Source organism: Salvelinus sp. IW2-2015, linkage group LG30, assembly GCF_002910315.2.
Source record: "Salvelinus sp. IW2-2015 linkage group LG30, ASM291031v2, whole genome shotgun sequence".
In the NCBI taxonomy this organism is placed as follows: domain Eukaryota; kingdom Metazoa; phylum Chordata; class Actinopteri; order Salmoniformes; family Salmonidae; genus Salvelinus; species Salvelinus sp. IW2-2015.
In genome coordinates this window covers 24762236-24834324 of record NC_036869.1, presented here as the reverse complement: position 1 = coordinate 24834324, position 72089 = coordinate 24762236, and the positions used below count along the sequence as shown (strand labels likewise).

At 44.5% G+C, this 72089-nt stretch overlaps 2 protein-coding genes across 7 annotated transcripts; both read right to left on the bottom strand.

Moving 5' to 3' along the window:
* Positions 1-5838: 5838 nt before the first annotated feature.
* Positions 5839-9819, bottom strand: dpm3 (dolichyl-phosphate mannosyltransferase subunit 3, regulatory). The gene is made up of 2 exons (XM_023975504.1): positions 9733-9819; positions 5839-6884 (listed from the first exon to the last, which is right to left on the bottom strand). Exon 2 carries the CDS (start codon positions 6829-6831, stop codon positions 6553-6555), a length of 279 nt encoding a protein of 92 aa, XP_023831272.1. The 5' UTR covers positions 6832-6884; positions 9733-9819; the 3' UTR covers positions 5839-6552.
* A 15704-nt stretch (positions 9820-25523) lies between these two features.
* On the bottom strand, positions 25524-43641 carry LOC111955301 (tripartite motif-containing protein 46). 6 transcript variants are annotated; one of them, XM_070436086.1, is made up of 13 exons: positions 43477-43628; positions 43151-43235; positions 35949-36213; positions 35607-35760; positions 34188-34386; positions 33929-34075; positions 33444-33539; positions 32665-32918; positions 31565-31686; positions 30539-30877; positions 29215-29448; positions 27689-27752; positions 25524-27398 (listed from the first exon to the last, which is right to left on the bottom strand). In XM_070436086.1, exons 2-13 carry the CDS (start codon positions 43175-43177, stop codon positions 26933-26935), a joined length of 2367 nt encoding a protein of 788 aa, XP_070292187.1. In that variant the 5' UTR covers positions 43178-43235; positions 43477-43628; the 3' UTR covers positions 25524-26932. The 6 variants fall into 6 exon arrangements, with proteins under 6 accessions (XP_070292187.1, XP_070292189.1, XP_070292188.1 ...); XM_070436088.1 differs by lacking the exon at positions 43151-43235; XM_070436087.1 differs by lacking the exons at positions 43151-43235; positions 43477-43628 and adding an exon at positions 42074-42337.
* Between the last annotated feature and the right edge of the window lie 28448 nt (positions 43642-72089).

Here is a 72089-nt window from a genome sequence, read left to right as displayed (position 1 = left end):
TCCAGTTGGTGGTTGCAAACTGCCATATAAAGTCCAAAGAAGAAAAAGCCTGAAGGAGGAGAGATTACTAGAAACTAAATCGGTTAACCTTTTTATCTGTGGATTAATTGTCGGAGTAGAGGACCTTGTGCATTTCAGGTAAAATAACAACCCAATGTTTATATCCCACGACAAATTAGCTAGCAACAGCAAGCTAGCTAGCTAAATTGCCATAAATGTTGAATGCTTTTCGACCTGTCCCCAAATTAATAAAAACTCAGCAAAAAAAGAAACGTCCCATTTTCAGGACACAGTCTTTCAAAGATAATTCGTAAAAATCCAAATAACTTCACAGATCTTCATTGTAAAGGGTTGAAATACTGTTTCCCATGCTTGTTCAATGAACCATAAACAATTAATGAACATGCACCTGTGGAACGGTCGTTAAGACACTAACAGCTTACAGACGGTAGGCAAATAAGGTCACAGTTATGAAAACTTAGGACACTAAAGAGGCCTTTCTACCAACTCTGAAAAACACCAAAAGAAAGATGCCCAGGGTCCCTGCTCATCTGCGTGAACGTGCCTTAGGCATGCTGCAAGGAGGCATGAGGACTGCAGATGTGGCCAGGGCAATGCATTGCAATGTCCGTACTGTGAGACGTCTAAGACAGCGCAACAGGGAGACAGGACAGACAGCTGATCGTCCTCACAGTGGCAGACCACGTGCAACACCATCTGCACAGGACCGGAACATCCGAACATCACACTTGCAGGACAGGTACAGGATGGTAACAACTGCCCGAGTTACACCAGGAACGCACAATCCCTCCATCAGTGCTCAGACTGTACGCAATAGGCTGAGAGAGGCTGGACTGAGGGCTTGTAGGCCTGTTGTAAGGCAGGTCCTCACCAGACATCACCGGCAACAACATCACCTATGGGCACAAACTCACCGTCGCTGGACCAGACAGGACTGGCAAAAAGTGCTCTTCACTGACGAGTAGCTGTTTTGTCTCACCAGGGGTGATGGTCGGATTCACGTTTATCGTCGAAGGACTGAGCGTTACACCGAGGCCTGTACTCTGGAGCGTGATCGATTTGGAGGTGGAGGGTCCGTCATAGTCTGGGGCGGTGTGTCACAGCATCATCGGACTGAGCTTGTTGTCATTGCAGGCAATCTCAACGCTGTGCGTTACAGGGAAGACATCCTCCTCCCTCATGTGGTACCCTTCCTGCAGGCTCATCCTGACATGACCCTCCAGCATGACAATGCCACCAGCCATACTGCTCGTTCTGTGCGTGATTTCCTGCAAGTTAGGAATGTCAGTGTTCTGCCATGGCCAGCGAAGAGCCCGGATCTTAAGCCCATTGAGCACGTCTGGAGCTGTTGGATCGGAGGGTGAGGGCTAGGGCCATTCCCCCCAGAAATGTCCGGGAACTTGCAGGTGCCTTGGTGGAAGAGTGGGATAACATCTCACAGCAAGAACTGGCAAATCTGGTGCAGTCCATGAGGAGGAGATGCACTGCAGTACTTAATGCAGCTGGTGGCCACACCAGATACTGACTGTTACTTTTGATTTTGATCCCCCCCTTTGTTCAGGGACACATTAGTCCATTTCTGTTAGTCACATGTCTGTGGAACATGTTCAGTTTATGTCTCAGTTGTTGAATCTTATGTTCATATAAATATTTACACGTCAAGTTTGCTGAAAATAAACGCAGTTGACAGTGAGGACGTTTCTTTTTTTGCTGAGTTTAGTTGGTTCAGAGTTCGTTTTGATATTTCAACCTATGTGTCTGGTGTGTGTGGACAACATCAACATGTGCGCTAGCGGTCTGGACAGCATGTCAGCCTCATCAGTGGGCCGGCTGGTAGAGACTTTGCATTATTATGCGATCATTATTATGGATTTGGCTCTGCGTTTCAAGTTACAGTACTGTACTAAATCAAAAGCTTCCCTCTTGCGAATAGCCTTTTGCCCAACACACAGCAATAACACTAATGGTAATCCTCTCACGTGCATCGTAAGCAAAATGCAAGGAGACTTAACAAAGAGCTCTAGTAGTGGAAAGGTTATTTCTAACGGGAGAGCTTTGTGTATTACTGGCTCTAGGCTACATTAGATTGCAGATTTATCGCTAAACCATAAACATACTCAAACTGTGTTGAAGGCAATGTCATTTTTGAAGATTTGGTATTCAAGCCAAAATGGAAGTTAGTGCTTTAGTCTAGAGTTCTGTTGCCCTTTTTTGATTGTCTGATGCAAAACATTGACATCAACAAGGATCTTTTGATGTATTAGGCCAAGGTTTGTGTCAGCATACAAGCTAACAACCAAAGTTGGATCATCTTGGAGATAAAGACAAACAGATGAAAAAGAAAACAGATGAAGTCAAAGTTACGCATGCATGTGGTTATGAGTGGAAAGTGCAAATCTGCCAGACTAGAGGTCTGTTTTTCTGTGGTGTATCACAGGTTCCTTTTCATCATCGAGCCAGTCAGCGCTCAGTCAACAGCTTGCAACAGATCCATGGGGGGTGGCAAGGCAGAGCTTGATCCCGTGCCAAATCAGGCACATGGAACACGTTGGTTGAAAAACTGCCAGTTCGTTTGCATTCGTTCTGAAGTCATAAGAGGGCTTTAAACCCTTTAATGATGCCTTTGCTCAGATTGTGCTTTGTTTGTGCACAGCAGGGGTCACTGAAAATGAGCATAGGCAGCCATTTTAGGCTGACGAGAAAGAGACACTTGATGCCAAAAACATCCGATTAGTTCAGAGCTATATATTTTCGCCTATTTATTTCAAGTCAAATCTTATTTGTCACATGCGCTGAATACAACAGGTGTAGACCTTATTGAAATGCTTACTTACAAGCTCTTAACCAACAATGCAGCTTTAAGAAAAATACCTACAAAAATAAGAAATAAAGTAACAAATAATTAAAGAGCAGCAGTAAAATAACAATAGCGAGGCTATATACAGTGGGTACCGGTACAGAGTCAATGTGCGAGGACACTGGTTAGACAAGGTAATTGAGGTAATATATACATGTAGGTATTAAAGTGACTATGCATTAATAATAACAGAGAGTAGCAGCAGCGTAAAAGAGGGGGAGAGGGGAATGGCAATGCAAGTAGTCTGGGTAGCCATTTGATGAGATGTTCAGGAGTCTTATGGCTTGGCAGTAGAAGCTGTTTAGAAGCCTCTTGGAACTAGAGTTGGCGCTCCGGTACCGCTTGCTGTGAGGTAGCAGAGAGAACAGTCTATGACTAGGGTGACTGGAGTCTATGACAATCTTTTGGGCCTTCCTCTGACACTGCCTGGTATAGAGGTCCTGGATGGCAGGAAGCTTGGCCAAAGTGATGTACTAGGCCGTACGCATTACCCTCTGTAGTGCCTTGCGGTCGGAGGCCGAGCAGTTGCCATACCAGGCAGTGATGCAACCCGTCAGGATGCTCTCGATAGTGCAGCTGTAGAACCTTTTGAGGATCTGAGGACCCATGCCAAATCTTTTCAGTCTTCTAGGGGGGAATAGGTTTTATTGTGCCCTCTTCCCGACTGTCTTGGTGTGCTTGGACTATGTTAGTTTGTTGGTGATGTGGACGCAAAGGAACTTGAAGCTCTCAACCTGCTCCACTACAGCCCCGTCGATGAGAATGGGGGGCAGGCTCGGTCCTCCTTTTCCTGTATTCCACAATCATCTCATTTGTCTTGATCACGTTGGGGGAGAGGTTGTTGTCCTGGCACCACACAGCCAGGTCTCTGACCTTCTCCCTATAGGCGGTCTCGTCGTTGTCAGTGTTCAGGCCTATCACTGTTTCTTCATCGGCAAACTTAATGATGATGTCGGAGTTGTGCCTGGCCGTGCAGTCATGAGTGAACAGGGAGTACAGGAAGGGACTGAGCACGCACCCCTGAGGGGCCCCATGTTAAGGATCAGCGTGGCAGATGTGTTGTTACCTTCCCATACCACCTGGGGGCTGCCTGTCAGGAAGTCCAGGATCCAGTTGCAGAGGGAGGTGTTTAGTCCCAGGGTCCTCAGCTTAGTGATGAGCTTTGAGGGCACTATGGTGTTGAACGCTGAGTTGTAGTCAATGAATAATATTCTCACATAGGGGTTCCTTTTGTCCAGGTGGGAAAGGGCAGTGTTGAGTGCAATAGAGATTGCATCATCTGTGGATCTGTTGGGGCGGTATGCAAATTAGGTGGGTCTAGGGTTTCTGGGATAATGGTTTTGATGTGAGCACTTCATGGCTACAGACGTGAGTGCTACGGGTTGGTAGTCATTTAGGCAGGTTACCTTAGTGTTATTGGGCACAGGGACTATGGTGGTCTGCTTGAAACATGTTGCTATTACAGACTCGGAACAGGGAGAGGTTGAAAATGTCAGTGAAGACACTTGCCAGTTGGTCTGTGCATACTCGGAGTACACGTCTTGGTAATCCATTTAGCCTTGTGAATGTTGACCTGTTTAAAGGCCTTACATCGGCTGCGGAGAGCGTGATCACACAGTCATCCTGTACTGCTGATGCTCTCATGCATGTTTCAGTGTTATTTGCCGCGAAGCGAGCATAGAAGTAGTTTGGTCCGTCTGCTAGGCTTGTGTCACTGGGCAAAAGCAGTGCTTGACTTGGACTTAAAAAGGTTCCGGTACTCTTTTTGGGTGCTTGTACTGTTTATACACTACATGACCAAAAGTATGTGGACACCTGCTAATCAAACCTCACATTCCAAAATCATTGTCATTGATATGGAGTTTGTCCCCCCTTTGCTGCTTTAACAGCCTCCACTCTTCTGGGAAGGCTTTCCACTAGACGTTGGAACATTGCTGCGGGGGACTTGCTTCCATTCAGCCACAAGAGCATTAGTGAGGTTGTACACTGATGTTGGGCGATTAGGCCTGGCTCGCAGTCAGCATCCCAATTCATCACAAAGGTGTTCAATGGGGTTGAGGTCAGGGCATTGTGCAGGCCAGCCAAGTTCTTCCACACTGATCTCGACCAACCATTTCTGTATAGACCTCGCTTTGTGCATGGGGGCATTGTCATGCTGAAACAGGAAAGGGCCTTCCCCAAACTGTTGCCACAAAGTTGGAAGCACAGAATCGTATAGAATGTCATTGATGCTGTAGCGTTTAGATACACCTTCACTGGAACTAAGGGGCCTGGCCCAAACCATGAAAAACATCCCCAGACCATTATTCCTCCTCCACCAAACCTTACAGTTGGCACTACACATTGGGGCAGGTAACGTTCTACTGGCATCCGCCAAACCCAGATTCGTCCGTCGGACTGCCAGATGGTGAAGTGTGATTCATCACTCCTGAGAACGGATTTCCACTGCTCCAGAGTCCAATGGCGGCAAGCTTTACACCACTCCAGCCGACACTTGGCATTGTGCATGGTGATCTTAGGCTTGTCTGCGGCTGCTCCACCATTTCATGAAGCTCCTGACGAACAGTTCTTGTGCTGACCCTTGCCTCCAGAGGCAGTTGGAACTCGGTAGTGAATGTTGCACCCGAGGACAGGCAATTTTTACGTGCTACAAGCTTGTCATATACCTTTGGATATATAGTGTATTTAAGTGCAGGAGCTCCACAATACTTTGGAGCAAATATTTAGGTTCCGGTACTCAGCTCCGGCAAGGTCCTGCCCAAATCAAGCACTGTCTGAAACTGAGTCTAAAGGGAAACAACAGTATGTATTTTTATGTTGCCAAATATACAAATATTATATTCCATAGACCATTCCATAGAACAGTACAGAGCATTCATTCTGTGGTTGAAGTAAAGAAGCCCCAAAGCCAAGGCCATATGTTGAGAGATATACACACGCACACCACACACACACAGAGCTTTGGGAAAAATGTGTCAGTCTTTATTAAGTCACAACTGCCTCAGGACACAAGTCAGAAACATCTCAATGGAATGTGCACTTCTTGAACACAAAAACTAGCTGGCGCGATCAACAGCTGAATCTCCAGACACACTACTCAATTAGCTAGACAGTATACACGTGTTTGACAATCGTTGGGCGGAAACGAATCCTAGTCCCGTTCTGTATCAGCATGACCCTTGAGTTTTATTAGTAGGAATTTCACAATGAACTACATTTGGCCACAGAACAGTGATTTGACTGTGCTGCATGTGCTAAAGGGTCTTGTCTATTACCTTAACAGTGCACAAAGTGCCCTTTATAGGGTTGACGTAATAGTACAAGCACTAGTGATGTAACAGTACAAACATTTGATGTGTTGTTGTTCTCCGTTTCCCTTGATGTTATTGGTTGAAACTGGTTCTGATAGCAGTCGGTTTTGGATGATGGATGAGTCAGCCGAGTGACTAGGCATCTGTATAGAGTGAATCATGAATACAGAATAGGGACAACAGCATTCAATGGCGTATGTAACTAAGCAAGAACCGCTTTCACTAAGACTTTATCCACTATGGACTTTGTACGAAATAAAATAACATGGTCCATGATAAGAACTTTGAGTTGTATAGGAGTCCAAGTCTGTCATTGTGGTGTCTATCGCATAGTCTCTCAAGAGTCTCTATAGTTTGTACTTTTCACATCTTCAAGCCTTTTTTCCTCAGGTCCTCCTTGGCCTCCTTGATCTGATCCTGTAGTTCTTTGGATGCCTCCTCACAGTCGTTGAAGGTGGCCACCCTGTATCCCACAGTAGCCAGGGAGTAGCAGCCGAACACCACCAGCAGATACACAGGCATGGGCCAGGCCACCTCCTTGTAGGCCTCTGGGAGCCTCAAGTTCAGAAGGTCAAAAGTCACGAGAGCCCATGCTGCGCCTATTACCGAGACGCCAAACACCCACTCCAGGAGCTTGGTCATGGTGAGCAAGATGATGGGAAACTTCAGGGCCAGGAGACCAGATGTCAATAAGCCTGAGATAGGAAAAGAGTAACTTAGAGTTGAAAAGAAAACTCAGATCTTGAGCGTTTTACTAACTAATTTATTCAATGCAGTCCAGTGACTGCCCTTATCCTGATTTAATGGATATATCAGCAAGAAAAAAATACATGCATCTTAATCATATCAATCTCAAATTCTCCCTAGCATCTTTAGATATTTTCTACAGTCATGTTCAGCAGTGTTGCCAAAACACTGTTACAAAACAACTGTAGCCAAAATTATGTGTATGCTCTGGGCTAGGCTGAACAAGCATCTGAGCAAAGGCGGAGACAATGAATATGACAAGTCTCCTCTCTAGCCCAGTTAGCTACCATTACATTTTCCCATTAGACAGCTCTGCAAGCGTTATAATGTCAAAATATGTTTGTTCCTCACAGAATATGGAGTTTTGCTGAGCAACTATTGTTATTTATTGCCGTCCCGCTCGGTACGTACTTCCGAAAAAGTGTCTCGTCTATGTATTGTTTTTTTTTTTACCAATTGTAGGGTGTTCACCCATAAAATGATTAATTCATTCAAAGTTTATACAAATATGTCCATTCAATAGAGAATTGTGTCAGAAAAACAGTCCAAACCCCATGTCCTACTATATATGGTTCAAAAGTTAGATGATTTACTCTGAGAATTTAGCATATTTAGAATGTCATCATTGGCATGATCAAAAAGTGGTCACTACTCAGAACTCTGTGGCGCTGCTTCGCGGCACAACGTCACCAACTTCGAATGTCAACTGACACGCTAACTAGTGGCTGCAGGTTCGTGTGTGAAAATGGGGGTTTTCTAAATGAAATCTGCTGAATACAAAACAAAAATATATATTTATTTACAAAGCTAACTGACTTAATTTCAATATTTGCGAAGACAATCTGTTCCTGTTTTCAAGGCCACTCTAAAATGTGCAGTTTTGTCACAACACAATGCCACAGATGTCGCAAGTTGAGGGAACGTGTAATTGGCATGCTGACTGCAGGGATGTCCACCAGAGCTGTTTCCAGTGAATTGAATGTACCATAACCCGCCTTCAACGACGTTTTAGAAAATTTGGCAGCATGTCCATCCGGCCTCACAACCTGAGGTCACGTGTATGGCATCGTGTGGGTGAACGGTTTGTTGATGTCAACGTTGGCAACTCAAATCAAATTTGTCACATGCGCCGAATACAACTGGTGTAAACCGTACTGTGACATGCCAAGCCCTTTAACCAACAGATCAAGAAATAGAGTTAAGAAAATATTTACTAAATAAATTAAAGTAAAAAATAGTAACACCAAAAATTAACAATAATGAGGCTATATTCAGGGGGTACCGGTACCGAGTCAATATGCGGGGGTACAGGTTAGTCGAGGTAATTTGTAAAGTGACTATGCATAGATAATAAACAGCGAATGCAGCAGTGTAAAAACAAAGGCGGGGGGGGGGTTAATGTAAATAGTCCGGATGGCCATTTGATTAATTGTTCATCAGTCTTATGGCTTGGGGGTAGAAGCAGTTAAGGAGCCTTTTGGTCCTAGACTTGGCTCTCCGGTACCGCTTGCCGTGCAGTAGCAGAGAGAACAGTCTATGACCTGGATGTCAGTGATGTACTGAGTGCCCTATGGTGGCGGTGGGGTTATGGTATGGGCAGGCATAAATTACAGACAACAAACACAATGGCACTTTATCAATGGCAATTTGAATGCACCAAAATACCATGATGAGATCCTGAGGCCTATTGTGAGGCCCATTTTTAAAGGTATGTGACCAACAGATGCATAGCTCTATTGACTGATTTCCTCATGAACTGTAACTCAGTTAAAATCTACGGAATTGTTGCGTTTATATTTTCTTTGAGTATAGATTCATTCCAGAAAATACATTTTTATTTCAAACTGTTATTGAAGTACATACTGGGCGCGACGTCAGTAGATTCGGGCTCCTGAGTGGCGCAGTGGTCTAAGACACTGCATCCCAGTGCAGTACCTGGTTCCTGCGCACAATTGGCCCAGCGTCATCCGGGTTTGCCTGGGTTAGGCCGTCAATGGAAATAATAATTTGCTCTTAACTGACTTGCCTAGTTAAATACAGACAATAGTTGCTCAGGGAATCTCCATATTTGGTAATGAACGTATTTTGACATCATAAACTCAGTGGTTCGAGAACTGGATGCTGATTGGCTGAAAGCCAATGACAAAATATTTATTTGTACTGCTCTAATTACGTTGGTAACCAGTTTATAATAGCAATATTGTCAATATACCATAGCTATATGCAGGCAATCCGCGTTACGTCGGGCGTAAGAGAAGCCCTTAGCCGTGGTATATTGGGCATGTACCACACACCCTTGATCCTTATTGCTTAATTATAACGCTTGCAGAACTGTCCAGTCGGACAATGAATGGAGGAGACCCGTCATATTCATCGTCTCTTCTTCTGCCCTGATACTGGTTCTAGGCTAGGCTATTCGTTGCCAAGACTACAAATAAGGTAGCTAACAAGCTACCCTAACTCAACATGTCACAACTCTGTCGCAGTAGAAACTGGCGACATCACATAGCTACAGCTATATGAAAAGAGGAATAGCTTCAGTTAGTTGGCCTATATGACAACTATTTTGCGATATGTGAGTTTTTACAAGACTAGAGAGAACAGAGTATTTAGCTGGCTAGCTCTGTAGCTAACGTTAGCCAGTTTAGGTTCCAATGCTACACAAAACTAGCGACAAAAGGGCATCTATTCAACGTCGAATTTGCGGTACATGTAGTATTTGACCTAGCTAAATACATTTGAAAATTGACTTAAAAATACAAATATACATAGTTAAATATTAATACGTGTTCTTACCTTCTTCCTAAAGCCAACTCACTACTAGGCGCAGAGAAATGACGTCATAAGTAAATAGGGACTTATGGGATATGGAGTGTCAGAGAGATTGAAGGGACTACAAGCAGTGTCCAACAAGTGACACATTTCTTTAGAAATACTCAGACATGAAAAGCAAATCGTTTTTTTTTAATGGTCCTAGGATATGTAAAACATATTGGAAACAAATTACTCAAAGTACCTCTAATTGTTTCTTTAAGCAAACATATGTCCACTGCTCTAAATGTAGAAATTAATTTTCAAATATTGTCATTCACAACCTTGGTCTCATCCTATGTGATGGTAATGACATACCAAGTTAAAACGGGACCAACAAAGGTTACATGCGCTCAGTGGCACAGACGGCGTCATTAATTCAATGTCTCTTTATGTTTTTTATTTATTTTATTTATGTCACCTTTATTTAAACAGGTAGGCCTGTTGAGAACACGTTCTCATTTAAAACTGTGACCTGGCCAAGATAAAGCAAAGCAGTGCGACACAAACAACAACACAGTTACACATGGAATAAACAAACGTACAATAACACAATAGAAAAAATCTATATACAGTGTGTGCAAATGAGGTAAGATTAAGGAGGTAAGGCCGTAGTGGCGAAGTAATTACAATTTAGCAATCAAACACTGGAGTGATAGATGTGCAGAAGATGAATGTGCAAGTAGAGATACTGGGGTGCAAAGAAGCAAAAAAAAAAATAACAATATGGGGATGAGGTAGTTGGATGGGCTATTTACAGATGGGCTATGTACAGGTGCAATGATCTGTGAGCTGCTCTGACAGCTGATGTTTAAAGTTAGTGAGGGAGATATGAGTCTTCAGCTTCAGTGATTTTTGCAATTCGTTCCAGTCATTGGCAGTAGAGAACTGGAAGGAAAGGCGGCCAAAGGAGGAATAGGCTTTGGGGGTGAGCAGTGAAATATACCTGCTGGAGTGCGTGCTACGGGTGGGTGCTGCTATGGTGACCAGTGAGCTGAGATAAGGCGGTGCTTTACCTAGCAAAGACTTATAGATGACCTGGAGCCAGTGGGTTTGGCGACGGATATGTAGCGAGGACCAGACAATGAGAGCATACAGGTCGCAGTGGTCGGTAGTATATGGGGCTTTGGTGACAAAACGGATGGCACTGTGATAGACTGCATCCAATTTGTTGAGTAGAGTGTTGGAGGCTATTTTGTAAATGACATCGCTGAAGTCAAGGATCGGTAGGATGGTCAGTTTTAAAAGGGTATGTTTGGCAACATGAGTGAAGGATTTTATGTTGCGAAATAGGAAGCCAATTCTAGATTTAATTTTGGATTGGAGATGCTTAATAATGTGAGTCTGGAAGGAGAGTTTACAGTCTAACCAGACACCTAGGTATTTGTAATTGTCCACATATTCTAAGTCAGAACCATCCAGAGTAGTGATGATGGACGGGCAGGCAGGTGCGAGCAGCGATCGGTTGAAGAGCATGCGTTTAGTTTTACTTGCATTTAAAAGCAGTTGGAGGCCACGGAAGGAGAGTAGTATGGCATTGAAGCTCATCTGAAGGTAAGTTAACACAGTGTCCAAAGAAGGGCCAGAAGTATACAAAATGGTGTCGTCTGCGTAGAGGTGGATCAGAGAATCACCAGCAGCAAGAGCGACATCATTGATGTATGCAGAGAAAAGAGTCGGCTCGAGAATTGAACCCAGTAGCACCCCCATAAAGACTGCCAGAGGTCCGGACAACAGGCCCTCCGATTTGACACACTGAACTCTGTCTGAGAAGTAGTTGGTGAATCAGGCGAGGCAGTCATTTGAGAAGCCAAGGCTATTGAGTCTGCCGATAAGAATGTGGTGATTGACAGAGTCGAAAACCTTGGCCAGGTCGATGAATACGGCTGCACAGTATTGTCTTTTACCGATGGCGGTTATGATATCGTTTAGGACCTTGAGCGTGGCTGAGGTGCACCCATGACCAGCTCGGAAACCAGATTGCATAGCGGAGAAGGTACGGTGGAATGTGCCAAGGGTCACATCCGTTCATTCACGGCCCTCTTTAGTGTCTACTTAGGAGCCAGAGAGACATCAACATAATTCACTTAGGGAGGGCAAGGGAGACACCGAAGAGCCACTGAGACATAAACATCATTCACTGAGGAAAATGGAGAGTTCTTCTTGGGACGTTGGTGTTTGTGTGTGTCACTGTTAAATGTGTGAGTGACGGTGTGACGGCACATGTTGCTCTTTCTGTTTATACAGGGTTTACACATGCGTACGAGTGTAAGATACACACATTCTACTAACATACACAAAAATATAGTATATCTTTTAACACACACATACGCTACTCATATAGGCCTACCCTACACAAACATCTGGTGCGTATTTGACTGTGATTGTATGTTGAGTACTGAGCCTGAGTATATATAACTGCAATTGTCAAATCATATTTATTACATACAGTGAATGTGAGTATCCCTCTGCTAATACATTTGCAATAGTGTGTGCGTACATGTGCCTGCATCTACCTGCGTACATGTATCTGCCTTTGTGTACGAATGTGTGTTGTGTTTCTGTGATGTGTAGTGTAGTTGTCAATGCTACGCCAGTGTGCGTGTGTGAGTCTCAGTGGGAACGGCCATGCTGGCGTTTCTCAGTGTGTTTCTCTGCCAGCTCCTGTTCCTGTTCCTCAGGAAACCTGTGCTCCAGCAGAGAGGGCCTGGCAGACACAGCACAACAGCCTGTCTGGGGGAGGGAAGAGGCACAGGGAGAGGCAGTGGGGAGAGATGGGGAGTGAACTGGGAGGGAGAGAGGCAGTGGGGAGAGAGGTGAAAGAGAGAGAGATTGGGAGGGAGAGAGGGGGGGTGAAGTGGGAGAGAAAACAGGGGGATTGGGTCTGGGGTGAGGAGAGGAGAGGAGAGGAGAGGAGAGGAGAGGGAGGAGAGGAGAGGAGAGGAGAGAGGAGAGGAGAGGAGAGGAGAGGAGAGGAGAGAAGGAGAGGAGAGGAGAGGAGAGGAGAGGAGAGGGAGAGGAGAGGAGGTTGAGAAGGGATGCGGTTGAAAGGAAGGGAATTTGCAGGTGCAGGTTGAACAATTGATGACCTGAATGGTGCATTAAATCCAGATGCTCATCCAGACTTTTCTTCAATCCCCCAACACCTCCAACCACCTCCCACGTGCAAACAGAAATCCTGCTTCCAACAGTGTGAAGTTACAGCTTGGAGGGAATAGAAGGAACAGAGGAGAGAAAGAAAGATTGAGTTGAAAAAGAAGGTACTGTATCATTAAGTCAGGAAAGAGGAGAAGTGACTCATGACTCCAGAGAGAGAGATAAAGCTGAAACATTTGTTTTAGAGATTTATGTTGTATGTGTGTGTGGTTAGGTCAATATCAGTCGAGTGAGAGGTTCAGATAAGAGATTGTGGTCTAAAAGAACAAAGAACATATTGAACATTTTGTATTGATAAATATTGACGCACAGTATATAACTCAGAATATAATTCTGAGTAACACAAAGAGCAACAGGGAGAAGGGGAGAGAGAGACTCACTGAGCTGAGAGTGTATACAATATAGGAGAGAGTCAGCCAGGGTAACAATAGAGCTTGGCGAACTAACAGGAACCCTCTGTTTCCTGAGTCGGAGACCTAGTCCGTTGTGTGTTATGTAGCCATGAGATGGTTGTAATGAGTGTTTGTGTACCCAGGGTGACTAAGAGTGTGTCGGTGTGTGTGTGTGTGCATGTGCGTGCTTGTGTGTACGTGTGGATATTCTGCATATAATTAGTGTTCCTGCTAAGGGAAGAATATGCAACTGGGGTGTGAGGTGAGCGTGTGGCTATGTGTGTAGTCAGTCAGTGTGTCCTATGAAAACTATATGAGGATGGCACTGCACTTGTGTGCCCTCGCTGCCCTAAGTCAAAACACACCTGTTTCAGCTGCTGCTGTGACGGAAGAAAGGCCCAGAATTCGCCTCCCTGCCCGCCATCCTGTAGGCTGATGTGATGTACAGTTACCTGCTCTAGGTGTGTGTGTGTGTGTGTGTGCGTGCGTGCGTGCGTGTGTGTGTGTGCATGCATATCAATCATTATTGGGCTGATTGGACTGGACTGCTGGACTCTGTTGACCTGCCTGTCGATGGCTTTAGTCTGGACACTGGGGATATTGTGCTCTCCACAGAAATCTGACCCCTGGACCCTCAACCCCAGAGCCCCCTCAGGCACCTGCCAACCTCTGACCTGTGAACCTGGGGAGCGTTTGGAGAGGGTTAAGTGTTGACACTGTAACAGATAGGGCCAACAGTTCCAGACTTTAAAGAGACAGCTCAGACTGTTTTTTTTATTCTCACAGGTCAACTGTTTTAACTACCCCCTCCTCCCTGGGCTGTCTAAACCTTCTCTATACTTCTCTTCAGTCTTCTCTGTCTTTGCCTCCCTCACTGCCTGTCTCTCCCCTGATCCTTTCTCTCCTTTCTCCCACTCTGTCCATCTCTCGGGGTGCGTGTTCTGTGTGTCTCCCGGTGGCTATACACCATTAGGATTTTGAAGTGCACAGCTGCTGCTGACAGAGCGGTCCAGGAAACGTGTGGTTTACAAACCCCCTGTTGACACTCGGATTTGCCTCGACTTTCACTTTTCAGGGACCTGGAATTTTAACAGCTCTGGGGCTGTTGGTTGAGGTTCCAGTCAGTACAGTGTGTTTGACCATGGAGGGAAAGCCCTGCCGCATAGATCTGTGACAGGATGTAAAAGCTCAATCGAAATAACACTATATCATTACTCTTTCCAGATGCTATTCCAGAATAGCTGAAGTTGCACCAGCCTTAAAGTTACACCAGAGGGCCACAAAGGCTTTACGTTAATGTTTAGTTTGATAAATAGATTATAGAATGGGACCCAGTTTCACCACATGCACTTGAGGTTCACTAAGAGATTTCTTTCCAGATTGCAATTCAGTATGAAGAATAGTTAAAGATGGAGATCTTTGTACCATAGACCGGTTAGGGGTTTTGAAATGTGTTGGATTCCTCCTATACACTTGATTTAAGTCTTTGAGGTTTAAGTCAGTTTAAGTCAGCATTATTGTAAAATCAAAACCAAATCAAATTGTATTTGTCACATGCGCCGAATACCAAAGGTGTAGACTTTACTGTGAAATGCTTACGAGCCCTTTGACAACAATGCAAAGTTAAAAAGTAAGGAAAATGGCAAGTAGAAAAATAGTAACACAATAAATAAAAAATAAGGAGGCTATATACAAGGAGTATGCGCACCGAGTCAATGTGCATCTGTATCAGGTAGTTGAGGTAATACTGTATGTAGATGTACAGTAGGTAGGGGTAAAAAATGACTAGGCAATTAGGATAGATAATAAACAGAGAAGCAGCAGTGTATGTGAAAAGTGTGTGTGTGGCGTCAATATGCATGTTTGTGTGTTTTGTGAGCGTGAGTGTGTGTATGTTGCCGTGTAAGTATGTGTGAGTGTGTGGGTAGAGTCCAGTGAGTGTGCAGAGAGTGTAAGAGTCACTGCAAATAAGGGTCAATGTAAATAGTCTTGGTAGTGATTTGATTAACTGTTCAGCAGTCTTATGGCTTAGGGGTAAAAGATGTTCAGGTGGCTTTTGATCCCAGACTTGGTGCTTTGGTACTGTTTGCCATGTGGTAGCAGAGTGAACAGTCTACGGCTTTTGTGGCTGTGGTCTTTAACAATTTTCCAGGGCCTTCCTCTGACACCGCCTGGTATAGAGGTCCTGGATGGCAGGGAGCTCGGCCAAAATGATTGCCTGGGCCTCTGCTCCACCCTCTGTAGAGCCTTGCGATTGAAGGCGGTGCAGTTGCCATACCAATCGGTGATGCAGCCAGTCAATTTGCTCTCAATGGTGCAGCTGTAGAACTTTTTGAGGATCTGAGGTGCCGTGCCAAATCTTTTCAACCTCCTGAGGGTTAGGGTTAGGGTTTACAAAGAGGCACACCCCCCCTCCCCCCTTTGTTTTTGCATGGAGAAACCCTAGAGTTTATTGTCAATATCACATTTCAAAGTGAGTGGTGGAATAGCTTTAGCTATAGTTTACCCTAACTGGGTTAAGGATATACTGTAGCCGCAGCAGCAAACCAATGACTGAGCCTTTATGCTTGCCTGTTCACATTCACTCTGCCAGTTCATCTTCATTGTGTAACAATAAAAGCAGAGTTTGTCTGTATAGGGAAAACAGAAATATTGAAAGACAATCCAAATGGATGTGGCTTTTGGGAGTGTAAATGGTAATTGAATTAGCCATGCCCTCCCCCCCATGGCCGTAGTGCACCAGGATACACTATGTGGCCATATGGGCTGTGTCTAGTATTACTGTCACCCCTAATTTATTATAGTGAATGAAGATGACCCCACAATGGCTTCTCAAATCCTCTTACCAAACATTTAGTTGATTGACCCCACCCCCCACCCCCGCACTTCAATTCAGCTTATCAATTTGATGAAGGCAGCCAGACGGGAATATATTCCTGCTGCTGATGGATGAAAGAAACAGTATAAATGTTTTAACCAGAGGCCTATTTTTTTGTGTAAAATGGTTTTATAATTAGAGTTTAAAGTCCAGGATGAAAAAGTATAATTTGGGACAATGGGTAATGTGAATGTTACAGCATGCCAAAGGGGAAAAGGAAGATAAATAGAATAGTTTTATTATGTAACTTGTGGGAACATGTGCTGATTGGGTTGCAATTCATTCAAAGCATTTATGTTGCAATCAAACCAAAGTGGGACAGTCAGTGCCATGTAGGTGGGATGTTAGGCTACTATTTATACTGGTTCATAAAAGGCATTGTCTATATGTATCACTGAGAGCCTCCATTTCAGCAAAGCATGGTAATGATGACTTTAACTGTGCAGTATAGGACAGGTCATCAAATAACCTTGAAATATGGACCATGTATACAGACAGTAGCCTGGTCACAGATCTGTTTGTGCTCTTGTCTCTTGTCTATTCCATTGCTACTGACAGGGAGTTGACATGATAGCACAAACAGACTGGAACTCATGCTATATGGATATTATTTAGTACACTGGGCCTTACAAATTATATTGTCTTAGAGTGTGTACTAACACGGATCTTGTATACAGAAGATCATTACCAGCCTCAACAACCAGAATGTGCAGTGTGGGTCTTCAAGATGGTAGGCTACAGTACAGCTCTTCCAGATTTGATCTCACAGCCAGCCAGGCCTTCATCAGATAATGTGAAATGCCTTTTCCAGTTCCCCATCCACCTCCCCCCTCTCGTTACAGTACATGTTAAATAATGACCATGGAGATGAAGTATTGGTGGTAATTATTCTGAGGTATTTAAAAGAAGGCCCATGCTGGGCTTAATGCTCAATGGGAGGATAACGTGGTCCCCCTGCATGTGGTGTTGTGGCAGCATACCTCCAGCCAGTCTAAACACAATCTGTTACAGATTTAGACGAAATATAAAAAAGAGAGGTGCAATGCCAACGAGCGAGAGAGGGAAAGCAGGAGAGAAAGAGAGAGGAGTGGTACAGTACAATACATTCCAATTCCACTCCCTCTATCATGCGGCGATAGAGAGATAAAGCCACGTAGGATGACTTTTATCTATGTATTAGGAAATTCAGAACCTCTGTATTGTGCTGTTGGCTTTCTACAGTTTTTCGGTCGGTTTTATTTCTCCTTGGTGGCTGAAGCTAGCAAACCCATCCACCCTTTGGTTCCCCTGAACATGGACCCAATTAAATACATATGTGGATTTTCATATCGAGGTCTCGTAAAAAATGTAGGGATTTACATCACGCTCATCTACATAGGGACCATATGCTGAACATTCTCACATGTTCTGTACAGTCTTACAGTATTCATTATTGTGTAATGATGTTTAATGACATATCAGATGTTCATTTTATTCACATGATTCATAAGACGACATTATTTCTCACTTCAGTTAAGTGTTATTTCATAAATACGGCATTTTACAGTCAGAATTGTGTTTTTTGTTTAAACATGTGGAATTTGTTAAAAAATGTACTGTATAGTCTACAACGTCATCCATCTTCAGCATTCAGGCTACTGAGAAGGAAACCTACATTTTTCCTTCCATTCAACTACAATAAAGCATCATAGATGTAAACCATATTGTATATATTATGAGGCTGGGATAGCAGCATTGCTTGTTTAAAGATCTGTATGTGTGCTTTAGCCAAGTCGTTTGACTATCATTGTCATTCTGAGGATTTGCTATAGTTCATAGAGATTAGGGACCAGGCTAGTGACTCTATTGTCATTATCTCCCAACAGGTGGCTCCATGCCTCCACAACGCTAAAGTATACCACTGTGGTATAATATAAAATGTTTTTTTAAATCCCTAAGATTGTTTGTTAGGCCAGGGTGAGTTTTATGTACCATGGTTTTTATGCATAGTTGATACAGTGAGCTACATTCCCTCATCACTGCTGTCTATCCCAGTACATAGTACATATAGTACATATAATATAATATAATATAGTACGGGGAGAATCTCAATTGCCTTTCCTTGATTCCTCGCGTCCTCTCTCGTTGCCTTCTTCTTAAATCCCCTTGGATGAGAAGGTCAGTGGTCCCTCCCTTTTCACTTTCTCATCCAATGGGTTTTGAGGAGGCAAGGAGAGAGGACATGAGGTATCACAGCAATACAATTGAGATTCTCCCAAGGTATGAATTAGGCTTACTATTAGAATAGATAATGTTCTACTGCCTCCCAGTGGTCAAGGTGAAACACTGCTCAAATATTGGTCAGAAATGTGGGAAAAGTCAAGGGGTTTGAATACTTTCCGAATGCCCTGTATCCACTGAACAGAAATAGAAATGCAACATGTGTTGGTCCTGTGTTTCATGAGCTGAAATAAAAGATCCCAGAAATTGTCTATGGACAACAAATGTTTCTCTCAAATTTTACATCCCTGTTAGTGAGCATTTCTCCTTTGCCAAGGTAATCCATTCACCTGACAGGTGTGGCATATCATGAAGTTGACTAAACAACATGATCATTACTAGGGTTGAACAATTTGGGGAGTATTCAGAGGTGGAAACTTTCCGTGGGAATTAACGGGAATATATTGGAATTAATGGAAATATATCGCATCTCCCAAAAACGTTTTCAACATACATCTGTAAAATTATAGTCTAGAAACTAAAGCTTTGGTTCTCTTCCTCTCAGGCTTCCATGTCTTCTCCATGGACCTCCTCAATGTCCACCTCTTGAACATCAGACTCATCAGGGTCTTCTTTCCCCGAAACCACAGTCAAACCCTTGGCTGTGGTTTCGCTAGATAGTAGGTAGGGACAGTGGGAATCTCGTTCATCCATTCATGCTAGTCACTAATTAGATGACGAGGCATTTGGCTACCTTAACTTCTTGAGAATACAGGGGGTGCTATTTTCCCATTAGCATAATTTGCTCTACAGATTAAACCTGCCTCTTATTCAATTATTGCTCTTACTATATGCATATAAATAATACCATTGGAAAGAAACAATCTCTAGTTTCTAAAACCGTTTCAATTTTGTCTCTGAGTGATACACAAGTCATTTGACAGCACTTTCCCTGACCAAGAAGTAGAATGCAAGAAGTCTATGCTCGCTTCAACGCTCTGCCTATATATGGTCATGACCCCTATGACCAGAAACACACTTCATTCGCCTTCCTCTGGGTGTCAAGAGGACGTCAGAGGAGAAATTTTGTTTATCTGGTACTGACGTGAAATAAGACCTATTTCTTTGGCGTGACCGACAACTTCCGGTTTTCTGATTCGCACGAGTTGGAGCTGCGTTGTGTACTGTTTGCTGGTGTTGAGATGAAAACTATCTCCGTGTCGAATTTTGTTTGATACATGTGACCATATCTCTCGTAATTGTATGTTTTTTCAATATAGTTTAATCAGATTATTTGAATTTTTTCGGGAGTTTTGTGGTGTTCCGTTGTCTGATTTTATTTACGTTTGAGAGATCCGTGCCACTCGACCAGTACCTGTGCTAAATGGAGTGGGAAAGGAACAATTCTGAACGGAACCAACGACTCATCTTGACAAAGGACACTTTGATCAACATTCTGATGAAAGATCAGCCATAGTAAGACCCAATTTACGATGTTATATCATATCTGTTGTGCATGTGAACTGGCCGTGGGCGCCTAGCCGAATCTGCCTGGTATAGCTATGCTAATTTAGCGCTACATTTTGTTTTCGTTATAAAACATTTAATAAATTGAAATATTGTTTGGATTCACCAGATGTTGGGCTTTCAATATCTGTACGCTGTGTATTTTTCTGAAATGTTTTAAGATGAGTAATTCGTTATATGACGTTGGTCTCTGTAATTGTTCTGGCTGGGTCAGCACTATTTCAGATTGCAGCTGCAATGTAGAACTGTGATTTATACCTGAAAAATGCACATTTTTCAAAAAAAAAACTATGCTATACCATAAATATGTTATCAGACTGTCATCTTATGAAGTTGTTTCTTGGTTAGTGGCTATATATATTTTTATTTAGTCGAATTAGTGATAGCTACTGACGCAGGAAAAACTTTTGGAGTAAAAAAATCGTGTCCTTTGCTAACGTGGTTAGCTAATAGATTTACATATTGTGTCTTCCCTGTAAAACATTTAAAAAATCTGAAATGGTGGCTTTATTCACAAGACCTGTATCTTTCATCTGGTGTCTGGACTTGTGATTTAATGATATTTAGATGCTAAGTTACTTGTGACGCTATGCTAGCTATGCTACTCAGTGGGGGGGGGGGGGGGGTGCTACCGGATCAGGGTTGGTGACTCGTGAGAAGTTAACAGAGTCACAATCACTCCCGCCCTTTGCCTCGCACTTCATTGAATTTCTTCACTTTGACAGGTCGAAGCGGGGCTCTATTCACCATGGGGGCAGTTATTACCCCCGGGTCCTCGGAACCTAAGACCCATCTGTAGACGGTATGTTTTTGCTAAGGGTTAGTCACATGCCATCCCACTTCATGCTCTGAGAAGCGTGGAAGGGAGCTCCCACCTTAATGTGTAGAGTCCCGTACTCAGGCAAACCTGAGACCTGGTAGTACCTAACCGCTAAGCACCGACCGTCTCCCTTTAATGCTCACTCTTTGGCGTTCGATTCAAACCTTTGCGGTTTATAGTTACCTAAGTATGCGGGGGACGCGCGTTTAAACAGAAGGCGCTGTGAATTTTGGGCCTGCTCTGAAATATGTGATAGTTGGCTTCTAAATGAGTTGGAAAAAGTGGGTGTGGTGTCAGTTTGTATCAGTTTGGTGTCAGAATGATATCTAATTGACTGATGGACGGTGACTTGCTGGCTGACTTTGTTCATTTGCAATAAGTTTAAACATTGATGAACCATCACCAAATTGACATTCTGAAATCAACACCAACGAGCGATGGAGAGGAACCAGAATCACTGCCCGGCCATCCCGAGTTCATCGGGCCAGTCAATTTTGCATTCCTGCTGTTTTTTTAGCATGTCAAATTCGTGATGGTAAATGCCCATTGAAACATATTGCAAATGGACAGCCGGGCGCCTGGTGATTGGAATGGGTTACCAGGAGCACATTTTTAAAATGGTTTTTAATGCCTTTAGGGGGGTGCAAGGGGTCCACGGCTGGGTAGGGAGCAACCCCACCCGTGCCCATCCAATAGGGGGTGCCCCTGGTCATTTTGGACGTTTTTCAAAAAATCATTAAAAAACGACAGAGTCCCACTTCTCTCATGTCACCATCGAGCGATGGAGAGGAACCACTATCACTGCCCGGCCATCCCGAGTTCATCGGGCCAGTCAATTTTGCATTTCTGCTGTATTTCTTTCAAAAAATCATTAAAAAACAACAGAGTCCCACTTCTCCCTCATCATACATGACAAATAGACCATCTAGGTTGATTCATGGCTTAACATAGGGCTATATATCATTTGGGCAGTATAAATGACATTTGGACATGGTTCACTGACTTTTGGGTTTGGAAACCGACTTCCTATGATCGTACATTGCAAATGGACATAACACCCTGATTTGGCACTTTCAATACTTTCATATTGCATTTGGACATTTCTTATGGCATTTGGCAATGGTTCACTGACTTTTGACTTCCTATGAAATCATATTGCAAATGGACAAAACATATGCCCTATGGACAAGTAAAAAAAATATGACAATAAAATATGACAAAAGTATGTTCATACAGTTCTTATACATGTATAATTGACACAACAAATCGAAAGAATTTCAAAAAACAGTCCAGAAAGCACTTTTTAAGGTGGTGATAAGTTTTTGAAAAAAAAATCTAATTTTCAAAGTTTGACCCTTGGGTCTTGACTTGATGTGCATTTGCAATATGAAAATTTACCATGGAGCGAGCTCGCCATCTATTGTATTTTTGCTGTGTGACACTTGGCATTTGCCATATGGCATTTGCAATAAGTTTAGAATGAAACGGCGTCCATTTGAGTGGTATTGTACATCGTGTATATGTTTCGTACGGTGCCAATAAGTTCCCATTAATTTTTGTTCATTTCAGGGGGGTATTCCCTTACATCAGATCAGGCCTCATCTGAGTGGAATCACCTCAGATACAGAACTGTTCTTTTTCACGTCCTGCGGGAAAACGAACGGTAATCTCAGTGAGTATGTGGGTCAGATATTTGCAGAGTTCGGCATTGGAAGTAAAGTGACCTTCGGTACAATTTGACGAAGCGTTGCTACAATGAACTTTAATCAAGGGTTGGTTACAGACCGGGGAACCGTGGCTGACCATATGTGTCATTCTCTGGAAACGCAGGCACGGTACTACCGGTACCATAATTTGCCTCGTAACGCCAGCCGGGCCCAGTCATTCATTGAGGGACAAATCAATCCATGATTCACTGATAAATAAAGTACATTTATTTCAAATTCACCCTTGTCTTTGTGTGTCATTTGGTCACGGTTGAGAATGTATGGAGGCCTGGGGGTCTGAATGACCAGGGTGTTATGGGGTACCAGGGGCACCGAGCTGAAGTGACAGGCCGAGATAGAGGGCAGGCAGGTGGGCAGGCAGGGCAGAGAGAGTAAGCCCAGAGGCATGGAGATCTGGAGCTCCCTTGGTAGTGCAATGAGAGAGAAGTATGACTCTGTCATTGAATTACATTGGGTTACCAGGTGCCCTTGGTGGGGGGTGTGGGGCCCCCCTATGGGGTCTCCCAAACCCGTGTATGGACACCCAGTCCAGCCCTGGTGGCTCCAGGAGCCATCCCCCCAATCGTCACCTGGTAACCCGTTCAATCACTAGGCGCACAGTCAAACATAGTGCAATGAACAGAGAAGTTGACCATAGCCTGATTTCTGAGAAGTTTGGACATTGAGTGATTATTGAAGATTTTCTCAAAATCTCATAAATGGACCAATGGCGCCCTCCAGTGACTTGGCCAGGTAGTGGGGTGCTCCCTAGCCGGGCATGGAGGCCTGGATCCCCCTAAATGGATACAAAAGCATTTTGAAAATATACGCCTGGTAACCCATTCAATCACCAGGCGCACAGCCAAACATAGTGCAATGACAGAGAAGGGTGGACTCTGTCGTTTTCTGAAGATTTTTGAAGATCCTCCTAAAATGACCAGGGGCGGCCCCCATTGACTTGGGCCCGTAGTGGGGTGCTGCCTAGCCGGGCATGGAGGCCTGGATCCCCACTAAATGCATTAAAAACCATATTGAAAATCTATGCCTGGTAACCCATTCCTACGTCTCTCAGAGCAGGTTGCTCGGACCTCCAGTCCGCTGAAAACCGAAGGAATAGCTTGATCACTTAGCTCAACAAACCGGCTTATCTCTGCAGCATCTGTGAAATTTCGCACTGTGCTTTGTCTGGGTCTGCCGCGAATCCCGATCCATCTTTGCCAAGCAGAGTAACACCGTTCTAATTCCACTGGGTTTAGCCCGCAGACTATTCGGCATGAACTGAAGAAGATAATTCAGGAAACTTCAAACATCAGCCTGGTAAATTTTTTAATGTGGATGGTGCCAAACCACGGTCTTCACATTGGCCATACCACTCACACACGTCTGTAATTATCCAGGGAACACAGTCCTTCATCGGTCTTGCCCTCTGACATAACGCGGAGGAATTCCCTTACCCGGGAAACACTGGTGCGACTATTGTCAATTCGTTTCACTGAAGGGTTTTTACCCAGAATAAAGTGTTCCGTTCATATTCAGTTAAAATTGCATTCAATGCTGGACAATTCAGCGTCGACTTCATCACTCTCGCTGTTTGTTGAAGTCGCCCCGACGCAGCCTTGCTCCCTCGGTTCCAAACGTGGTTCCACACCGATCTGAATGGTTGGCAGCGCCGCTCCCGCCCGCCGCCACGCCCTCTCACTCTCATCCCCCAGCTGCTGCTCCACCACCACCGACTGCTCACTTTCAACCCCCTGCAAAGTCACAGGATTCTCCCTGGGCTCCAGCCACATTCCACCAACATTGGTCCCCTGCATGTACTGCCCTGATTCGGCCTGCTGTCTGTCAGTCGAATGCTGGCTAGATAGCATAGCATGCTTCCATTCAATGGTACCAGACTTAAGTGCGTGGGCGACTTTGAAATGTTTGTCTATACCCCCAATATTCTGCTTGGAACAAAGCCCACAATCAAGTTTTTGCCTGATCTTCATAGCTTCTCTCTCCTGCCTTCCTGCGTGTCTCTTTGTTTGCTCCAACGGCCACCAACGAACTAACCCTAACAAGGGCTTAAAGTCAATTTTTTTGAGAGTACTAATGTTACTGTCTTTAAAAAAAAAAAATATGTTTTACTAATGTTACTGTCCCCACTTCAACAAGAAAATACTTAAATACATGTAATTTGGTCCTTGAAACATTTTACTGAAATACAGTAGAATTCCAGTCATTCCTATGGAGGACTGCTCCTTTTGGCCACTGGTGGCTTCAAAGCCTCTTAATGAACAATTCATAGCATCAGCAATCTAGTGTTTATATACAGCACCAGTCAAAAGTTTGGACACACCTACTCATTCAAGGGTTTTTACTTTATTTTTTACTATTTTCTACATTGTAGCATAATAGTGAATACATCAAAACAATGAAATAACACATATTGAATCTCGTAGTAACCAAAAAAGTGTTAAACAAATCAAAATATATTTTGTATTCTTCAAAGTAGCCACCCTTTGCCTTGATGACAGCCTTGCACACTCTTGGCATTCTCTCAACCAGCTTCACCTGGAATGTTTTGCCAACTGTCTTGAAGGAGTTCCCACATATGCTGAGCACTTGTTGGCTGCTTTTCCTTCACTCTGCGGTCCAACTCATCCCAAACCATCTCAATTGGGTTGAGGTCGGGTGATTGTGGAGGCCAGGTCATCTAATGCATCTGATCTCAAATATAAAATATATTTAGATTTGTTTAACACTTTGGTTACTATATGATTTCATATGTGTTATTTCATAGTTTTGATGTCTTCACTCTTATTCTACAGTCTAGAAAATATTACCAATAAAGAAAAACCATGGAATGAGTAGGTGTTTCCAAACTTTTGACTGGTACTGTACATCATTGGTCAAAACACTTGCAGTAGTCACCCCTATGCAGTTTTTAGGTTTCCTTCACAAAATAGGTTAAATAAAATGTTATATGTTAAATAAAAAGTGAATGGCTAGAGTCTGTTTTGACATGAAAGTACTCAGAAAATGTGACACATACAGATGCAAAGGACAATGAACTGAAGCTGGTTTGACTACTACTTCTACCACCACCCATAACAATAAGGAGGACAGGTTTTTCTTATTTTCAGAATTTGTGTTTATTTAGCGTTAATTGTTGGTCTATGTTTTTTATTTTTACAAACATTCTGCCAGCAGGAGAAGTCTACATTTCGTCTGGGTCCCACTTTTGACCAAGAAACGAGTTGGTCGAAAGTAGTGCACGATATAGGGAATCGGGTGCCATTAAGGATACAACCTACATTTCCAGAAAGCTTATCATTCATAAGGAGCACTGCTCATTATTACAATCAAGCCCACTTTGAAATAATCCAAAATATTCCCTAAAAGCCAAAAGTATCATTAGCCAATGGTGATCAATATGATTATCAGACAAGTTAATTACTGCATTCTCGCTCCTTCTCCTACACATACACACACGCACACACGCACGCACGCACGCACGCACACACTGCAGAAGTTAAACATTGGAAAAACAATCAATGCACAAACGTATTAATCAAGAAGCAAGTGATAAAGGTGGCTGAAGCCGAAGCAGTATCATTCAGTTCCTCATTACAGTGTTGCCTCATGTTCATGTTATCCTCCTAACTAAATCTACTGTCTACTCAATTACAACAGTATTTAGTCCAGAGAAATCACTTTGGTTGGGGTTGTGATGGAGTGAGTGGGAAGATTTCACTAACAGTCAGGACTTTTTACCATTGGAGATGCACAGACGTAGATGTGTAAAAAGTGTTAGTACACAGTGAAGGGGAACCTGTTACATGAAGTATCAAAAAACATAGATCGTTCAAATTCAAATCTGGACCTCAAAGCCAGTTCCACCAGGGCCACCAGGTAGGTGGAATTAATTATCAGGTAGAACGGGAACCAACAGTAGTCCGGACCTTGTAGGGTAAGATTTGAATACCCCTGACATAGATGAACACCCAGACATAACATGACCGAGAAAGAGTGTTTCTAAACTATATATGTTCTTGCGTAAATATAAACATATATACTGTAAATATATACAGTATAGTGTGGTTAATAGCGCAAGTGTCAAAGATATAATGAGACATTACATAATTGCTGTGTGTGTAATTTGACAGCCCCTACTTAAGCAATTTAGTATTTCTGACTAAATAAAATGTGCAAACCCAAAAAATTATGTAGTAAAGTTAAACACATTTGCATATTGGTTGCAATAAAAACAAGTTTTCTTATACAAATGAAATACAAAACAATCTCTGAGGTTACTAACTTTTTGCTCCTGCTAAGTAAATAGCTTACAATTAACTTTACATTCTATGTCCAATCAATCACCTCAGATGTTTGATGCGCGTTTTAAAGGCAATGTTACCGCATTTGCGGAGATCGCATTCAAGGTAAACGTTGCAGATGTTGTCACAATTGGAAATTACCTTTAAATGTCAAGCGCGCTATGCCGTGGTTTCAGATTGAAACTGGCCTAGTTATTCAGATTAGTGACACGTGATTGGATGGTGACCCTCCTGACTGGAGTCTGGTCTGCCATCCGATTGGCCACAAGCTCCTGTAACTGCAGCGCCCCTCCGCCAATAAAACAGAAAGCCGGGCAAACGGGGCCGGAGCAATCGACAGGCCCTTCCCACAGTGGACGGAGCGAGTGGGCATCGTAGAAAGTGACGCGACCCTTCTCGAAATCAAGGCACACCCCGAGCCTGGGAGGCAGGGGGTAGGTGAGGCCCGTAGGCGAGGAGGCGGGGATGTTTCCGTTGGAGATGGTGGGGCTGCGGCGAGGGCTGGTGCCGTTGGCGGGGCAACCATGGTTGTTATGATGGTTGGGACCGTGGGGCAGGAAGATCTTGCCCATCCCCATGGTGAGGAAGGAGAAGGGGGGAGGGGAGTCCAGGGAATCCTCCGCCCCACTGTCATGACCACTGTCTGGGTCATAGCTAGAGAGAGAGAGAGAGAGATGAGTCATACATACACACACACACACACAACTAGGGCCCGTTTTCATAAAGCATCTCAGAGTAGGAAGGCTGATCTTCATGTCCCCCTGTCCATGTAATCTTATTCATTACGCTGTAAAAGGCAATACTGATCCTAGACCAGCACTCCTACTTTGAGACATTTTTTGAATACAAGCCCTGATGTAGGTCAGTCTCTCCTCAACATATTTTCCATTGACTACTTCCTGTCCTCCATGCACTTTACAGCCTTAACCTCCAGCACCACTCACCGGGGACTGGCCATGTCTTGGGGAAGGTGAAACCACTCCTGTAGTTTGGCCTCTAGGCCCACCCCTACCTGTGGAACAGATAGAGAGAGGCACTGAAAACGGGCAGCAACATACAATGGGGTCTAAAATGATTGGCACCCTTGATAAAGATGAGCAAAAAAGACTGTATAAAATAAATAATACAAATACTGAGCTATATTGTATGCTCCAGAATATTTTTAAATTACATTATTTTATACTAATACAATACTAATAGAAATAGATTTTGTTTAACAAGTAATATCTTTTTTTTCTCCATTTAAAATGTTGTTTTTGTCATCATTATTTTGACGGCAAACCCACCACTGGTGTGTGTGGTAAAACAGCTCTATTTTCATTTAATCTGACCATAGCACCGGTTCCAATCGAAGTGCCAATGCCGTTTAGCAAACTCCAGACATTTACATTTCTTGGATGACATGAAAATAGAGATCTTTGGCCACGCACACCAGTGGTGGGTTTGTCGTCGAAAAATAAGTAACCATAATCAGAAAAGAACCCCATATCTACTGTAAAATATGGTGGTGGATCTTTGATGTTATGGGGTTATTTTGCTTCCACTGGTCCTGGGGCCCTTGTTAAGATCAACGGCATCATGAACTTTACACAGTACCAGAACATTTTAGGGGGGAAAAATGGTTACTTCTGCCATGAGGCTGAAAAATTGGCTGCAAGTGGATCTTCCAGAAAGACAATAACCCCAAGCACACATCGATATCCACAACTGGTAAATTTCCACAAAATCGACATTTTTCAATGGCCATGTCTCCGGACTTGAACCCCATTGAAAACCTGTGGTTTGAATTGAATAGGGCAGTCCATAAGCACTGACGAAGGATATCAAGAATTCTGTATGGACGAATGGTTTAGAATCCCTTCCAGTGTGTTCTCCAACCTCATAAAATATTTTATTTAAATAACTTGCAAGGTGAGTTATTGAAAGGTATTGAAAATGGGGCGCCAATAATTTTGACCCCTATGTTTTTGAGAAAAATATGAGTTTCTTTCTCTGAGCAATAATATTATCATACAATATGATTATTTTCATATTTGTTTTGCGTAAAATATAGCTCAGTATTTTGTATTATTACTTTTTTGCTCATCTTTATCAAGGGTGCCAATAATTTCAGAGCCCAGAGTACATTATTACCCAAGAGGTCAACATGCAAAAACACATATGATCACACATTCATTTTCATACACATTTTTGTATATAGCCTACAAAAACCATACAAAATACACCACACCATCTACAGTACAGTAAGGGCCAATCCCAAATTGCTCTTTAAACCCTACGCAGTAGCGGAGATCTGAGAGGATTTGATTGGTGTAAAGTAAACGTCCACCTAGCCTATCAGAGGGCAAGGTGGAGTTATTACCAAATGGATTTCACCTGTCAAATCCTCTCAGATCTCCACAGCTGAATAGGGCACGGGGCTTTGGGGACGATATGGGATTGGGCAAAACTCTCTTTCCAGCCGTTCCACTTGCCTTGACCAGATAGGAGCCGGGCTCCACTGAGCATGCCCAGTAGTGCCTGCCCTGGGTGATGGCCACATCGCCCACCAGCAGGTCTGCAGTCAGGTGACAGGAAGTGAGCGCTAGGTCGGCGGCCTGCAGCAGGGACAGACCGGGGACGCTCCGGGCGCAGCGCTGCTCCTTACTCACCACCAGCCGGTCGGCATGGAGACCCCAGCGAGAGTCCAGGTAAAAATTTAACACTGAGAGAGGAAGGCAGGGGAGGAGAGTGAGATGGAGGGAGGCAGGAGGAGAGGGAGATGGAGGGAGAGAGGGAGGGTGGAAGGAGGAGTGCATTTTTAGGAAAGAGAGAAGCGGGAAGGGGAGGGTTTTGATGGGATGGAGTAAAGAAGTGAAATAGGAGAGAGGTAGAAGATAAGGGTACAAAGGAGGTAAATACAGGAATAGAGGAGTAGTAAGACTTAGAATCAGGGCAAGGAAAGAACTGAGAGGGTTAAGAGAGGAGGAGAGGTATAGACAACATGCAACTCCTCTGGAATGAGGAGAGGAGACAAGGACTAATAGAGAGGGAGTCAAACTGTCCTTCATCAACAAACTGGAAACTAATAGAAAACATTCAAAGGAAAAGGTCAGTCAAAAGAGCAGTAGGAGATGGGGATGCATCTTTCCTAAACTGGGATAATTTGGGGGATTAATATTCCTGAGGGAAATATGACAGGATAGAATAATTCACCAGGGGAGACGAGGGATACATTGACCACTCAGGACTTCTCAGACCCACTGGCATGGATCTCAACCAACCAAATCGATTTGTTAAGCCTCAGGTCTTAACAAACAGCAAACCTCATCAACACACTCTGAGATTTCATTATGGGAGAGAGGGAGAAAGAGGGTGGCTGGGAGAACAAGAGATGCATGGTATAAATGTAAAAGAGGTAGAGATATGTGCGAAGCAACGAGAGGGAAAAAGGAGAAAGGGTGTAGATGCTCACACTAACAGGCAGAGGGAGAAATGTGGATTGGGAGATTGGACCTAGGAGCGGAATGAGTGAGATGAGGAGAGATATGTGAAGATAAAGTGTAAAGAGGAAAGAGGATGGGTTGGATAGAGAGATGGGATGGGTAAAGAGAGGGATGGGAGGAGAGATGGATGGTATGGGCAGAGAGAAGGATGGGAATGGGCAGAAAAAGAGAGACATTTGTCATTAAGATGCTCTCCATGGATACGGTTCTGATGCATATCAGCTATACCAAGACTTATAATGAGGCCAAGTGTGTGTGTTTGTGTGTGTATAGTGTGTGTGCGCCTTTAGAACCGTGTATAGACCTCACCTGGTGCTGGCGGTGTGTGTAGGTACACCTCCTCACTGTACTCCCCGAAGCCGGCCTTGTTGCAGCCTCTCACCCTCAACACATACACACTGTCCATCTCCAACCTGTCAATCACAGCACTGGTCCCGCCCACTTCCTCCAGCCGCTGCCAGCCCCAGCGGGCCGCAGCCAATCGTCCTTGGATACCACCTCTGGCCCCGCCTCCTGGCACCACACCACGGCGACGGAACTCCACAGAGAAGTGCCAGGCGGGGGCGGATTCCTGAGGCAGCCGCCAACACAGAAAAAGCTGGTCATAGGCCAGGGTCTTTTGGGTGTCAATGACAGGGGCCAGAGGGGCTGATGGGAGAAAACATTACAGCTGTCAGTCAGATGTTAGATTCACAAACATACAATTCTCTCTGGCTTGATAACATATGCAATACTACCAGATGTTCATTACAGTTTGTAAACAAATCAAATCACACTTTATTTGTCACATGCACCGAATACGTAGACCTTACCGTGAAATACATAGTTGAAGATGCAGTAATATGACATAATTAAAGGTAGACTCAGCGAGATGACGTTGCCTTAACCCTCTCTGGCTGACTCTGTCCTCCTTCACCTTCATATCACCCACCTTCCTCTCCTCCTCTCTCTCTAGCTGACTATCCCTCCATGCCCCCCTAGACCCCACCTTCATCTTCCTCTCCTCCTCTCTCTCTAGCTGACTATCCCTCTATGCCTCCCCAGCCACCTCCTTTATCTTCCTCTCCTCCTCTCTCTCTAGCTGACTATCCCTCTATGCCTCCCCAGCCACCTCCTTTATCCTCCTCTCCTCCTCTCTCTCTGGCTGACTATCCCTCTATGCCTCCCCAGCCACCTCCTTTATCCGCCTCTCCTCCTCTCTCTCTGTCTGACTATCCCTCTATGCCTCCCCAGCCACCTCCTTTATCCTCCTCTTATCATCTCTCTCTGGTGGACTCTGTCCCGCTACTCCTCCCTAGCCCCCTATCCCCTCCTTTATCCTCTCCTCTGTCTCACCCTGGATGAACTGCAGGTCTGTGAGGAGTTTGAGCTCTTTGGAGACGTCCAGCTGGAAGTGTCTGAAGGAGGGATCAGCGGCCAGAGAGAAACACTGCAGCCCCTCGATGGACGTGGATAACCTTGGAGAGAGCGAGGGGGGGGGGGGGGCGAGATGGAGGGAGGGAGAGAGAGAAAGGGAGAGACATTTAGATTAATTGTTTGGGAGTAGACGAGACATACAACAAGTCGGGGGAGGGAGGAATGCACTTTGCAGACATTACAATTTTATCATTAGGGTAACATGCACAGAGATGGGCAGTATTTCTTTAACATGTGCACTACCGGTCAAAAGTTTTAGAACACCTACTCATTCAAGGGTTTTTATTTATTTATACTATTTTCTACATTGTAGAATAATAGTGAAGACATCAAAACTATGAAATAACACATATGGAATCATGTAGTAACCAAAAAGTGTTAAACAAATCAAAATATATTTTATATTTGAGATTCTTCAAAGTAGCCACCCTTTGCCTTGATGACAGCTTTGCACACTCTTGGCATTCTCTCAACCAGCTTCATGAGGTAGTCACCTGGAATGTATTTCAATTAACAGGTGTGCCTTCATGTGTTTGAGCCAATCAGTTGTGTCTCAGGCGTTGAACCTTGTTATGTTCATGCAAATATTTACACGTCAAGTTTGCTGAAAATATACGCAGTTGACAGTGAGAGGACGTTTCTTTTTTTGCTGAGTTTACAAAAACAACGCCATGTTATTTTTTGATCTAACAGGTATAATGTGTCCATGTGTTATTTTGCTGGGGATGTGGGATGAGCAGCGAAAACACACGAAAAAGGGAAAGAAGCATAGACAATAGACATTGATAGAAGGAGTGGGAGGAGACACAGAACAAGAAGAACAGAGAAACAAACAAACAAAACTAGGAAGTTAAAGAGCCCTGGGGTATGCGTCCCAAATAGCACCCTATTCCCTACAGTGCACTACTTTTGACCAGAGCCCTATGTGGAATAGGGTGTTATTTGTATAACAATAGGGTGCTATTTGTATAAGTTGCCACGCTGTCCGCTGTCCAGACAGTCAGACCTATTGTGTGTACCTGCTGTGTGTCTGGCGCGCTGCCTGGACGAAGCAGGGCGGGTCCGTCTCCTTCAGCAGCTCCTGGGACAACGCCATGAGGCCTGCATGCTCCAGCAGGCTCCGCCTCTCCGCCACCTGGCCCGCCAACGCCTCACCCCGCTTCTGCCTCGCCCTCTCCAGGGCCTCAGTCAATGAGGCGTGGCGCTCGGCGAGGAGGGCAGTCAGGTCCCTCACGCTCTGAGACAGCTGCTCCCGTGCCGCTACGCTGTTCGCCTGGGGACAGACAGCAACACACAGGGAGGTTAGGACCATAGAGATATACTGTCTATGAATCTATATTATTCTAGAGTTGTGTTCTCTTTCATTCTGTGATTAACACTGGCTACGCTGTTCAACAGTCAGACAGCAACACACAGGGAGGTTAGGTGGACCACAGAGATGATGTATTACACAGCAACACACAGGTTAGGACCATAGAGCAAGATATTTTATATACAGTATACAGTAGCATATGATGTTTACTGTGGTAAACAATGTTGTCCATCGTGGTGTGGTCAGTAGGATCAATGATCCTAATTTGCCTAAATATTCTGAAATAACTTGAAATGGCCATGGTCTTATTGACTCAACAACCAAAAACACATATCTAAGTTGAACTTTCTTCACAAACCAGAAAATCTATAGTTATTGCTGGCTCTTTATCAAAGTTAGCTGGCTAACTCATTGATCCTGCTATGTAGTATATTCCTCTGGTGGCTTATTTCTGGAGCTCTGCAGACTGCAGTGTTATTTAGTCACCTCTGTCTGAGTGATGGCACTCTCCAGCTGTGTGATCTGGCCCAGCACCGTCTCTTGGTTGGCCAGAACGTAGTTCATCTCCTTGGTAATCTTGTCCTGACAAATAAACAGTGACAGCAAACAAAGAGTTTAACGCCCAGACCAGACTTAAATCCTAATGCACAACAGTAGCTCTGTAATACCCTACATTTAAACTGTACTCATTTCTTACACACTGGATGACCTAAACCCACAGTTCAATGGCGACTTACCCCTTTTCTGTCATACACTGTACTACTCAACTAACTACCAACCATTGAGGGCCAATCTCCATTGCGTGTGATATCCACTAATGCCACTGAGGATAACAAATATTGCAATTTAGCAGGTACTTTTATGCAAAGCAGCTAAAAAGTATTACATACATTATTCAGTATATTGTACAGTATAAGGCCAATGCAGGAACCATGCTATAACCAATCAAGCTATTGCACCCAGATGCCCACCTTGAGAGTCTGGTAGGCCTGGGCGACTGGCGCCACTTTGTGCCCGGCGTGTACGCGGCGCAGCTTGCAGAGCGGGCACAGCAACCGCTGGCACGTCCTACAGTAGAAGTGCAGACGCTCCTGGTCATGCTCCGGACACGACAGAACCTGGAGGAGGAGAGGCAAGAGGGATGAGAGAGAGAGGAGAGAAGAGAGGGATGAGAGAGGACAGAGAGGGATGAGAGAGGACAGAGAGGGATGAGAGAGAGGCAGGCCTCACCTTGGGCCTGAAGTTGAGGGTGGGCTGGACGTGTTCGTGCTGGGCGCGTGGCGTCCCCCAGGGGTGGTAGAGCTTGAAACACTCGTTACAGAAGCTGGCTCGGCAGTCGGCGCAGCCCTTGGTGGCCTCCAGGGACTGGGGAGGCTTGCAGAACTGACACATCACAGCCACACTGCCCAGGCTCACTGTGTGTCTGTACCTGAGAGGAGGAGGGGAGAGAGGGAGTGGGGGGGAGGAGAGGGGAATGATTAAAGGTAGGAGGGTAGGGGAGAGAAAGAGAGAGCATTGGGCGAATTAGGGCTGGATAGTAGTAGAAAGGGGGTGAGTGAGGGCGAAAAGAGGTGGAAAAAAGAGAGACAAAAAAAAAATACGGTGGAAGGAGAAAACGGTGCCAAGACAGAGAGAGAGTGGATGGGTAGACATGGTGATAAATATCATAAAGAGATTACTGTACAGGGGGAAAATAAGTTGTTTGCAGTTACACTGCAGTAGTCCAGTGGAAGTGCAGTGTGTGTATGCTGCAGTAGGTTGCAGGAGCTCTGCTAGCTTGGGAGATCTGCTAGTTTCCTCTCTAGCGCAGCTTCACGCAGATTAACAAGAGTCAGCACTTGGCACCCTATTCCCACTATATAGTTCACTACTTTTGACCAGGGTCCGCGCTACTTTTTAGCAGGGTGCCATTTGGGACGCAGGACTTGGACACTTTCCCTCACTCACTATTTAAGGGGCTAAAGCTGCTACTAATTGAAATGTTACACTATAGCCTACCCTGCAGCATATAGGCATGTAACAACCGACCACAACACTGTGTGAATGCTGTTTTTATATGTATCTTTGTGTGAGTGTGTTTGTGCACGTGCATGTGCGTGTGTGTGTGTCAGGGGCAGCAGGTAGTCTAGCGGTTAAGAGGTTAGGCCAAAAACCGAAAGGTCGCTGGTTCAAATCCCCGAATAGGTGAAAAAACTGTTGAGGTGCCCTTGATCAAGGCACGTCACCCTAACTGCTCCTGTAAGTTGCTCTGGATAAGAGTGTCTGCTAAATGACTCAAATGTAAATGTGAGATCTGAACCTCTTGGGAAACAAAAATCTTAAACAGAAATTGCTTCCCGATGGCGACACTGATTTTGCAGGCAGAGAGGGCTACGTCCTCCCTTACAGAAAAACCACGATTTCACAGAAAATTCAGAAAATCGTGTGAAAACGTCATTTCGGAACACCAAATGTGATCATGTGTTTTGCATGTTGCTTTACATGTCATCACATTAACTTCACATAAGATCACAAGGGATCACGTGAAATTCTCGATTTTTCACGTAAGGGCTCACAAGACCATGAACCGACACCTCCACTCCATATGATTGTGCATACGTGCGTGTGTGCATGTACAAGTGTAAGTGTGTATAAGTGCGTGTGTGTTACCTCTCTACGATACGCTCCAAGGTGAGGTTACGCAGGCAGTCAGTCAAGCCCTTCTCTCCCAGCTCTACCTCCCTCCCACAGGACGGGCATGGAAATAACATTGCATGGGGTGGTTCCTTACGCCGTCGCCCCGGCGACAGATAGGTCCCAAATCCTGGATACAGGGTGGGAGAGGGGATGGGTAAAGGGTGGAGGAGAATAGAGTCAAAAAAGAATCAGAGGAGGATGTGTGTATTCCCATCGCATCCCCAGACTAGTCCTATTGATCGTCACATTCGACATTGAATCTAAAGACACACACACACTCTCTCTCACGTGCACGCACTCACACACAAACATTACCTGAACGTAGCACGCGGTCAATGGGTCGATGGTCGGCCTTGCTGGGCATGGGCCTGCGTGTCTGGTGGGGAGAGCGGGTGTTGGGGGTGGAGGCAGGAGAGTTGGGCTCGGGCGGCAGCTCCGGAGGAGGGTAGCCATTTTGAACCAGGACCTCGGAGGCACACATCAGACAGACGCTGTGCTGACATGGCAGGACCACGGGCTGCTTGACGATCTCCTTACACACCGGGCAATGCAGCTCGCGCTCCATGCTCTTCATGTTAGACTGGGGAGGAGGGAGAGGTAGAGAGTCGATGAATCACACAGGTACAGCAGATAGACAGACCTAAGGTTGCCCCATGTCGCTCAGTTGGTAGAGCATGGTGCTTGCAAGGTCAGGGTTGTGGGCCACTACTGTAAGTCGCTCTGGATAAGAGTGTTTGCTAAATTACCTAAATGTAATGTGAATGGGGAGTCTCTACTACCTTGATATTCAAGGGAATTACTGTAATTCATTGAACTAAAATGAACCCACCAAGACAAAAAAAGAGGGGGTCCGGGGATGAATTTATAATAAAAAAAATTGAAAAGAGACCGAAGTATGTACGGGACAGAAACAGAGGAATGACATGAAGAATATTTAAGAGAGTTACAGAAATAAAAGAAAGACCTGTACCACCAACTACAACAAACCGCAGCACTCAAGATCCATAAACACGCAAGTCACGAGAACAAAGAGCACAGGAGATGAACGGTCTCGGTAAACTGAGTGAGATACAGAGAAGCTGAGATACAGAGAGGCTGAGATACAGAGAGGCTGAAGGAGGAGAGGTAGGTTGGCATCCCAAATGACACCCTATTCCCTATATAGTGCACTAACTTTGACCAGAGCCCTATGGGCCTTGGTAAAAAAAAAGAATGCACTATATAGGGCCATCAAACTGAACTCTGGGCCTCGAAGCCAATTCCACAGCGTTTTTTCATTGTTCAACTATAATCAGGGACTGATTTCGACCTGGGACACCAGGTGAGTGTAATTAATGATCAGGTAGAACAGAAAACCAGCAGGTTCCGGACTTCGTAGGGTAAGAGTCGAATACCCCGGATATAGACAATAGAGTGCCATTTGGGATGCAGCCGTAGCGTGAGAGAGGGCAGAGATTTCTCTAGCTAAGTGTTAACATGTGACATTATGACAGCGGGCTTTATAAATAGCTGTCCTCAATGGGCTGTCAAAACAGTGTGAGACTCGTTAAATATCAATAAGGAAGGAGGAGCAGACGTTTTGTAATTCCTGCACACGCCTGATCCGGAGTGTGTGTGTGTGTGTGTGAGTTTGTGTGTGTGTGTGTGTGACCCCTGGTCCCGATGAGTTCATTCCACACACCTCTACTGTATAGACTGGTGCTCCCTGCTGTCACACACACCATACCTGGGTGCATTCATAAAGTTTCCTGCAGAAGTGCTGATCTAAGATCAGTTTTGCCTTTTAGAGCATAATCAATAAGATCTATATGGACAGTGGGACCTGATCCAAGACCAGCACTCCTACTCTGAGACGTTTTATGAATACAGACCTAGATCGGAAGGATGAATGGAGGAAATGCATTTGTAATGCTGAAGATAGCATGTCCCTTAGAGCTACACAGTGGACACTGATAGGTCCAAGACTAGGTGTGTTGCTTCTGTGGTTGCCCTTGGCAGAGGTCAGAGACATAAAGCTCTGGCTAAAACAGCTAGCGGCTAGATTCTAGCTGTTTAACTTTTTAGATCATAATGAGTAAGATTACATGGACAGGGGCGACCTGATCCTAGATCAGCATTCCTACTCTGAGTGAAGGAAATGAACGAATGAATGAGCGAGTGAGTGAGTGAATGAAGGAAATCCCCCTGTAAACTGTAGCAGCATCAGGAGCCTACACTCTTAGAAAAAAAGGTGCTATCTAGAAGCTTAAAGGGTACTTCGGCTGTCGCCATAGGAGAACCCTTTGAAGAACCATTTTTGATTGCAGGTCGAACCTTTTCTACAGAGGGGTTCAACATAAAACCCAAAAGGGTTCTCCTATGGGGACAGCCAAAGAACCCTTATGGAACCCTTTTTTTATGAGAGTGTAACTGCTGCAGGAATGCATTAATACTGATAGCGCACACACACACACATTGACACTCACAGTGGCACACTCACTCTCACACTGACTCACTCACTCACTCCCAGATAAACACTCACTCACTCACAGACACACACACACTCACTCACTCAGACACACCCACACCCACACACACCCACACCCACACCCACACCTACACCCACACACACACACACACACACACACACACACACACACACACACTTTAATCAGACGGATTACTTTGAAAACCACTTAACCTAACAGATATCCATTATATTGATTGCTCTCATGCAGAGGGGAGAGGAAGAGGATAACAACCTCCCTTTGAATTTTCTAAACTAATCACATCCACTTCAGGGTTCAAGCCCTGAATGCTGATTGGCTGACAGCCGTGGTATATCAGACCATATACCACTGGTATGACAAAACAATTATTTTTACTGCTCTAATTACATTGATAACCAGTTTATAATAGTAATAAGCCACCTCAGCGTTTTGTGGTATATGGGAAATATACCACGTGCGTCGTGATTAAGAACAGCACTTAGCTGTGGTATATTGGTCATATACTACACCTCATTGTGCCTTATTGCTTAAATATAGCACAGCCTAAATCAATTGATACATTTCCCACATTACAGGGTTTTTTTCAATCACTTTGGAAAAATGTTCAGATGTAAGTGGTACATTTTCAAAATGTTAAGTAAAAAACTCTTAACTGATAACACTTGTAATTGTCACGTTCCTGACCTGTTTTCTGTTAGTTTTGTATGTGTTAGTTGGTCAGGACGTGAGTTTGGGTGGGCAGTCTATGTTTTCTGTTTCTATGTTGGTTTTGGGTACCTGATATGGTTCTCAATTAGAGGCAGGTGGTTTTCATCTCCTCTGATTGAGAATCATATTAAGGTAGGTGTTTTCACTTTGTTTGTCGTGGGTGGTTGTCTCCTGTGTCTGTGTTTGTTTGCACCATACGGGACTGTTTCGTTCGTTCGTCGTTTTGTGTAGTAATTTTCCTGTTCGTGAGTTCTTCGTGTTATGTAAGTTCTTATGTTCAGGTTCGTCTACTCCGTTTGTTGTTTTGTTAAGTTTCAAGTTAAGTTCGTGTTTCCGTCTTTACTTAAATAAATAATGTCATATCAAGACGCTGCATTTTGGTTTATTCCCTGCTCCTCCTCTTCGGATGAAGAGGAGGAGGAACGCCGTTACAGTAATGCCCCCTATCTTATGTTCAGAACCTTTGACTGTGCATTCATTGGGGTTTCTCACATCTTTCACCCCTGAGCCATTCATGAAAAATCTAAGTTTTCCATGAAATACCATGAGCACATTTGGTTTAGTCACCAATACATCAGATAATGATAGGCTTACCGTTTAGTCATTTTAACTACCATTTAATCCAATCGAATTGTCCATACAAGTATTTGACTATAAATTGGTATGCATCATTTTTTTTTTTGTATCCAATGGCAGGTTGTGAGGACGTTGCGAAATATGTGAGTCTTACAGTTTTATTATCCTTATACAGTACATACGTAGGACAAATCATCAGAAATAGGGGTATTGTAAAGCAGTTTGCTAAAAACGTAGCATAGTGTTTTCTGCCTCATGCAACATTGTACAAGATCACATGTTCTGTGACTTGTCAACTGACGCAGTACCACCTATCTATCTGCTTGACAAACTGTATTAGCTTACAGTGCATCAATGAAATTCAGATAGAGAGTGGAATATATTGCTATACACAACCCAAATCTTTCAGCAGTGCATTGTACACTACACGCTTACAAAAAAAGTTGCCATCTAGAACCTTAAAGGGTTCTTCGGCTGTCCCCATAGGATAACCCTTTGAAGAACCCTTTTTGGTTCTTCGGTTTGCACAACCAAAGAATTTCTGCACAAACTGTCAGAAACCGTCTCAGGGAAGCTCATCTGCGTACTCGTCGTCCTCACAAGGGGTCTTGACCTGACTGCAGTTCGGTGTCATAACCGACTTGTGGGCAGATGCTCACCTTCAATGACCCTTGGCAAGCTGGAGAAGTGTGCACTTCACAGATGAATCCCGGTTTAAACTATGCCGGGCAGATTGCCGGGCAGTATGGCGCCGTGTGGGCGAGTGGTTTCAACGTTGCGAACAGAGTGCCCCATGGTGGTAGTGGGGTTATGTTATGGGCAGGCATAAGCTACGGACAACGAACACAATTGCATTTTATCGATTGTGCATTAAAATTGCCAGAGACACCTTAAAGAAATCCTGAGGCCCATTGTCTTGTCATTCATCACCTCATGTTTCAGCATGATAATGCACGGCCCAGTGTCTCAAGGATCTGTACACAATTTCTGGAAGCTGAAAATGTCCCAGTTCTTCCATAGCCTGCATATTCGCCAGACATGTCACCCTTTGAGAATGTTTGGGATGCTCTGGATCGATGTGTACGACAGCGTGTTCCAGCTCCTGACAATACCCAGCAACTTCACACAGCCATTGAAGAGTAGTGGGACAATATTCCACAGGTCACAATCAACAGCCTGACCAGCTCTATGTGAAGGAGATGTGTCGCGCTGCATGAGGCAAATGGTGGTCCCACCAGATACTGACTGGTTTTCTGATCCACACCCTTACCTTTTTTTTATGTATCTGTGACCAACATATGCATATCTGTATTCTCAGTCATGTGAAATCCATAGATTAGCGCCTAATGAATTTATTTCAATTGACTGATTTCCTTGTATGTAAGTAAAATATTTTAAATTGTTGCATGTTGTGTTTATTTTTTGGTTCAGTGTACAGTATATACGTTAACTAGACACTACATAATTTTGGTTCAGCAGTTAACAGTTTTGAGCAGTTTGATTAAGTGATAGTGTAACGGTTCTCCTCCTTGGATTGAACCAAGGATTGAACCAAGACGCAGCGTGATACTTAGACATGATATTTATTTAGACACGACAAAACAACGAAGACAAAAAACGAACTATACTTGAATTAACTAACAAAATAACAAAACGAATGTAGACAAACCTGGACGTAAGAACTTACATGTAACACGAAGAACGCACGAACAGGGAAATGACTACATAAAAACCAAACGAACAAAATGAACAAACAAACCGAAACAGTCCCGTATGGTGCAACATAGACAGACACTAACACAGGAGACAACCACCCACAAACAAACAATGTGACCCCACCTACCTTAATATGATTCTCAATCAGAGGAGATGAAAACCACCTGCCTCTAATTGAGAACCATATTAGGTACCCAAACCAACATAGAAACAGAAAACATAGACTGCCCACCCAAACTCACGTCCTGACCAGCTAACACATACAAAAACTAACAGAAAACAGGTCAGGAACGTGACAGATAGTTAATTGTATTGTTAACAAATGACAAGAACATCATATCAAAAGTAGGCCTATTGCATTTTGAAAAGCAGATACTTCGATTGAATATGTATCCAACTTGAAAGAGTGATTTGATGCAGCTAACAAGTGACTGTGAATTAATTTGTTGTACTCAAGTCAATTTAGAATGTGCTTAGAGTTTTGAAACATGAGCCATTTTCGTTTGGATTTTTGTTCTTACAGTTGTGAAAATGTACCACATAGCCTACTTGTTAAAATTACACCAAAGTGATTTTTTTTTGTATTATATGAAGCAATACCAAACAATCCACACACACATCACATCATAAAAAAACATGCAGACCTGGAGGTTAAAGAAAGATCGTTTATAATTTACCAGCAGGACATGGTTAGAGATCCTGTCTCGCTGTCATTCACCAATGTCAACTCCGTCCTGTCCTTTCTTGTTCTGTTCAAAACAGCCGGCGACTAAATTAGCAATAGGCTAGACAGGCTATGCTACACTGGCTACAATCTATTGACACCCACAAATGAGTTTTCCAAATAAGACCTATATTCCATATTAAAGCGAAAATTGATTTGCAATGCGATGTCTGTCTGTCACCGGTTTGGTTTCCAGAACACGCGTTGTTCTACAGCCTATTTCTTACCTTCAACTGGAATCTAGGCGCCATGATATGAAGGTTCCATGGTAATCTGAGCGACGCACCCAGAGGGGATAGTAGAAGGGTAGGCCTACTTCTGCCCCGCCACGAGGTGTGGCATGGGAGATTTGTGAGATGCAAATATTTAAGGACTCCCTTTTCATTCCTGTTAATATAGTGCGTAAAAAGAGTCTGTCATTGTTCTATTTTTTTTTTTTTTAACTAGGTTAGCCTATTGCGCTGTGCAATATTCGGTACCCTAGTTTTTTATTTATCTCCCCCTCTGCAGCGCAAGACCGCGCCGCTTTCCTGCATCCCGTCTCCATGGTAACGAGCATCCCTGGTCCCTGCGCATCCCCGGAGCACGCACAAAACGCGTAGCATTTTACTTGCACGGCTTCTTTATTTGTTTCCAGTGTGTCTAATGTTGCATTTGAATAGGCATATGGTCTACATTTCTTTAGCATTTTTGTCCTCCACCCCAAAAATATATATGCACGATAGAGCACCTTATAGCCTAGTTCTCAAAAATGTTCCCCAAAAAGGTTAACGCCTATAAAAGGCCTATAAGTGGTTCAATACATTTGGTAGGCATCCACATATTTGCAGGTGAATTCAATGGAAATTAGAATATTGCCTAATGGGAATAGTATGGTAAAGGATGGTGTTATTTAAAACATAAATATATGTTTCCTTTTGGTCTAGGTTGAAGACTATTTCTGCCATCATAACGAATTAATGACCACAATCAAGATAGAGGAATGGGGTGGAAGGGGAATAGCTTTTCTAGAAAACAGTGTATAGACAAGCCTATATCACATAAAAAAAAGAGATCAATGTGTTACATTGAGCCGTGTTAAATGTTGGAAATTATTACATAGACTAATACGAGGGGTCCGACAGATGCATATGGGGGTGAATCAGACACAAATAAATGGTGATCTGTTTCTGATAGCCTAGGCTTTAGGCTACTGCCTGCATCATTAGCATATAAAATGTAATAGGCTATTAGTAGACTACAACGGGGAAACAACAAACCATGTAAACATATACAAAACACTGACATGACCAGATGTTACTCACACTAACACGAACCAGAGCGTCCATCATTGAAGAAGTGAGCGTTCAATCCGATTGTGCCTCCTTCGATGAATTAGACATGATAGGCCTACCGTTATCATAACAATAACAACAGGTTATTGCAAAATAGATATTCATAACTCCTGGATCAATATAGCGTATATAGCCATAATAGACATCGGTTTTGCGCATTATTGGAAATGGACGCATGCGCATGAGCCTACAACCCTCAAAAAAAACCTTTGCAAAATAAAAATGAAGCCAAATGGAAGAGAGAAATGGAATTTGGTAACGAAATGAAATGAAAGCGATCATGAAAATACACACACCATTCCAAATGCTGCCAGATTATGCGCTTGGTAGGCTACTCCCCACCTAGTCGTCTCTCAAACTTCCTTTATCGAATCACATCAGCCTCGGAAATTCTGCCACGATTCAGTTTTTTTGTCTCTGTCGGGGTGAGGACTACAGTAGTCGGAGCATGCGTAATAAACCCGGCCTGTTACTAAAGAGTGACCTCGATTTTTTAAAACATTTTACTTAAATTGCTACAGCTTTATAAACAGAATAAAAAGTTCAATGGAGTCTATAGCACAGGCGGGATAGCAAATGTTCATAAACGTGTACAAAACAAACCGCTTTCCAAACGTGGATCTTTGGTTGGGTATTTTGCCCATTTATTAGCAGCAAAGATAAAACATATCACGGTAAATACTTAGGCCTACACATAGCCTACACGCCCTGTTTACTATCTCACATGCTATGCTCTGTTTAGCAGCGTTCTTGAGATCTTAATATAATCGAACAATATACGCCATTTAGCAGAGGCTTTTATCCAAAGCGATTTAGTCATGCGCGCCTACATTTTACTACGGGTGTTCCCAGGAATCAAACCCACTAGCCTGTCGTTGCAAGCACCATGCACTACCAACTGAGCTACTTAATACAAATTAATCCTGTGGGTGCAATGTATTTGAGGATCAGTCCTCATAATTATTGCAGAGTTATGCAAACCTTTGTGTCTATGTGTGCGTGCGTGCGTGCATGCGTGTGGACACAGGGAGGAGGGCATTTACCCAATTTACTCAATGAGATATGAGACATTAGTGTGACATGTAGGCCTAAATGCAATACACTGTAGAAAGCAGATGGAAGCAGGCAGGTCTTTTCATGAAATGCAAACCCCTTTTCCTTTCCAGGACGCAGTTGCACATGCAGGTAAGGAATACAATCAGGGTAAGGTACTCCATGACGTTCAGAGCTCCGTCCTGGTCCAGCATCGTCATCAGGTCATCCGCTTCAGGACCACCCTTCTGCTCATGACAACATAGTATAAGATTACAAGGAAGACACAATACATTAGGATTTCAGTATTTTGTTGTCAATCGCACTGAAATGGCTGACACTTCACACATGTCAGAGAACGTGAAGGAGGCGATTGGATCACAAGGAAGACAATACATTAGGATATCTATACTTTGCTGTCATTAGTAGGCTACTAAATGAATGAGACTCCATGCATTATAATCAGTCAATCTCAATTAAACTATATTTCATGTAAATGTTTTATTACAATCACAACGCATAACAATAAAAAATAGCATTAGAAATAGCATTTGCTGGCTTATGAAGGACTAGTTTCCCAGACACAGATTAAGCCTAGTACTGGACTTTAAAACTGGCACGAACGTTTGCGATATTAGAACAAAAAACGTTACTGCAAACAATTTATACTTTTCACTCGGATATCCTTGCGCACCCTATAGAACAGCACAATACGTACTGCATTTTCTTTTTACCACATTGCACGACTGTCAGAGTTAATCTAAAAGATAGCGAAGGAGTCAGGCGCAGGACACAGGTAAGAGTAACAATAACTGATTTACTCAATCCAAAAACGTAACAAAATCGCGTTCCAAACAAGGACAAAACAGGACACAAAATACAACACACCGGAATACACGAAAGACAATCACGCACAAAACAGAAAGGGAAACCAGAGGGTTAAATAAGGAACATAATTATGAGATGGGAACCAGGTGTGTAAACAGACAAAACAAAAGGAAAAATGAAACATGGATCGGTGGCAGCTAGAAAGCCGTTGACGTCGACCACCGAACACCGCCCGAACAAGGAGAGGGAACAACTTCGGTGGAAGTCGTGACAGTACCCCCCCCCTTGACGCGCGGCTCCAGCAGCGCGCCGACACCGGCCTCGGGGACGACCCGGGGGATGAGACGCAGGGCGATCCGGGTGGAGTCGTGAAATTCCTAGAGTAACGATGGGTCCAGGATGTCCCCCACCGGTACCCAGCATCTCTCCTCCGGGCCGTACCCCTCCCACTCCACGAGGTACTGAAGGCCTCTCGCCCGACGCCTTGAGTCCATAATGGCTCGCACTGTATACGCCGGGACCCCCTCGATGTCCAGAGGGGGCGGAGGAACCTCCCGCACCTCAGACTGCTGGAGYGGACCAGCCACCACCGGYCTGAGGAGAGACACATGGAACGAGDGGTTAATACGGTAATCAGGGGGGASCTGTAACCTATAGMAAACCTCGTTYAGTCTMCTCAGGACTTTGAATGGCCCCACAAACCGCGGACCCAGCTTCCGGCAGGGCAGGTGAAGGGGCAGGTTTCGGGTCGAGAGCCAGACCCGATCCCCCGGTGCATACACCGGGGCCTCACTGCGGTGGCGGTCGGCACTCATCTTCTGCYGCCTGATGGCCCTTTGCAGAYGCACATGGGCAGCGTCCCATGTCTCCTYYGAGTGCCGAAACCATTCATCCACCGCAGGAGCCTCGATCTGGCTCTGATGCCATGGTGCCAGGACCGGCTGGTAACCTAGCACACACTGAAAAGGTGACAGGTTAGTGRAGGAGTGGCGGAGGGAGTTTTGAGCCATCTCTGCCCAGGGGAGAAACAYCGCCCACTCCCCCGGCCGGTCCTGGCAATAGGACCRCAGAAAMCTACCCACCTCCTGGTTGACTCTTTCCACCTGCCCGTTGCKCTCRGGGTGAAAACCTGAGGTAAGGCTGACCGAGACCCCCAGGYGCTCCATAAACGCCCTCCAGACTTTAGACGTGAATTGGGGACCCCGATCAGAAACTATATCCTCAGGCACCCCGTAGTGCCGGAATACGTGGGTGAACAGGGCCTCCGCAGTCTGTAGAGCCGTAGGGAGACCGGGCAAAGGAAGGAGACAGCAGGACTTAGAAAACCGATCCACAACGACTAGGATCGTGGTGTTACCCCGCGAGGGTGGAAGATTCGTCAGGAAATCCACCGAGAGGTGTGACCACGGTCGTTGTGGAACGGAAAGGGGTTGTAATTTCCCTCTGGGCAGGTGTCTAGGTGCCTTGCACTGTGCGCACACCGAACAGGAGGACACATAAACCCTCACGTCCTTGGCTAACGTGGGCCACCAGTACTTCCCAGCAAGACAGCGCACTGTCCGACCGATGCCAGGATGACCAGAGGAGGGTGAAGTGTGGGCCCAAATGGCTTGAGGGTTCAGTCTCCTCGCTGCTCGAATGTACTCCAGATTGCGGTGGTCAGTGCAAATGAGAAAACGGTGTCTGGCCCCCTCAAGCCAATGTCTCCACGCTTTCAGAGCCTTGACAACAGCCAACAACTCCCGGTCCCCCACATCATAGTTTCGCTCCGCCGGGCTGAGCTTCTTCGAAAAGAATGCACAGGGGCGGAGCTTTAGTGGCGTACCCGAGCGCTGAGACAGCACAGCCCCTATCCCTGCCTCGGACGCGTCCACCTCAACTATGAACGCTAAGGTGGGATCAGGATGAGCCAGCACGGGAGCCGAGGTAAACAGAGCCTTCAGGTGACCAAAAGCCCTGTCCGCCCCAGCTGACCACTGCAGTCGCACCGGTCCCCCCTTCAGGTAATGGGAGCCGCTACCTTACCAAAACCCCGGATAAACCTCCGGTAGTAGTTGGCAAACCCTAAAAACTGCTGCACCTCCTTTACCGTGGTTGAAGTCGGCCAATTACGCACGGCTGAAATGCGGTCATTCTCCATCTCTACCCCTGACGCGGAAAAGCGGTACCCTAGGAAGGAGCCGGACTGTTGGAAGAACAGACATTTCTCAGCCTTGACATACAGGTCATGTTCCAACAGTCGACCAAGCTCCCTGCGTACCAGGGACACATGCTCGGCGCATGTAGCGGAGTATATTAGAATGTCATCTATATACACCACTACACCCTGCCCGTGCAGGTCCCTGAAAATCTCATCTACAAAAGATTGGAAGACTGATGGAGCATTCATTAACCCGTACGGCATGACAAGGTACTCATAATGCCCAGAAGTGGTGCTAAATGCTGTCTTCCACTCATCTCCCGCCCGGATACGCACCAGGTTGTAAGCGCTCCTGAGGTCCAATTTTGTGAAGAAGCGCGCCCCGTGTAATGACTCGGTCATACTGGCTATGAGCGGTAGCGGGTAACTGTATTTTACCGTGATCTTATTTAAACTTCGATAATCAATACACGGGCGCAAACCTCCATCCTTCTTCTTCACAAAAAAGAAACTCAAGGAGACAGGTGAGATGGAAGGCCGAATGTATCCCTGTCCTAGAGATTCGGTGACATATACCGCCGTCTCCTCCTGTGACAGAGAATACACGTGACTCCTGGGAAGTGCAGCTTCTACCAAGAGATCTATCGCACAATCCCCCTGTCGATGGGGTGGTAATTGAGTCGCAGAAGGCGAGTGCCAAATCGGCCTATTCGGGGGGAATGTGCATGGGGGAGACCTGGTTTGGACTTTCCACCATAGTGGCACCTAAGGAAACACCTACACACCTCCCTGAGCACTGACGGGACCATCCCTTGAGAGCCCTCTGTTGCCACGAAATAGTAGGATCATGCGAAGCCAACCAGGGAATCCCCAACACAACAGGGAACGCAGGAGAGTCGATTAGGAAGAGACTAATTCGCTCCCTATGACTCTCCTGCTTTATCATAGTGAGCGGAGCTGTGACCTCCCTAATTAGCCCCGACCCCAAAGGACGACTATCTAAAGCATGTATAGGGAAGGGAACATCAACAGACACAATAGGGATCCCGAATCTCATAGCAAAGGAACGGTCGATAAAGTTCCCAGCTGCGTCTGAATCTACTAGCGCCTTATGCTGGGAACGCGGGGAAAACTTGGGAAATTCCTACTCACCTGGGATGACCCACCAGCTGTACCCTGCTACCTCTACCTCCTGGGGAACCCCCCCAGCACCGACCAGCAGTGTGCCCTCTGCGGCCACAGTTGGTGCAGGGAATGGTCCCTCCTCCGGTCCCCCTCGTTGCGGCGCCTCCCAACTCCATAGGCGTTGGATCAGGAGCGCTGGGGGATGGAACTGACGGACCCCGATCAGGACGTCCGCGGGAGGCCAACAGGTTATCCAACCGGATCGATAGGTCCACCAGCTGGTCCAGTGTAAGGGTGGTGTCCCTGCAGGCTAGCTCCCGACGAACGTCCTCTCGTAAGCTACACCTGTAGTGATCGATCAGTGCCCGCTCATTCCATCCCGCGCCGGCCGCCAGAGCTATAAAGTCCAGCGCAAAATCTTGAGCGCTCCTCATCCCCTGACGTAGATGAAATAGGCGTTCCCCCGCCGCTCTCCCCTCCAGGGGATGATCAAATACCGCCCAGAAACGGCGGGCGAACTCCTCATAATCATCCAACGTCTGACCTTCCCTGCCCCAGATGGCGTTGGCCCATTCCAGGGCTTTACCGGTCAGACAGGAGATGAGGGCGCTCACTCTCTCGCGTCCCGAAGGGGCTGGCTGGACAGATGCCACGTAGAGCTCCAGCTGGAGTAGGAACCCCTGACACCCGGCAGCTGTCCCATCATACGCCCTCGGGAGCGAGAGCTGAATCCCACCGGATCCTAATGACGGAGAGGTGGACATCACGGTAGGTAGTGGTGGAACCTGAGGAGATGACACAGGGTTCACAGGAAAAACCCCTCTCTCCAATTGGTCCATGGTTTGCAGAACGCGATCCATGGCTGTACCCAGACTCTGCAGCATGGTTGTGTGCTGCTGAACGCGCTCCTCCATTTGAAGCGGAGGGCTGGCTGCACCTGCTGACTCCATGTTGTAGGTGCGTGATTCTGTCAGAGTCTATCTAAAAGATAGCGAAGGAGTCAGGCGCAGGACACAGGTAAGAGTAACAATAACTGATTTACTCAATCCAAAAACGTAACAAAATCCCGTTCCAAACAAGGACAAAACAGGACACAAAATACAACACACCGGAATACACAAAAGACAATCACGCACAAAACAGAAAGGGAAACTAGAGGGTTAAATAAGGAACATAATTATGAGATAGGAACCAGGTGTTTAAACAGACAAAACAAAAGGTAAAATGAAACATGGATCGGTGGCGGCTAGAAAGCCGGTGACGTCGACCGCCGAACACCGCCCGAACAGGGAGAGGAAACAACTTCGGTGGAAGTCGTGACAACGACGCTCCTCACCAATGCTTTGTCAACAAAGCAACAACAAAAAAACAGCGGTTGGGCCGACCGTGTCCTCAATGCGGATTCCATCTTCAAAACAAAACATGCTCAACTGATAATCTTAATTGAAAGTTATTTTTAGTTCAGGACTATAGGCTTAAACTTTGTTCGGGAAACTGGCCCGAGGTGTTGCACTGACTCACGCCAGCGATGTTGGACAGCTCTGCCTTGATGAGATTGGTTATCTTTTTTCGGCATCTCGGCATCCAGCGTGCTTGTGGAATGTCATGATGAGGGCTCCCAGGGAGGTTTCCAGGGGTGTGGGCTGTGCCATGGTGTCTGAGGGTGATGGTGATCCTGGGGGTGGAAACTATTATAAGTAGGCTACTTGGCAAGCAGCTTACATGTGGAATGCCTTATGTTTTGCATCGGAATAAAAAGGACTAAGTCAGTAAGTAAGTGAAACTACATACAGGAATGTATGTAGGTGTCTACCACATGCAAAATATACATGTTAAATTGATACGTTTACTCAGACCGATGATATCACACAAGTAACTGACATTTGAACTCTTGTGAATGAATGAACAGTAAATGAATGTTCATGTTTGAGACATTCTAAGTATTTTTATGACAAAGTAGCGTGTGTAGGTAAAGAACTAAACAGATATGAATAGTACACGTTAAGGAAAAAATCATTAACAGAAGAATAATGTGCATTTCTCAAAAGTGTTTTAAAAGTATTTATTTCCTGCATTCTACCCTATTGATCAATGTACTATTTTGTTCTTCAGTCTAATCAGCAGATTAAAAAAGGAATAGCCACATCGTAAATAATAAAAATAAAAATAAATGGTATGTAGGGTAGACCAGGGATGGCTGTAACACTTTTTGCATTTTTGTCAATTTCTCAGAGATTGTTTGAGGTACTAAATTCAAAATTTGATATAAACAACTTACATCTGTCTGCTACAAATTGGTATAGGTGTTATTTCTCTAAATCAAACTGACAAGGCGTGACTTTTTCCTCAAATACAAGGAGTGAAATTACAATTTACACCACCTCCCAGGTCAGTTGTAACAGGGCTTGGGGTGAAACTTCACAGTTTGAAAAATTGCATAAATCATGACATGAAACAAAATATTGAAAGCCTTTATTCAGAACATGAGAACAACATTGCCATGTTTAACATATCTTTTTGTGTGGCAGAAATAATCAAATAATACAAATAATAAAATGTTTATTATTTTTACACTCCATTTAACTGTCCCTTCTCAACTAAACAAAAACATCTGACAACTAAACAACAACTGAACAAAACAGCTGAATGTGTGTGTGTTGTGTGTGTGGTGTGTGTGTTGTGTGTGTGTGTATGTGTGTGTGTGTGTGTGTGTGTGTGTGGTGTGTGTGTGTGTGTGTGTGTGTGTGTGTGTGTGTGTGTGTGTGTGTGTGTGTGGTGTGTGTTGTGTGTGTGTGTGTGTGTGTGTGTGTGTGTGTGTGAGAGAGAGAGAGAGAGAGAGAGCGCGGTGTGTGTGTTTATGACTGAATCTTGGACATGTTCACTGAATCAGAGTCACAGTTGTGACAGTGGTATGGTATTCCTTGGGTACAGGCTTGGTGGGACCTGTTATGCCAAAAAGTGTCCCTACCCCCTGCATCACAATGGGATTCAATGACCTCTAGGTTCCATTGATAGGGCTGTTGCTTGAACTTGCAAAATTCTGACTGGCCTACGTAATGAAACAAAGTGTCCTTTGCTATGCTGGATGCTTGGCTCTATTTTACCTTGTAGCGTCGCGGAAGAGGGACGACATTCTAGATCTATTTGACCTCATAAGTGCTCGCTCGGTCCGCGCAAATATATTACCTCAGAATCGCTCTACAAGGACGTTGTTTTTACGGTGAATACCTGCCGACTACTGCTACTGCTTCAGAAGACCGAAAATACTGAAAAGGAAAAAATTTATTTATTTGATATTTGTCTTTATATAAGATAATATTGTCAAATAGGAAGAAATAATTGAAGCTGTTATAAGATTGATTTTAGATTGACATCGCTAGCTACGTATTTACAGGGCATTCAGAAAGTATTCAGACCTCTTGACTTTTTCCACATTTTGTTACGTTACAGCCTTATTTTAAAATGGATTTAAAAAATAAAAAAAGTTAAATCATCAATCAACACACAACACCCCATAATGACAAATCCAAAATTAGTTTAGAAATTTTAGCATTTTTTTAAATTTTAAATGAAGTATTACATTTAAGTATTCAGACCCTTTACTGAGTACTTGGGTATGATGATGCTACAAGCTTAGCACACCTATATTTGGGGAGTTTCTCCCATTCTTCTCTTCAGATCCTCTCAAGCTCTGTCAAATTGGATGGGGAGCGTCACTGCACAGCTATTTTCAGGTCTCTCCAGAGATGTTCGATCAGGTTCAAGTCCGAGCTCTGGCTGGGCCACTCAAGTACATTCAGAGACTTGTCCCAAAGCCACTCCTGCATTGTCCAGTTGGAAGATGAACCTTCGCCCCAGTCTTAGGTCCTGTGCACTCTGGAGCAGGTTTTCATCAAGGACTTCTCTGTACTTTGCTCTGTTCAGCTTTCCCTCAATCATGACTCGTCTCCCAGTCCCTGCCGCTGAAAACATCCCCACAACATGATGCTGCCACCACCATGCTTCACCATAGGGATGGTGCAAGGATTCCTCCAGAAGTGACTCTTGGAATTCAGGCCAAATCGTTCAATCTTGGTTTATCAGACCAGAGAATATTCTTTCTCATGGTCTAAGAGTCCATTAGGTGCCTTTTGGCAAACACCAAGCAGGCTGCCATGTGCCTTTTACTGAGAAGTGGCTTCCGTCTGGACACTACCATAAAGGCCTGATTGGTGGAGTACTGCAGAGATGGTTGTCCTTCTGGAAGGTTCTCTCATCTCCACAGAGGAACTCTGGAGCTCTGCCAGAGTGACCATCAGGTTTTTGGTCACCTCCCTGACCAAGGACCTTCTCCCCCGATTACCCAGATTGGCCGGGCGCCCAGCTCTAGGAAGAACCTTGATGGTTCCAAACTTTTTCCATCTAAGAATGATGGAGGCTACTGTGTTCTTGGGGACCTTCAATGATGCAGAAATTACCCTTCCCCAGATCTGTGCCTTCGACACAATCCTGTCTCTGAGCTCTACGGACAATTCCTTCGACCTCATGGCTTGGTAATTGCTCTGACATGCACTTTCAACTGGGGACCTTATATAGACATGTGTGCCTTTCCAAATTGTGTCCAATCAATTGAATTTACCACAGGTGGACTCCAATCAAGTTGTAGAAACATCTCAAGGATGATCCATGGAAACAGGATGCACTGAGCTCAATTAGAGTCTCATAGAAAAGGGTATGAATACTTATGTAAATAAGGTATTTCTGTTTTTTATTTGCAATAAATTAGCAAAAATTTCTAAAAACCTGTTTCCACTTTGTCATCGTGGGGTATTGTGTGTAGAGTGATGTGGGACATTTTTTATTTAATCCATTTTAGAATAAGGCTGTAACGTAACAAAATGTGGAAAAGGGGAAGGGGTCTGAATACTTTACGAATGCACTGTACTTCAGCCTGCCTAGTCAGCTAGCTAGCCAGACAGTTTTATTCAGCTAACGATTGCTAGCTAACTGTTATTGTAGCTTTCTGTTTGTATGTAGCTTGCACTTTAATGGCATCCCTCGAGGAGATTTTGTTTCATCTTTCCAATCAGGTGAAATACTACGAAGGCATCGCTGATCTCGACAACAGTCGCAACATTCGTAGGGCAGACAAATTCACAGGGTTAAGTTTAATAGTTAACTTCAATTAGATCACTGGAAGGATTTACTGAACAACCGTTTTTCAACACTTAGCCATCTAGTTGGTCATCTACATGTTGCTAGCTATACATTTAGTTATATGTCTGTCATATTGAGGTATCTAGCTATAAGTTAACCTTGATCAATCAAATGGATAGGTGTGAGCAATTATAGTAGCACCAACTGCCCTTAACTAGGTTTCTTCGCTAGACAGAGAGAGAGACAGATAGACAGACACATACAGAGAGAGAGGAAGAAAGTGAGAAAGGATGAAAGTGAGAGAGAGAGAGAGAGGTGGGAAGAGAGTGAAAGACAGAGAGAGAGATGGAGAGAGAGAGAGAAAGAAAACAGAGCAAATTTAGTTAGACTAGTATTTCAGCAACCCTTGTCTTCCAACTTGTTAGACAATCACAGCAAATCCTATTGCGATGCAGGGGGCGGACACTATTTGGCCTGACAGGCCCATAATTTGCATTCCCAGCACTGAACCCATACCTCCGAAGGCTTGTTACAACTAACCCTGACCCTTGCATTGTTATCTTACATCAAATAAATCTACACACACTGGTTATAAACCTGATACAAGTTTGGTGAATCTAACTACAAAGCAGGTAATGCCATCACAAAAACAATTTTGGTAAAAAAAAAAGTATTTCTTACCTCAAAATCAGATTCTTGTCAATGAAATCTGCTGTCTATCACAGGTCCTTGCTTCTTCACATGAGGGTTGAGGACTAAACTGAGCATGTGCACAGCCAATCACATAATTCTAGCTTGTTCCTGATTGGAGATATTGAGAGTGTTACAACTACCCTATGTTACAAACAACCCTGGTCTCCCCTAATTTACTGGCAGACAGTTAATCACCATAAAAACAACACTTTTTTTTTTAGAGTGCAGGCAGGATACTCCACAATCGACTGGTACTCACAAGCAATTTGTCCAAATAGCCTATTACAGCGCAAATTGCTGTGCAATGCGATGTCTGTCTGTTACCAGCTTGGTTTCCAGAACAGCGCATTTCTTACCTTCAGCTGGAATCTAGCCGCCATGATAGGAAGGTTTCTTCCATGGTAATCGGAGCGATGCTCCCGGAGAGGATAGAAACTGAAGGGGGGGTATTTCTGCGGGGGGGTATTTCTGCCCGCCACAAGGAGGGGTGAAGGGAACATTTGTCTGCATGCATCATCATTAGCCTATAAAATGTCATAGGCTATAACTACAACGGGAAAACAACAAAACGTGTAAACACAGACAAATCACACACTGACACGATCACAGACACAGGCTACTCACGAACCAGAGCGTCCATCATTGAAGTGAGCGTTCAATCCGACTGTGCCTCCTTCGATGAATTACACATGATACCCCTACCGTTATCATAACAATAACAACAGGTGCCATGAAGGCAAATATTGCAAAATAGATATTCATAACTCCTGGATGATCACCTTATTTAGATGGAGAAGGCCTTGCTTTAATATGGCATATGTTTTGCGCAATAAAATTGGAATTGGACGCACGCACGTAAGGCTATAGCCTACATTATACAACGCAATAGAACAATCAATCCAAATGGAAGAGAGGAATTAAATTTGTAACGAAATTCAATTTAGGTCTAAACGATGATCCGATCATGAAAATGCACACACCGTTCAGAGTGTTTGCCAGATTATGCGCTTGATAGGCTACTTCCCGCCCAGATTTCTCCCACCCTCCTTTACCGAATCGCATCAACCTTGGACACCGTGCCACGATTCAGGGATTTCGGTCTCTGCTGGTACACTGCAATATAATGGGGCGGGGGTAAGAAGGACTACAGTAGTCAGCGCATGTGTAGCCTAATAAACCATGTTAAAGTGGCCTCAGTTAAATTTATATTTTACAGAAGAAATTACTGCTGTAAAAAAATAACAGTGGCGGACATGCCTGTTTACCACTGTCAAGTGGGATTGCAAATATTCGTAAATGCTTTACAAAACGTACTTGGGTCGTTTGCCCATTTATTAACAGCAAAGATAACATATTTTGTAGTGATCATCACTATATGAGTCATTTTTACAATTCCCACCGAGTGAGTTAACCCTATTAGCGCGATGCTGTTTGCATTTCAAGCCAGTGACCCAGGTTCTCTTCCCTGCCCCACCGTTCGGTACATTAATGTCAGAAGTGGGAGGCCTTTAGACCACCGAAACGCACGGCCGGGACGTGTGAAGAGGCGGAGAAGTCAAAAAACTGGAAGGTGCGTTCAGAGGGGGCAGTGTAGCGATTCTTGCTATATGAGCCACTTTACAATTCCCATCAAGTGGGTTAACCCATAGAGATGTATAGTGGACTCTAGTGCCCAAAAGTCAGTTTTAGCATCAAATCAAACTTTATTTGTCACGTGCGCGGAATACAACAAGTGTAGACCTTACCATGAAATGCTTACTTACAAGCCCTTAACCAACAGTGCGGTTCAAGAAGAGTTAAGAAAATATTTACCAAATAAACTAAAGTAAAAAATAAAAAGTAACACAAAGACATAACAATAGTGAGGCTATATACAGGGGGTACTGGTACCGAGTCAGTGTGCGGGAGTACAGGTTAGTTGAGGTAATTTGTACATGTAGGTATGGGTGAACTGATTATGCATAGATAATAAACAGCGAGTAGCAGCAGTGTACAAAAAAATTGGAGGGGGGGGGTCAATGTAATAGTCCGGTGGCCATTTGATTAATTGTACAGCAGTCTTATGGCTTGGGGGTAGAAGCTCTTAAGGAGCCTTTTGGTCCTAGACTTGGCGCTCCGGTACCACTTGCCATGCGGTAGCAGAGAAAACAGTCTATGACTTGGGGGACTGGAGTCTCTGACAATTTTATGGGCTTTCCTTTGACACCACCTATTATATAGGTCCTGGATTGCAGAAAGCTTGGCCCGAGTGAGGTACTGGGCCGTACGCACTACCTTCTGTAGCGCCTTACGGTCAGATGCCGAGTAGTTGCCATACCAGGTGGTGATGCAACCGGTCAGGATGCTCTCGATGGTGCAGCTGTAGAATTTTTTGAGGATCTGGGAACCATGCCAAATCTTTTGTCTCCTGAGGGGGAGACTGAAAAGAGGGCACAACTGTCTTGGTGTGTTTGGACCATGATAGTTCGTTGGTGATGTGGACTCCAAGGAACTTGAAACTCTCGACCCGCTCCACTACAGCCTCATTGATGTTAATGGTTGTCACGATCGTTACAAGGAGTGGACCAAGATGCAGCGTGGTATGTTTCCATCCTTTAATATTGGAAATGAAAACTTCAAAGAACAAAACAACAAAACGAACAAACGAAACGTGAAGCTATAAATAATGCTCACAGGCAACTAAACATAGACAAGATCCCACGAAACACAAAGAAGAAATGGCTGCCTAAATATGATCCCCAATCAGAGACAACAATAAACAGCTGCCTCTGAGCATTTCATGGCTACCGACGTGAGTGCTACGGGCCGGTAATCATTTAGGCAGGTCACCTTCGCTTCCTTGGGCACAGGGACTATGGTGGTATGCTTGAAACATGTAGGTGTTACAGACTCAGTCAGGGAGAGGTTGAAAATGTCAGTGAAGACACTTGCCAGTTGGTCCGCGCATGCCTTGAGTACACGTCCTGTTAATCCATCTGGCCCCGCGGCTTTGTGAATGTTGACCTGTTTAAAGGTCTTGCTCACATCGGCTACCGAGAGCATGCAGCGCCATTGAGGACTTTCACCATTTTGAAGTAGTCAACTGGGTGGGACTTCCTATTAATTAAAGGGATACTGCGAGGTTTCCTAGCTCCAACAGTGCAGTAGAATCTAACAATTCACAACAATACACACAATTCTAAAAGTAAAAGAATGGAATTAAGAAATATATAAATATTAGATCGAGCAATGTCGGAGTGGCATTGACTAAAATACAGTAGAAAAGAATAGAGTATATATATATGAGATGAGTAAAGCAGTATGTAAACCTCATTAAAGTGACTAGTGTTCCATTATTAAAGTGGCCAAGTCTATGTATACAGGGCAGCAGCCTCTAAGGTGCAGGGTTGCATAACCGGGTGGAAGCTGGCTAGTGATGGCTATTAAACAGTCTGATGGCCTTGAGATAGAAGCTGTTTCTGTCCCAGCTTTGATGAACCTGTACTGATCTCGCATTCTGGATGATAGCAGGGTGAACAGGCTGTGGCTTACGTTGTTTGATATCCTTGATGATCTTTTTGGTCTTCCTGTGACACCGGGTGCTGTAGGTGTCCTGAAGGGCAAGTAGTTTGCCCCCGGTGATGCGTTGGGCAGACCGCACCACCCTCTGGAGAGCCCTGCAGTATCACCATACCAGGCGGTGATACAGCCGACAGGATGTTCACAGTTGTGCATCTGTAAAAGTTTGTGAGGGTTTTAGGGGCCAAACCAAAAGCAGCGGAGTATACCTTCTAACTACTCCAAAACTGGGTGGTTGGTCATTTATAGTCTTACAAAGCTATACATAGTAACTCATATTTTATTATTCCTTAATTTCACTGATAATCCTAAGAAAAGAGATTCTATCCATTACCTTATTCTTTCCCGTTGTCCCATAGAGATCGCAACGTTGTATCTGTGTAAATGGCGCTGCTTGTGTGCTCACAGACGACATAATGGGACAGATACCATGATTTGGCTGATTTTGACTGAATGTCAGAACGCCACACCTCTAGCTAGGGCTAGGGTATACTTTTATAGGAAACAGCTTTATTAATCTACTAGTAGGTACTACCAGTGCAACAATTTGATCTCAACTACCCTACAAGGAAATGGTTTCACAGCATGATGTTATTACATATTAATTAGCCTACTAGCTAGTACATATTTTATTCACAAAACCTTTCATTCCTTATAAATTCCTTAATCCACAAAACCTATTCACAAAGAAAACACAAACAAATGAAAATTAAACAGCCATTTATTAATGTAGAATCTACAGTATATTATAATACCGTAAGCCTCTCAACTGCGGTTGATTTGGAGCTGATTTTCTTAATTTTAGGCTTAAAGGAAGCACGTCGTCTTGTGTTTTGTCTTTTTAATTTATTTTCCTGGTTTTTGTGTTTTGGAATGTCCTGTATCCCTGGGATACCATGCTGTCACAATATAAATTATGTAAGCACTTGTAGCCCAATTATGATTCTGTAGAATCGATTGCGCATTGACTGGACATTCCAAATTACCAATGCAATTATGCATCACATTAGTAATATTAATATGCAACATGCAGCAATCCAAGGTATACTATCAACAGTGCTGCTGCGCTTATAGCACCCTATTCCCTGTGCATAACATTTTCAAATGCAGATCTCATGGCTCACTGCCCTGTTTTCCCCAACTCTTAAACTAACCCTCAAAGCTTTTCAAATAATGCTGTTAAATAATTTTTTATTTATTTATTTTATTTAACCTTTATTTAACCAGGTAGGCAAATTGAGAACACGTTCTCATTTACAATTGCGACCTGGCCAAGATAAAGCAAAGCAGTTCGACACATACAACAACACATAGTTACACATGGAGTAAAACAAACATATAGTCAATAATACAGTTGAAAAAAAAAATAAGTCTATATACAAGTGAGCAAGTGAGGTGAGATAAGGGAGGTGAAGGCAAACAAATATATGTATAAATAAATAAAATATAAAAGGCCATGGAGGCGAAGTGAGTACAACACGCAAGTAAAATAAAAACTAAAAAAACACTGGAATGGTTGGTTTGCAGTGGAAGAAAGTGCAAAGTAGAGACAGAAATAATGGGGTGCAAAGGGCAAAATAAATTAATAAATAAATACAGTAGGTAAAGAGGTAGTTGTTTGGGCTAAATTGTAGATGGGTTATGTACAGGTGCAGTAATCTATGAGCTGCTCTGACAGCTGGTGCTTAAAGCTAGTGAGGGAGATAGGTGTTTCCAGTTTCAGAGATTTTTTGTGTTCGTTCCAGTCATTGGCAGCAGAGAACTGGAAGGAGAGGCGTCCAAAGGAAGAATTGGTTTTGGGGGTGACTAGAGAGATATACCTGCTGGAGCGCGTGCTACAGGTAGGTGCTGCTATGGTGACCAGCGAGCTGAGATAAGGGGGGACTTTACTGCAGGGTCTTGTAGATGACCTGGAACCAGTGGGTTTGGCGACGAGTATGAAGCGAGGGCCAGCCAACGAGAGTGTACAGGTCGCAGTGGTGGGTAGTTAATGGGGCTTTGGTGAACAAACGGATGGCACTGTGATAGACTGCATCCAATTTATTGAGTAGGGTTTTGGAGGCTATTTTGTAAATGACATCACCGAAGTCGAGGATTGGTAGGATGGTCAGTTTACAAGGGTATGTTTGGCAGCATGAGTAAAGGATGCTTTGTTGCGGAATAGGAAGCCAATTCTAGATTTGACTTTGGATTGGAGATGTTTGATGTGAGTCTGGAAGGAGAGTTTACAGTCTAACCAGACACCTAGGTATTTGTAGTTGTCCACATATTCTAAGTCAGAGCCGTCCAAAGTAGTGATGTTGGACAGGCGGGCAGGAGCAGGCAGCGATCGGTTGAAGAGCATGCATTTGGTTTTTACTTGTATTTAAGAGCAGTTGGAGGCCACGGAAGGAGAGTTGTATGGCATTGAAGCTCGCCTGGAGGGTTGTTAACACAGTGTCAAAAGAAGGGCCAGAAGTATACAGAATAGTGTCGTCTGCGTAGAGGTGGATCAGAGAATCACCAGCAGCAAGAGCGACATCATTGATGTAAACAGAGAAGAGAGTCGGTCCAAGAATTGAACCCTGTGGCACCCCCATAGAGACTGCAGAGGCCCGGACAACAGCCCCTCCGATTTGACACACTGAACTCGATCAGAGAAGTAGTTGGTGAACCAGGCGAGGCAATCATTAGAGAAACCAAGGCTGTCGAGTCTGCCAATGAGGATGTGGTGATTGACAGAGTCAAAGGCTTGGCCAGGTCAATGAATACGGCTGCACAGTATTGTTTCCTATCGATGGCGGTTACGATATCGTTTATGACCTTGAGCGTGGCTGAGGTGCACCCATGACCAGCTCTGAAACCAGATTGCATTGCGGAGAAGGTGTGGTGGGATTCGAAATGGTCGGTATCTGTTTGTTGCCTTGGCTTTCGAAGACCTTAGAAAGGCAGGGTAGGATAGATATAGGTCTGTAGAGTTAGGGTCAAGGGTGTCCCCCCTTTGAAGAGGGGGATAACCGCAGCTGCTTTCCAATCTTTTGGGATCTCAGACGACACGAAAGAGAGGTTGAAGAGGCTAGTAATAGGGGTGGCAACAATTTCAGCAGATAGTTTTAGAAAGAAAGGGTCCAGATTATCTAGCCCGGCTGATTTGTAAGGGTCCAGATTTGCAGCTCATTTAGAACATCAGCTGACTGTATTTGGGAGAAAGAGAAATGGGGAAGGCTTGGGCGAGTAGCAGAGGGGAGGGCAGTGCTGTTGTCCGGGGTAGGGGTAGCCAGGTGGAAAGCATGGCCAGCCGTAGAAAAATGCTTATTGAAATTCTCAATTATAGTGGATTTGTCGGTGGTGACAGTGTTTCCTATCTTCAGAGCGGTTGGAAGCTGGGAGGAGGTGTTCTTATTCTCCATGGACTTTACGGTGTCCCAGAACTTTTTTGAATTTGTGTTGCAGGAAGCAAATTTCTGCTTGAAAAAGCTAGCCTTGGCTGTTCTAACTGCCTGTGTTATTGGTTTCTGGCTTCCCTGAAAAGTTGCATATCACGGGGGCTGTTCGATGCTAATGCAGAACGCCATAGGATGTTTTTCTGTTGGTTAAGGGCAGTCAGGTCAGGAGAGAACCAAGGGCTATATCTGTTCCTGGTTCTAAATTTCTTGAATGGGGCATGCTTATTCAAGATGGTGAGGAAGGCATTTTAAAAAAATGACCAGGCATCCTCTACTGACGGGATGAGATCAATATCCTTCCAGGATACCCCGGCCAGGTCGATTAGAAAGGCCTGCTCGCTGAAGTGTTTCAGGGAGCGTTTGACAGTGATGAGTGGAGGTCGTTTGACCGCTGACCCATTACGGATGCAGGCAACGAGGCAGTGATCGCTGAGATCTTGGTTGAATAAAGCAAGGTACTGTACATAATGAGTCAAACAAGCACTAGGCCTAAACATAGGCAACAAACGTGAGCTGGTAGATTAGTCAGCCCACTCTGGAGAGGTGAAATGTACATCCCACTCCTAGTTTGGATGTGCGTCCTACGCATCAGACATGCTGGGCCAGCCCTAGCCTACAGGACTACTGTTTTTTTAATAGATATAGATAACAATGGGTTCATGGTAGGCCTATCAAAACATAGAATTTTAAAGAGAAAGCATGCGCCATGATCCAACAAGAAATATGCCAATGGGAGTTTTTTTTTATGCACTGGAGTTGAGAATATTACCAGTATATCCTGATTTGCAGGATGGGGGAATTGCATTGCAATCATGCATCACAATAGTAGGCCTAACTCCATTTCTATTGTAGAATGCGGTTTTTAATAGATATGGATAACATGGGTTCATGGTAGGCCTATCAAAACACACTCCACCAAGTCAGTGACACACGAGGCAGCAAGCGGCCATTTCGCACATCTTGCTGACTTAAGTAATGGTCATGAAAGCAAGTGCCATGATCCAAAGGGAAATATGGGATTTTTTTTACATTCCTCCAGAGATGATAACATTGGTAGCCTATCCAGATACCAAAAATCTGAACAGATACACATTTGATTTACAGGAGGGGGGAATTGCATTGAATCAAATTATTAATTTCAAATTATTTACCGCTCAGAAGAGCAGGATGCACTAGTGTAATGTAATACACTGTACAAAGCATATGGAAGCAGGCATTTTCCACTATAGAACACAGTTGCACTTGCAAGGGATCCAATCAGGGTGATGTACTCCTCGAAGTCCACAGAACCGTTAGTGTCCTGGTCCATCATTGTCATCATTCTGCTTATGTCAATATAATATAGGACCACAAGGAAGACAAAACATTAGGATCTCTGTATTTTGTTGTCATTCACACTTAATGACTGACACTCCACACAACATACAACCAATACAGTCAAACACCCTTCTGCTCATGTCAAGAGAATGTGGGCATGGGATATAAGATTACTAGGAAGACACAATACATTAGGATTTCTGTATTTAATTGGTATTCGCACTGAAAGGCTGAGACACCATGCAATATAGCAAGTCAGTCAAAGTTCAATAAAACTTTTTTTCAAGTGTCTTTTTTATTAAAATCATGACACACTTAAAAGCTTTTACTGCAGTGGGCTAAAGCAGGGTCATACAGCGTCTTTCTTGGTAGTCTTAAACAAATCTACCAAAGTATACACCTCACAGACATGGTTATGGGCTTTAAAAAAGAAGTCACCTGTACCATGTCAGATATAGAGTTGAAATGTATTCAATTTTCAGTTTGCATCCCAATATTACACTTTATATACCAAAACCGTTTGCCATAGAAACACCAGATTTTTGGCTGTTTAAAAAAAGTTTATTAATTAGGAAATTATGCAAAATATTAATAACATTGCACCCATGAAGCCACTAGCCATTTGACTGCAGGACAGGGCTACAGTGATGCTAATGAGCTTTTGTATAATTTCAGCCAGTAGTTTTGAAAATAGTGCTCACTAGCCAAAATGGCCCCCAAAAATGTTGCACAATTGTGTGCTATGTCAAATCAAATCAAATTGTATTGGTCACATACACACTATTAGCAGATGTTATTGCGGGTGTGGTGAAATGCTTGTGTTCCTAGCTCCAAAAGTGCAGTCGTATCTAACAATTCACAACAATGAACACAAATCTAAAAGTAAAAGAATGGAATTAAGAAATATATAAATATTAGGACGAGCAATGGCATTGACTAAAATACAGTAGAATAGAATACAGTATTTACATATGAGATGAGTAAAGCAATATGTACACACTATTAAAGTGACTAGTGTTCCATTATTAAAGTGGCCAGTGATTCCATGTCTATATACACTGCTCAAAAAAATAAAGGGAACACTTAAACAACACAATGTAACTCCAAGTCAATCACACTTCTGTGAAATCAAACTGTCCACTTAGGAAGCAACACTGATTGACAAAAATTTCACATGCTGTTGTGCAAATGAATAGACAAAAGGTGGAAATTATAGCAATTAGCAAGACACCCCCAATAAAGGAGTGATTCTGCAGGTGGTGACCACAGACCACTTCTCAGTTCCTATGCTTCCTGGCTGATGTTTTGGTCACGTTGAATCTGGCGGTGCTCTCACTCTAGTGGGTAGCATAGAACGGAGGCTTACAACCCACACAAGTGGCTCAGTAGTGCAGCTCATGCAGGATGGCACATCAATGCGAAGCTGTGGCAAGAAGGTTTGCTGTGTCTGTCAGCGTTAGTGTCCAGAGCATGGAGGCGCTACCAGGAGACAGGCCAGTACATCAGGAGACGTGGAGGAGGCCGTAGGAGGGCAACAACCCAGCAGCAGGACCGCTACCTCCCCTTTGTTGCAAGGAGGCACTGCCAGAGCCCTGCAAAAAACCTCCAGCAGGCCACAAATGTGCATGTGTCAGCATATTTGGCTCACAAGGGCTCTGAGGATCTCATCTCGGTACCTAATGGCAGTCAGGCTATCTCTGGCGAGCACAATGGAGGCTGTGCGGCCCCACAAAGAGAATGCCACCCCAACACCATGACTGACCCCCGCCAAACACGTCATGCTGGAGGAGTTGCAGGCAGCGAGAACGTTACCACGGCGTCTCCAGACTCTGTCAACGTCTGTCACATGTGATCAATGTGCTCATGTGTGAACCTGTTTCATCTGTGAGAGTCACAGGGCGCCGAGTGGCGAATTTGCCAATCTTGGTGTTCTCTGGCAAAATGCCAAACGTCCTGCACGTGTTGGGCTGTAAGCACAACCCCCCACCTGTGGACGTCGGCCCTCATACCACCCTCATGGAGTCTGTTTCTGACCGTTTGAGCAGACACATGCACATTTGTGGCCTGCTGGAGGTCATTTTGCAGGCTCTGGCAGTGCCCCTCCTTGCACAAAGGCGGAGGTAGCGTGTCCTGCTGCTGGGTTGTTGCCCTCCTACGCCTCCTCCACGTCTCCTGATGTACTGGCCTTTCCTTGTTAGCGCCTCCATGCTCTGGACACTACGCTGACAGACACAGCAAACCTTCTTGCCACAGCTCGCATTGATGTGCCATCCTGCATGAGCTGCATTGTGAGGGTCTTAGAGGCCAAGACAAATTTCTTCATTCTCCTGAGGACACCCTAGACCCACTCCAATTTGCTTACCGCCCCAATAGGTCCACAGACGACGCAATCGCAATCACACTGCCCTAACCCATCTGGACAAAAGGAATACCTATGTGAGAATGTTGTTCATCAACTACAGCTCAGCATTTAACACCATAGTACCCTCCAAACTCGTCATTAAGCCCTGGGTCTCGACCCCGCCCTGTGCAACTGGGTCCTGGTGGTGAGGGTAGGTAACAACATCTCCACCCCACTGATCCTCATCACTGGGGCCAAACAAAGGTTCATTCTCAGCCCTCTCCTGTACTCCCTGTTCACCCACGACTGCGTGGCCATGCACGCCTCCAACTCAATCATCAAGTTTGCAGACGACACTACAGTGTAGGCTTGATTACCAACAATGACGAGACGGCCTACAGGGAGGAGGTGAGGGCCCTCGGAGTGTGGTGTCAGGAAAATAACCTCACACTCAACGTCAACAAAACAAAGGAGATGATCGTGGACTTCAGGAAACAGCCGAGGGAGCACCCCCCTATCCACATCGATGGGACAGTAGTGGAGAGGGTAGAAAGTTTTAAGTTCCTCGGCGTACACATCACGGACAAACTGAAATGGTCCAACCACATAGACAGCGTGGTGAAGAAGACTCAGGAGGCTGAAGAAATTCGGCTTGTCACCAAAAACACTCACAAACTTTTACAGATGCACAATCGAGAGCATCCTGTCGGGCTGTATCACCGCCTGGTACTGCAACTGCTCCGCCCATAACCGTAAGGCTCTCCAGAGGGTAGTGAGGTTTGCACAACGCATCACCGGGGGAAAACTACCTGCCCTCCAAGACACCGACAGCACCCGATGTCACAGGAAGGCCAAAAAGATCATCAAGGACAACAACCACCCAAGCCACTGCCTGTTCACCCCGCTATCATCCAGAAGGCGAGGTCAGTACAGGTGCATCAAAGCTGGGACCGAGGGACTGAAAAACAGCTTTTATATCAAGGCCATCAGACTGTTAAATAGCCATCACGAACACTTAGCGGCTGCTGCCTATTTACATAGACTTGAAATCACTGGCCACTTTAATAAATGGAACACTAGTCACTTTAATAATGTGTACATACAGTTGAAGTCGGAAGTTTACATACACTTAGGATGGAGTCATTAAAACTCGTTTTTCAAGCACTCCACAAATTTCTTGTTAAAACTTCTTATGGCTTGGGGGCAGTATTTCGACTTCTGGATGAGAAGCGTGCCCAAAGTAAACTGCCTGTTACTCAGGCCCAGAAGCTGGGATATGCATATAATTGGTAGATTTGGATAGAAAACACTCTAAAGTTTCCAAAACTGTTAAACTAATGTCTGTGAGTATAACAGAACTGATATGGCAGGCGAAAACCTGAGGAAAATCCATCCAGGAAGTGGGATTTTTTTGATGTGGGTATTTTCAATTGAATGCCTATAGAGTATCTAATGGGTTAGGACCCAGATTGCAGTTCCTATGGCTTCCACTAGATGTCAACAGTCTTTATACATTGTTTCAGGCTTGTTTTCTGAAAAATGAAGAAGAATGAGACCCTTTTTGTCAGTGAACTGAGGAAGAATGCAGAGCTGGTTTGCGCGCGTGACCGACTGCGTGCCCTTTGTTGTTTTTCCTTTCTATTGAATACGCTTCTGTCCAGTTGAAATATTATCGATTATTTAGACAGTTGACAACCTGAGGATTAATTATAAACATCGTTTGACATGTTTCGACGAACTTTACCTGTACTATTAGGATGTATTCGTCTGCATGTTTTGACCGCCTTTGTGCCAGTGAATTACTGAACAAAACGGGCCAACAAAACAGAGTTTTTGGGATATAAAGAGGGACTATCGAACAAAACAAACATTTATTGTTTAGCTGGAACTCTTGTGAGTGCAACCAAATGAAGATCTTCAAAGGTAAGTGATTAATTTTATAGCTATTTCTGACTTTTGTAATTCCTTTACTTGGTTGTAAAATGTTTGTATGCTTTTGTAAGCGGGGTGCTGTCCTCAGATTTGCAATCATGCATGGTATGCTTTCGCCGTAAAACCTTTTTGAAATCTGACAAAGCCAAATCCATATATTTATATATTCTTAATTCCATCCCTTTACTTAGATTTGTGTGTATTGGGTATATGTTGTGTAATTATTAGATATTACTTGTTAGATATTACTGCACTGTTTGAGATAGAAGCACAAGCATTTCTGTCAAACCTGATCTGTTTCACCTGTGTTGTGCTTGTCTCCACCCCCCTCCAGTTGTCGCCCATCTTCCCCTTTAACCCCAGTGTATTTATACCTGTGTTCTCTGTGTCTGTTGCCAGTTTGTTTTGATCATCAAGCCTACCAGCGTTTTTCTCTTGCTCCTGTCTGTTTCTAGTTCCTGTTTTCTAGTTTTCCCGGTTTTGACCATTCTGCCTGCCCTGACCCTGAGACTGCCTGCCGTTCTCTACCTTTTGGACTCTAATCTGGATTACCGAACTCTGCCTGCCCTTGACCTGTCATCTTGCCTGCCCCCTGTTCTAGTAATACACGTTTGTTACTTCTACACTGTCTTCATCTGGGTCTTCCCTAAAACGTGATAATTAATTCTACAGCCGCAATAACATCTGCTAAACATGTGTATGTGACCAATAGAATTTTATTTTATTTTATTAGGCTTGGCTTGCAGTCGGCGGTCCAATTCATCCCAAAGGTGTTCGATGGGGTTGAGGTCAGGGCTCTGTGCAGGCAAGTCAAGTTCTTCTAAACCGATCTCAACAAACCATTTCTGTATGGACCTCGTTTTGTGCACGGGGGCATTGTCATGCTAAAACAGGAAAGGGCCTTCCCCAAACTGTTGCCACAAAGTTGGAAGCACTGTACCGTCTAGAATGTAATTGTATGCTGTAGCGTTAAGATTTCCCTTCACTCACCTAGCCCGAACCATGAAAAACAGCCCCAGACCATTATTCCTCCTCCACCAAACTTTACAGTTGGCACTATGCATTGGGCCAGGTAACGTTCTGGCATCCGCCAAACCCAGATTCGTGCATCGGACTGCCATATGGTGAAGCGTGATTCATCACTCCAGATAACGCATTTCCACTGCTCCAGAGTCCAATAGCGGCGAGCTTTACACCACTCCAACTGACACTTGGCATTGCGCATGGTGATCTTAGGCTTGTGTGCATGGAAACCCATTTCATTAAGCTCCTGACAAACAGTTCTTGTACTGATGTTGCTTCCAAAGGGAGTTTGGAACTCAGTAGTGAGTGTTGCAACCGAAGACAGACAATTTTTACGCGCTACACCCTTCAGCACTCGGCGATCCTGTTCTGTGAGCTTGTGTCTCCTACCACTTCGCGGCTTAGCCGCTGTTGCTTCTAGACATTTCCACTTCACAATTACAGTCCTTACAGTTGACCGGGGCAGCTCTAACAGGGCAGAAATTTGATGAACTGACTTGTTGGAAAGGTGGCATCCTAAACTCAACAAAAAAAGAAACTTCCCTTTTTCAGGACCCTGTCTAATTCGTAAAAATCCAAATAACTTAATTGTAAAGGGTTTAAACACTCTTTCCCGTGCTTGTTCAATGAACCATAAACAATTGATGAACATGCACCTGTGGAACAGTAGTTAAGACACAAACAGCTTACAGACAGTAGGCAATTAAGGTCACAGTTATGAAAACACTAAAGAGGCCTTTCTACTAACTCTGAAAAAAAACACCCAAAGAAAGATGCTCAAGGTCCCTGCTCATCTGCGTGAACGTGCCTTAGGCATGCTGCAAGGATGCATGAGGACTGCAGATGTGGACAGGGCAATAAATTGCAATGTCCGTACTGTGAGACGCCTAAGACAGCGCTACAGGGAGACAGGATGGACAACTGATCATCCTCGCAGTGGCAGACCATGTGTAACAACACCTGCAGAGGATCGGTACATCCAAACATCACACCTGCGGGACAGGTACAGGATGGCAACAACAACTGCTCGAGTTCCACCAGGAACGCACAATCCCTCCATCAGTGCTCAGACTGTCCGCAATAGGGTGAGAGAGGCTGGACTGAGGGCTTGTAGGCCTGTTGTAAGGCAGGTCTTCACCAGACATCACCGGCAACAACGTCGCATATGGGCACAAAACCACCGTCGCTGGACCAGACGGGACTGGCAAAAGTGCTCTTTACTTTTTGTCTCACCAGGGTGATGGTCGGATTCGCGTTTATCGTCAAAGGAATGAGCGTTACACTGAGGACAGTACTTTGGAGCGGGATCGATTTGGAGGTGGAGGGACCGTCATGGTCTGGGGGCGGTGTGTCACAGCATCATCGGACTGAGCTTGTTGTCATTGCAGGCAATCTCAACGCTGTGTGTTACAGAGAAGACATCCTCCTCTCTCATGTGGTACCCTTCCTGCAGGCTCATGCCACCAGCCATACTGCTTGTTCTGTGCTTGATTTCCTGCAAGACAGGATTGTCAGTGTTCTGCCATGGCCAGCGAAGAGCCCGGATCTCAATCCCATTGAGCACGTCTGGGACCTGTTGGATCGGAAGGTGAGGGCTAGGGCCATTCCCCCCAGAAATGTCCGGGAACGTGCAGGTGCCTTGGTGGAGAGCGTGGGGTAAGATCTCACGGCAAGAAGTGGCAAATCTGGTGCAGTCCATGAGGAGGAGATGCAATGCAGTACTTAATGCAGCTGGTGGCCACACCAGATACTGACTGTTACTTTTGATTTTGACCCCCCCTTTTGTTCAGGGACACATTATTCCATTTATGTTAGTCACATGTCTGTGGAACTTGTTAAGTTTATGTCTCAGTTGTTGAATCTTGTTATGTTCATACAAATATTTACACATGTTAAGTTGGCTGAAAATAAGCACAGTTGACAGTGAGAGTCTTTTCTTTTTTTGCTGAGTTTATAGCGGTGCCACGTTGAAAGTCGCTGGGCTCTTCACTAAGGCCAGTCTACTCCCAATGTTTGTCTATAGAGATTGATGACTGTGTGCTCGTTTTTATACACCTGTCAGCAACTGATGTGGCTGAAATAGCCGAATCAACTCATTTGAAGTTGTTGTCCACATACTTTTCTATATATAGTGCATGTGACCAGTGACCCATGCTCTCTAGTGTACAAAGTGGAATATACAAAAGACAAACTATAGACAACACAACAACCACACAAGTAGGCAAAAATGGCTCCTGCAAACACACAGTCCTACTAGCCTATACCCACAGTTTTACTCATAATACCCATACAACCTAGTGGTCAAACAAGGAAATGGTTCCAATCATTTTAGAAACACCTGGGGTTTTAGAAACACTTAAAATAACAGCTGTGTTTTGTGTAGGCTTTTTTTAGGGTATTATGACACCTCCACTGTGGGGCTCTATACTGTAGGTCTATAATATTTGTATGATTAGCACTGTCAAATTTGGCTTTGCAATGAGTGACATGGAATTGACATGTTAGTACAAATACATTGTCACTCAGGCTAGTTGGTTGCAGTTTGTAATAGACCAATATAGTGTAGCGAATATGGGGGTTATCCCCAACGGGTCCAGTGACTGTCAAGCAAACATCTAATCGTTACACCAAGAGGTACAAATCTCTCGATAGGTGTTGGATTAATGTTGCCAAATTACCCCCTTCCTTCGGGACGGCGTGTCCCCACGCTTCTCTATACCAATTCACTCACGTGTACATGCCTCTCCAATGGCCTCACGGGCGCCATCCCACTTCTGACACCAATGTAGTGAATTCGGGAGTAGCTCCGACCGGGACTCGAACCCAGGTCCAGCGACGGTCAAGCTAGAGAATATGTGACCTTGGTTTACTACAGACTATTTTGATCCTGTATCCTGCTGTTTTACCACAGCATATTGGTAAGCACATGATGGCGCCGGAGGGTATGGCTGCATCTTATCGGCTCTTAACTAACCATGGTATTTTGTTTGTTTTTTCATATTGTTCGTAACTTGTTTTGTACATAATGTTGCTGCTACCATCTCTGATGACGGAAAAGAGCTTCCAGACATCAGAACTGCGATTACTCACCTCAGATTAGACAAAGAGTTTTTCTTCAATGAGTCGGATGGGAGGGATTTACTACCGACCAGGCCCAGATCCCCGAAGGAAACTGAGATTTTTTGGAAAAATATCAGGGTGCCTTATAAGGATCAGGCGACGAGTGGCTAATCTGCCTTTGCCTTCCGTCCTGCTAGCTAACGTTCAATCGCTGGAAAATAAATGGGACGAACTGAAATCACGTACAGTATATCCTAACAACGGGACATTAAAAACTGTAATACCTTATGTTTCACAGAGTCGTGGCTGAACAACGACATTAAGAACATACAGCTGGCAGGTTATACACTCTATCGGTAGGATAGAACAGCAGCCTCTGGTAAGACACAGGGCAGGGGCCTATGCATATATGAAAACAACAGCTGGTGCACGATATCTAAGGAAGTCTCGAGGTTTTGCTTTCCTGAAGTAGAGTATCTCATGATAAGCTGTAGGCCACACTATCTACCTAGAGATAGTAGCTGTCTACATACCACCACAGACCTATGCTGGCAGTAAAACCGCACTCAATGAGCTGTATACCGGCATAAGCAAAAAGGAAAATGCTCATCCAAAGGTGGTGCTCCTAGTGGCCGGGGACTTTAATGCAGGGAAACTTAAATCAGTTTTACCAAATTTCTATCAGCATGTTAAATGTGCAACCAGAGGGGAAGAAATACTAGACCACCTTTACTCCACACACAGAGATGCGTACAAAGCTCTCCCTCGCCCTCCATTTGGCAAATCTGACAATAATTCTATCCTCCGGATTCCTGCCTACAAGCAAAAATGTAAGCAGGAAACACCAGTGACTCGGTCTATAAAAAAGTGGTCAGATGAAGCAGATGCTAAACTACAAGACTGTTTTGCTCGCAGAGACTGGAATATGTTCCAGGATTCTTCCGATGGCATTGAGGAGTACACCACATCAGTCACTGGCTTTATCAATAAGTGCATTGAGGACGTCTGCCCCACAGCGACAGTATGTACATACCCCAACTAGAAGCCATGGATTACAAGCAACATTAGCACTAAGTTAAAGAGTAGAGCTGCCACTTTCACGGAGCGGGACTCTAACCAGGAAGCTTATAAGAAATCCCGCTATGCCCTCTGATGAACCATCAAACAGGCAACGCGTCAATACAGATGTAAGGGTCCTGTGTGTAGCTGGTGTAGAGAGTCAGGCGCAGGACAGCAGATATGAGTAATCAACGTACTTTACTCAAAAAGACAAACTTACAAAGTAACATCACGAGCCCA

Coding starts and splice junctions, on each gene's coding strand:
- dpm3 (XM_023975504.1), bottom strand. CDS start 6,831: ATGACCAAGCTCCTGGAGTGGGTGTTTGGCGTCTCGGTAATAGGCGCA.
- LOC111955301 (XM_070436086.1), bottom strand. CDS start 43,177: ATGATGGACGCTCTGGTTCGTGTTAGT. Junction 34,387..35,606: donor TTGGAGCGTATCGTAGAGAG/GTAACACACACG, acceptor TCCTCCTCTCAG/GTACAGACACACAGTGAGCC. Junction 34,076..34,187: donor CCCTCAACTTCAGGCCCAAG/GTGAGGCCTGCC, acceptor CTCCTCCTCCAG/GTTCTGTCGTGTCCGGAGCA.